General features: G+C 40.9%; 3 protein-coding genes across 6 annotated transcripts; all 3 read left to right on the forward strand.

The window, feature by feature from the left end:
• The first annotated feature begins 2,640 nt into the window (after positions 1 to 2,640).
• Positions 2,641 to 17,895, forward strand: LOC121399866 (protein pxr1-like). Of its 4 annotated transcripts, XR_005965298.1 has the most exons (5): positions 3,545 to 3,683; positions 5,567 to 5,773; positions 8,615 to 8,721; positions 9,059 to 9,226; positions 17,840 to 17,895. XR_005965298.1 is itself a non-coding variant. In XM_041581707.1 (4 exons), exons 2-4 carry the CDS (start codon positions 5,603 to 5,605, stop codon positions 9,060 to 9,062), a joined length of 282 nt encoding a protein of 93 aa, XP_041437641.1. In that variant the 5' UTR covers positions 2,641 to 2,911; positions 5,567 to 5,602; the 3' UTR covers positions 9,063 to 9,298. The 4 variants fall into 4 exon arrangements, 3 of the variants coding, with proteins under 3 accessions (XP_041437641.1, XP_041437639.1, XP_041437640.1); XM_041581707.1 differs by lacking the exons at positions 3,545 to 3,683; positions 17,840 to 17,895 and adding an exon at positions 2,641 to 2,911 and having other exon boundaries at positions 9,059 to 9,298; XM_041581705.1 differs by lacking the exons at positions 3,545 to 3,683; positions 8,615 to 8,721; positions 9,059 to 9,226; positions 17,840 to 17,895 and adding exons at positions 2,641 to 2,911; positions 7,297 to 8,589.
• On the forward strand, positions 14,085 to 20,614 carry LOC121399698 (serine/threonine-protein kinase PRP4 homolog). The gene is made up of 7 exons (XM_041581233.1): positions 14,085 to 14,878; positions 15,578 to 15,684; positions 16,022 to 16,132; positions 17,840 to 17,930; positions 18,654 to 18,717; positions 19,300 to 19,405; positions 20,510 to 20,614. Exons 1-7 carry the CDS (start codon positions 14,122 to 14,124, stop codon positions 20,612 to 20,614), a joined length of 1,341 nt encoding a protein of 446 aa, XP_041437167.1. The 5' UTR covers positions 14,085 to 14,121.
• A 19,291-nt stretch (positions 20,615 to 39,905) lies between these two features.
• Positions 39,906 to 47,907, forward strand: LOC121399867 (protein kinase C delta type-like). Its single transcript, XM_041581708.1, has 9 exons — positions 39,906 to 40,910; positions 41,618 to 41,724; positions 42,580 to 42,747; positions 44,105 to 44,196; positions 44,906 to 44,968; positions 45,830 to 45,968; positions 46,755 to 46,946; positions 47,049 to 47,177; positions 47,770 to 47,907. The coding sequence occupies exons 1-9, from the start codon at positions 40,154 to 40,156 to the stop codon at positions 47,884 to 47,886; spliced, it is 1,764 nt and encodes a 587-aa protein (XP_041437642.1). The 5' UTR covers positions 39,906 to 40,153; the 3' UTR covers positions 47,887 to 47,907.
• The last annotated feature ends 24,182 nt before the right edge of the window (positions 47,908 to 72,089 follow it).

Raw genomic sequence — 72,089 nt, forward strand, 5'->3', positions numbered from 1 at the left:
AAAATTCTGCTGCTTTCAGCGCATGCGCAGTTGCATCGAAGAGGAAGATTACTCCACTTGAGCATGCGCCAATACAGCGCTTACATTACATACAATTTCGAAGCACCGAAGATGGTCTCTGCAAGCTCTGCTGCGCTGACTCTGCATGTGTGGTCACTATTTCTAGAGGGGTCAGAATTCAGGGGTGGAGGCAGGGAGGTGGTCAGTGGAGACTTTTGCCGAAAGGGGGTTTAGTTCTCCTTTAAATGAACCCAATAGGATTGCTTTACCTTTAATAAGCATTATGCCTTAGTTTGGATCAAGTACAAGGTACTATTTTACTATTACAGAGAAAAAGGAAATTGTTTTTAAAAATTTCAATGATTTGATTAAACGGGTTTATAGACGGGTTTCTAGATGCCTGATCCCATACCTGTATACGATTGTTCTCAATAATATGGCAATAAGCAGTGAGCATGGCACACAGGCAGCTATTTTCCTGCAGCATGAGGGATTAGCCTGTGCCCTACCTGCAGATGAATCAAATTGATTATGATGTTGAGGAAAGTTCTCTGTTTTTTTTCCAAAAATTACTTACTTTCTACCCCAGACCTGCGCTCCTCTTCTTTAAAAATGCACTGCTCTGGTGCCATATGCTTTCATTCTCACAGGTTTCCCCTGCTGGACATATGCACAGTCTAGAATTGTCTGAAAAATGTCTATACGATGCAAACGCCCACCTAGGGCCACACAATAAATCCCCAGGAGAATAATAGAAGATGGAAAGCTTTCTTCTACTGTTCTACGTACCTGTTCCATGTTGTCAGTGCTGCTGCCTGGAAAACATTGGCCTTCTATAATAGCCGCCAATGTACATCATTATGATCACCCTCAGCAATCAGTACAGGTATGGGACCTGTTATCCAGAATGCTCGGAACCAGAGGTCTTCTGGATAAGGGATCTTTATGTAAGCTGGATCTTAAGTCTGCTAGAAAATCATGAAAACCCAATTGGCTGGTTTTGCCTCCAATAAGGATTCATTATGTCAGAAAGTGCTTTCCAGGATTAAACTGCTGAATTCCATATTGTTTCTTATGTGCAGGAATCCTCTAAGACTGTGAGGGGTTTAAACTATTGCTTCTTTCAGCAGTAACCATCATTAACAGACAGGAGAGAAATTATCTTTTTGAAATTTTCCCATAGATTTTTCTCTCTAGAAACATCTAGAGGTACAGGTTTTGCAGGACTGGGTAGTATTAAACCTGTTCATTTTTTTAAAAATAATTCTTTTATTTAGCATGTTTAAAACATAGTATTACAGGCTGATAATACATACTGTATGCCCAGGATGCTTATTTATACAATAAACAAACTAACAAGTAAACTTGGTGTCGTGTCTCATTGGTGCACATAAGATGTATCACAATTACTCCTGATTACAGTGGGACACGCAGGGATCATTAATGTGCATTCAGGGGTTGTGTTGACTTCATTGGGCAGGTCTATATCTGGAGGAGGACGTTAGTAAAGTTAAAGGCACACCTTAGGTTTCAATGTGTATTTAGGGGTCCTGGTCAGCTTCTGCTTCTATCCATTGAGCTCAGAGTTTATCACATTTTTGTGGACAGCCTCTTCTTATATACGTAAGTTTATACAGAGGGATGATATTTTCAATCATGGTTTCCCGTATTGTAAGTGTCAGTCCCCCGCTGATTTCCAGAGTTGTGAAATCATTTCCCCCCCCCCACATACATCCCCCCATAGATAGCAGGGTTCTTTGTGTGTGACGGGCGACAATTCCTCATCCTGGTTAAGTGGCACAACTATTGGATCTAGTGGGAGCACTAGCCCTGTTCTATCTCTAATATATTTAGCTGCCTTCCCCCAAAAACACTGTAGCAGTGGGCAAATCCACACCATGTGGAAAACGTCAGCTGGGGAGTGCTGGCACCTAGGGCACTAGTCCCACATCAATAGGACCAGTGACAGTAAGTTAATTAGAGCATATGGCAACTCATCCTGGAAGGGAGGGGTATATTGATGTTCACCATGGTGAATTTCTTCCCATATAATCACATATTTACCAGAGACATCTGAAATGGTGTTGTGAGTGGTAATTGGGCAGGATTTGACTCTGAAGTAACTTGAGTGTACTGAGCGGTACATAGAGCCTAGCCAAGGCTTTATGGGTGAGAATCTTAGTGCCAATCAAATGGGATTCCTGTAACATAATTGTACGGAATTAGCGCAAAACCATCGCACTTATCCCTGTAAGAGATCAAGTACAGAGCCTGTGTCTGTGTGCTGTAAGCTGTTACCTAGCAACCAGCTAGGGTTGCCACCTTTCCCTGTGGCTCCAGCCGGACAGGGGGTGGTCCCGTGACGTCAGTGGGCGTTCCCGTGACGTCAGTGGGCGTTCCCGTGACGTCAGTGGGCGTTCCCGTGACGTCACGGGGCGGAGCTATGATGTCGCGATCGCCGATTGGCCGATCGCGGCGTCAATCAAGATAATCCCGCCCGGTTTTCCTTATTTGGAAAACCGGGCAGGAAGCATTGAACCGGGCAGCCCTTCAAAATACCGGGCTGTCCGGTTCAAAACCGGACAGGTGGCAACCCTACAACCAGCTGTTCAGTGATTTCAGTGTAGCAGGAAGTGACACAGCAGCTAATGAGTGGCTGGCAGGAAGAGGAAGTGACAGATGCTGGCAGAAGAGAAAAGCCTGGCATAGAGAACCACACGGTGGACAGAAAGAAAGACTAGAGAGCTGCCGGCAGGCCCAGAGAGCTGAGAGGCTTCACCAAATGCAGACATTTGTATCAGGCTGCCACAGGGAAGCCATATACTGTGCCTGGAGAGACAGAGAGCATGAAAGAAATCCAGATTGGAGAAACCAGCATCAGCAGGGGATTTCCATCTGAGCATCCAAAGGGGTTGGTAGTCGCACTATGTGGGAAATTCACTAAGATTAGTAGTTGCACCATCATCCGCTTTGCCAGGCGTATTTTCGCCAGCGCTACGCAAATTTACTAAAATCCGAAGTTGCGCTGAGGGGAAGCGTAAGGTTACGAAGTTGCGCTTGCGTTAATTCCCCAAGCAAAGCAAAGTTACGCTAGCGATGCTTAATATGCATACGGCGCCAAATTGAAGCTACAATGGAGGTATATGTAGCATCACTACACAAGCCTGGGAAACCAACAAAACAGCAAATAAAATTTTATTTTTCCCTACACATGTGCCCACTGAGTTAGGAAATGTAGGGGGGAAGGAGGGTAGCCCCAAAAAATGTTTCCATCTTTTTCAGCTTATCACCCATAAAAAAAGAAAAAACGCCAGCGTTTTTTTGGGACTTAGAAACATTTTTAACTTTTTTTGAAGCAATCCCTATCTACTCTATTGCACTTCGCCTGGTCTGAGGTGGCGAAGAAAGTCTGGCGTAAAAGGTAGCGTTCAGAATAATTTGCGCGCCAGTGAATTTGCATAGTTACGTCCGTTGTGCAAATTCGCCAGGTGTAAGGGTGCGAAGTAACACTAGCGAATTTACGCCAGCGTCCGTTAGTGAATTGTGAATTAACGAAAATTCGCTACGCTGGCGAATTCACGCGAGCGTTGGGCGCTTCGTCGTTTAGTGAATTTGCCCCTATATGTCTGAATGTGCTGTACTCACCTGAAGAGAAACTGTAAAGCATCTGAAAAGGATTTGAAGTGAGTATTCTGTTTAAAGGGACAGTACCCTAAAAAAGTGCTTGAAGATACAGAGACTGTTTTGTGGAAGGACATTAAAGGACTTTGCCTTCTTGACTTAGGTAGATAGTCAGCGCAAGTTAGTTAGTGAGGCCTTACTCCCACCTGGTTAGGAGTGCTATTTGTACTAGTTGGTCATTTAATTTTAGATAAACAGTTATTCAGCTTAAAAAATACTGTGTGTGTTTTTTCACTGTATTCCTCGTGGGGCCACCTGGAGGTGCATTTCCGGTCTTTGTTTATTTATTTTTTTATTGTTCTAAACATATTATTAAAACAGCAGTTGGTACAGTATGTAATGCTATGGAGACGTATGACCCGCTTGTCTTATTTTACATCACTGAGACAATATTTAACTGTATAGGTCATACATATTATTTATTTGCTATACCAAGTAAGGATTCAGCTGACATCAGGGTGATCGTGTGAAATGTGGCCACATCTGTGCATAGGGAAGTTGTAATGATCCCAATGTTTTGCTTAAGTGCCGGTCAATCACTTGTCGTGTTTCAGTCCTTTTTCAGAATCACTGCTGACTCCCATCAACTTTTATATTGGCTTATCAATTCACTCAGGCTGTTGGTAATCCTGAGAGGTGGGGGACAGGGCTTTACAGCATGTGACCAGGGGTTGTTCACATTTAAGTTTACTTTTAGTATGATGTTGTATGATGCAATTGGTTTTAATTTTTATTATTTGTGGGGTTTGAGTTATTTAGCTTTTTAATCAGCAGTTTTCCAGTTTGCAATTTCAGCAATCTAGTTGCTAGGGTCCAAACTGCCCTAGCAACCATGCATTGATTTTAACAAGAGGCTAGAATATGAATAGGAGCAGGCCAGAGTAGAAAGATTAGTAATAAAACAGAACGATAGCAATACATATTTAGACTTACAGAGCATTTGTTTTTTTTAGATGGGATCAGTGACCCCCCATTTGTAAGCTGGAAAGAGTCAGAGGAAGTAGGCAAATTATTCAAAAACTATAACAAAAAAATAATGAAGAGTAATTGAAAAGTTACTTAGAATTAGCCATTCTATGACATACTAAAATTTAACTCAAAGGCGAAACACCCTTTTAATGAACTGAGGTAACCAGAGAGCCATTGTGCTATTGCTCCTTGGTGCTTCACAAATCAGCCCCTAGACAATCACTAACCCTGCTTCAGAATATATTCAAAGAATGTTTAACGTGAAACAGATCTGGAATTAGTGTATTGTCCTTTATTGGCATTGCACAATAATCAATGTAATAAAATATACAGGTATAGGATCTATTATCCAGAATGCACGGTACCTCTGCATAAAGGATCCTCGGTAATTTGAACCAAAGTCTGCTAAAAATTATTTAAACATTGAATAAACCTAATAGGATTGTTTTACCACCAATATGGATTTATTCAACTCCATTTGTTTAAACTGGAGTCTATGGGAGATGGGCTTCTTATAATACTGAGCTTTCTGGATTTTGGGTTTCCGGATTAGGAATCCATAACCAAAGTGTTGATATAATGAATATACTGTGGTGTAAGTGCTTCTATTCAGCTCTGTAGACTTATGCAGAATATTTGAGTGCATTGTAAATAAATGATTATAATAGTATAGTTATCTGGCTTCCCACAGGTGTTTTCAAGCATTACCACTCATTATGAACCAGAGGTGAGATCACAGAGTACTCAGGCAGGTAGAGCAGTGAAAGTAAAAATGTTATTGGTATTATATGTTATGTTTTTTAACAGGAATGCCCTCAGTGGTTTTGCTGTGGGTTGTATCAATTACCTTGTAGCTTTCAATGAAGCGTTTGTGTCTTATCATATTATGCTCTGGCCTGTTGTGTTCTTTCTTCAGCCTCTTGCCCTGGTCACCTGGGGCTCCACTCTGGAGATGTCACATATAGATCTCTGTGAAGTTAGAAACTGGCTAACGGCCAACATGGACAGGACTAAAGAACGAGAAATGGACATGGATGGTTTGTATCAGGACTTGCTTGACCGGCCATCGTCAGTGTTCTTTGATAAACATGACAAGAAGCTTTGCCCCAAAGTTTGCTGCCAGGTAAGAAACAAATCTCTTCTAGTTTTGCCAATAGATTTTCACCGAGCTGTTCAATGCAAAGTTCTGGCTAAGACGGAAATGACACCTTACTACTGATCTTAGCAGGTTATTTTAATATTGTATTTCCCCATGTTTGGGCCGTGCAGTGATTCAGATAGCCGTGGGTATCCACCATGGTAGGTGGGCATTGAGCAGGTCATTGGCAATAGAGTGCAAGTATGGAGAGGATGTGGGTTGAATTACCAGCAGGTCAGGTCTAGAACATTTGACTCTTATAAAATCTGGGCACCAAAAATGTTGTTGTACAGGGCCCCGTGATTTCTAATGGCGGCCCTGCCTACAGGCGTTGGATGGCTTTTAAGCAAGGGATGAAACACAAGGTTTCTAAAAACAGCTCTTAATCCAAAATTAATTCAGGGACTGGTCCAACTGACATCTGGGAGTCAGGAAGGAATTCCCCCAGCCCCAGGGCTTCAGATTGGTAGTTTTTTTTGCCGTCTCTGGATTCACTAGCAGTTGTGCATGTTGCACTTGATGGACACATTTTTTCTTTTCAACCTCATCTACTATGTTACTATGTGAGAATTGGATGCATGTAAGGTGCTGTATTTATATAGCATTTGCCCTATACAGTTTTCCACATTACACATTAACAAGGAAAAAGAAGAAGCAATACAGAGCAGCACCTATACGTGGCACTCACAATAATTTGCTTCTGTTTAGCCCTTTATTTTTTACCTTTTACATTAGTCCACAAATATATAGAGCTGTTACATTTATCAGTGTCTATAAATCTTTCTATTTAGGAGTTTACAATGCAGTGCAGTGAAATATGGAAATGGTGAAGAAGGGTCTATAGATAAAGAATGTAGATAATTGTCAGCATGTCATGCTTCAATAAAGACATAGGTCCCACTAAACCTCCAATAAGGTTTGGAATTATGGCAGCATAGATAGGCGCCATTGAAAATAGGAGTTCCTCTAAGCAACAACTTGGTGTTTGTCCTGATAATGGCCACCAGCCTACTAACATGTGGGAACTGTTGAGGAAATCAGCAACTTCCAATTTCCCATGAAGGAGCTGAAGTGAATACAGAATCTCAGCACAGTTCTGGAACTCTGATACAATTAGCATCAATCAGTGTAGATATAATACAACTCTGTTAGCAGTTCCATTTGATAACCCTTGTGGACTGCAGGGATTTCAGCTCTGCCCCTTAATGGTTTTACTAATAAATCATATTCTCAACTTTAAACATTTGCTCTTAGAGAAGTTTTTCTTCTCTGTAGTGCCATAGCAATGTCCTCTGTAGTGCCAATGGCTCTCCATTGTCGCTCCATGTTGCCTGCCTGCATGACACTGCTGGTGGTCACATGACTCACCTAGTTCAGTTACTTGTTCAGTTGGTTCAGACCAACTGCTGTTTGGACAGTGAGGAGAAGAGACATGGAGTGAGAGTGGCGATAGATAAAAGTAGATAAATTGCGATAGAGCTTAAATAAAATTAAAAAAAACACTATAGGAGGAGAGATTAACATGGAGGTGACGAAGAAGAGGAGTCGGAATTCGGAGGAGGAAGGACAAGGCAAGAAAAGGAGATGGAGTGATGGAGATTTAGAAGAGAAGAAGAAAAGCCTGGTGAAAAAGAAAACCAGTGAAGATGGGGGCAGGAGAAGGAGTGAAGGACAGATAGAAGAGAGGAAAAGCCCCATACAAAGGAAGAACTGTGGAGATTGGAGCAATAATAGAAGGAGTGAAGGTGAGTTAGAAGATCAGAAGAAAAGTCAAATGAAAAAGATCAGTGTAGATGGGGGCAGTAAAAGGAGAAGGAGTGAAGGACAGGTAAAAGAAAAGGAGAAAAGCCCCATGGAAAGGAAGACCAGTGAAGATGGGAGAAATAAAAGGAGAAGGAGTGGAGATGATTTAGAAGAAAAGAAGAAACACCCCATGGAAAAGAAGACCCGTCAAGATGGGAGCAATAAAAGCAGAAGGAGTAAATTAAAAGACAAGGAGAAAAGCCCCATAGAGAAGAGTGAAAAGTTACAGTTAGAAGAAAAGAAAAGTCAGTTGGAAAAGACCAGTGAAGGAGTGAATAAGGATCAAAAATCAAGAAATCCAGAGGATCCCTTAGAAGGTAAGAAAACACAGTTGCATCTTTTATGCTTAATCTCTCCCCTAACTTGCTAATAAGAAGTGGCCCCATAGGATCTATCTGCCCTAACTTGCTGGGATGTCTTTTTATCAGGGTTTCTGCAATTAATTTGTTTGCCTGATGTTTTTAGCTTGCTGATTTACCCAAGGTCTTGTTCTGACTAAAAATTACCCATCTTTTTATTTATTCTTTCTTCTTCTTTTTTAATCTTGGTATGAAACTAGGGCTGGTTTACTATAAGGGAAAATAAAAATCACCAGTGACATTGCCAGTATCAACCAATCAGGGCTGGTTTTCTATAGTATAGGAAATTAGTATTATCAGTGATGATGCCAATGTCAACCAATCACATCTGCTTTCATCTTCTACCTTGTATGTAACTGTTCAAATCTAATTACTGATTGATTCTGATGAACATCACTATCACTAATGGTCTGCCGTGTCAATATGTCAGAAACCCAGGCTTCCAGCATTTCTCAATATATAATCAAGGGTTTAAGTTTTCTGGGAGATGTATTCATGGGGGCACCTGGGGGAGGCACATAGGTGTAGGTGTCCCCTCTCCAGTCCCTTGTGCTGCCTCATATTAAGGAGCCCTGCCTTGTGCTTGCTGATGGGTTTATTAATATATGCTATGTACAGGTTATTTGTAATACAAGGTACTAATGGAGTTTTTTTCCCTAACTAGGTGGAAGCGCAGCGAAGAAACTCTGTGTGGATATCAGCAGACCTGTCCCCCTGGATATTAAGAACTACAGGTTTTATTCAGAGCTGGGAAAAGGAGGCTTTGGCCGGGTAAGTGAAAGGCTTCCCAGGAATGATTTCTCTTAGTATAAATCATAGGGAAGCAGAAAACATAGGCAAGAATAAAGTAGTTTAGTATTATTACTCATTGTTTTGTAAATACAGTTCTAAGAATATCATTATAAAGTGGTGATATAGAACGGTGACATTTATGTTGGGGAAGGAATCACCGGAAGATACTGTTTCTAATAAATTGGGGAGACTATTTATTATTCTCCACCTACTGTGTAAAGTGAAAACAGATAACTTTTTTATTTTAGCCTCTCAATGTTTAGCGTTTACCTTTACATACACCATGTCATATCTAATATTTGCCCTTTGTTATTAGGTGATGTTGGCTTCGTTTACACCTAAGAAGCAACTGGTAGCAGTAAAGATCATGCAGAAAAGTCCAGACAAGAACAACTTCAACATCATGATGAAGGAGGCCCGAGTGCTGTCGGTCGCTAGAGGAAGCACATTTTTATGCCATTCCTACGCAGCTTTTCAATCAGAGGTAAATACTGCTTTTAATTGCATATAATGGGGCAAATTCACTATGCGCCGAAGCGCCTAACGCTAGTGTCAATTCGCTAGCGTTGGGCATTTTCGTTACTTTGCAAATTCACTAACGGATGCTGGCGTAACTTCGCTAGTGTAACTTCGCACCCTTACACCTGGCGAATTTGCGCAACAGACGTAACTACGCAAATTCACTAATGCGTGCAGTGTTCTGAACGCTACCTTTTACGCTAGACTTCCTTCGCCAACTCAGACCAGGCGAAGCACAATACAGTAGATAGGGATTTCTTCAAAAAAAGTAAAAAAATGTTTTTGTTTTTTCTATATTATGTGTGATAGGTTGAAAAAGATTGAAATATTTTTTTGGGGCTCCCCTCCTTCCCCCCTTCATTTCCTAACTTATGGCAACTTAACTATACAGTGGGCACATGTGTAGGGCAAAATAAAAATTTTATTTGATGTTTTGAAGGTTTCCCAGGCATTTGTAGTGCTGCTACATATTCCTCCATTGAAATTTGAATTTGGCGCCGTATGCAAATTAACCATCGCCAGCGTAGCTTCGCTTAGCAAATGAACGCTAGCGCAACTTCTCAACTTTACCCTACCCCTGAGCGCAACTTCGGATTTTAGTGAATTTGCGGAGCGCTGGCGAAACTACGCCTGGCGAAGTGCGGCAAAGTGCGGCGAAGTTACACCTGGTGCAACTCTGAATCTTAGTGAATGTCCCACAATGTCTTTAAATGGAATCTAGCATTAAAATTAACTTTAAAGTGATACCGACACTAAAAATTTTCTTTCAAAAATATTAATCTACATTAAAAGCTTACCTATAGGTCATGTTGATGTGATGTTTTCGCTTGATAGTTCTGCTTTTGTAATTAACACTTGAAGTTCTTAAACCTGACTGTTTTTCGCCAACCTTGACTGTCCAATCTTAACCGCGTCAGGTTAGAGTTTCTAATGCTAACGGATTTCTGCTCCACAAATATGCAGCCTCCTCATAGGAGGAGGCGGCCGAAATAAAAGCTGGAACTAACTGTTCGGGTAGGGTTAAGAAATTACCGGTTAATACCCTGTAAAAAACTTCCCGCGCAAATATTTTTTGGCAAAATTATAAATTACATTCAAAGACAATGTTGAAAGATAATGAAAAAGTTATTTTCTATGTCCTTATCTCTTTTAGCATTAATAGACCAGTGTTAGACAAACTATGCGGTGGGGTTCTCATTTGCTCCTTTCATTACAGTGAACTTGTGCAATCTCCACTGCGACGGGCTAAGAGTGTTGCTTTTCCATCTTGAGTTCACTTACCACTCTGAGTTCAGACAGTTTTAAAGCCTCCTTTTAGAAGGTGGGAGACTGGATTGTTCTATGTGCGTCACCTTCTTCTATTCTCTCTCTTAACAGCTGCGAATCCTTCTTCGTCCTGGAGTATGCAGCGGGAAATCTTTAAGCAAATGTTATTTCTTCGCAAAGGAAAGGACAATCCTGCTCAGCAATCCGGCAAGAATCTTGTTTAAAGTGACATGCAGTATGAAAATGCTATGGAGACGTTATGACCCGCTGTCTTATTTTACATCACTGAGACCCATATATTTTAACTGTATAGGTCATACATATTATGTATTTGCTATACCAAGTAAAGGATTCAAACTGACATCAAGGGTATCGTGTGAAATGGGACCACATCGTGCATTAGGGAAGTTTGTAATGATCCCAAGTTTGCTTAAGTGGCCGGTCAATCACTGGTCGTGTTTCAGTCCTTTTTCAGAATCACTGCTGACTCCATCAACTTTTATATTGGCGTATCAATTCACTCAGGCTGTTGGTAATCCGAGAGCGTGGGGACAGGGCTTTAAGCATGTCACCAGGGTTGTTTCACATTAAGCTTTACTTTTAGTATGATTTGCTATGATGCAATTTGGTTTTAATTTTATTATTTGTGGGTTTTGAGTTATTCTACTTTTTAATCAAGCAGTTTCCAGTTTTGCCAATTCAGCAATCTAGTGCAGGGTCCAAAACTGCCTAAGCAACCATGCAGTGATTTAACAAGGAGGCCTAGAATATGAATAGGAGCAGGCCAGAGTTAGAAAAGATTAGTAATAAAAACAGAACGATAGCAATACATATTAGACTTACAGAGCATTTGTTTTTTTAGTGGGAAATCAGTGAACCCCCCATGTGTAAGCTTGGAAAGATCAGCAGGAAGTAGGCAAATATCAAAAAACTATACAAAAAAATAATGAAGACCTAATTGAAATTACTTAGAATTAGCCATTCTAGACAATCTAAAATTAACTTTCAAAGGCGAAACACCCTTTTAATGAACTGAGGTAACCAGAGGAGCCCATTGTGCTTATTGCTCCTTGGTGCGTTCACAAATCAGCCCCCTAGACAATCACTAACCCGCTTCAGCATTATATTCAAAGAATGTTTAACGTGAAACAGATCTGGAATTAGTGTATTGTCCTGTATTGGCATTGCACAAGAAATCAATGTAATAAAATATCAGGTATAGGATCTATTAAACCAGAATTTGCACGGTTACCTCTGCATAAAGGATCCTCGGTAATTGGAACCAAAGTCTGCCTAAAAAATTATTTAAACTTGAATAAACCTAATAGGATTTTTACCACCAATATGGAATTTATTCAACCTCCATTTGTTTAAACTGGAGTCTATGGAGATGGGCTTCCTATAATACTTGAGCTTCTGGATTTTGGGTTGCGGATTAGGAAGCCAAACAAAAGTGTTGATATATGAATATACTGTGGTGTAAGTGGCTTCTATTCAGCTCTGTAGACGTATGCAGAATATTTGAGTGCATTGAAATAAATGATTAATAATAGTATTATTATCTGGCTTTCCCACAAGGTGTTCCCAAGCATTTACCACTGCATTATGAACCAGAGCGTGAGATCACAAGTACTCAGGCAGTTAGACAGCTGAAAAAGGTTAAAAAAATTTTGTTATTGGTTATATGTTATGGTTTTTTAACAGGAATGCCCTCAGGGTTTTGCTGTGGGTTGTATTGTAGCTTTCAATTTGAAGCGTTTGTGTCTTATCATATTTATGCTGTGGCCTGTTGGTGTTCTTTCTTCAGCCTCTTGCCCTGGTCACCTGGGGGCTCCACTCTGGAGATGCACCATATAGATCTCTGTGAAGTGTAGAAAAACTGGCTAAGGCCAACATGGACAAGGACTAAAGGAACAAGAAAATGACATGGATTGGTTTGTATTCAGGACTGCTTGACCGGCCATCGTCCAGTGTTTCTGATAAAACATGACAAAGAAGCTTTGCCCCAAAGTTTGCTGCCAGGTAAGAAACAAATCTCTTCTAGTTTGCAATAGATTTGTGCACTTGAGCTGTTCAATGCCCAAAGTTTCTGGCTAAGACGGAAAGACACCTTACTACTATCTAGCAGGGTTATTTTAATATTGATTCCCCATGTTTGCGCCGTGCAGTGATCAGATAGCCGTGGGGGCCTATCCACCATGGGTAGGTGGGCATGAGCAAGGCATTTGGCCAATAGAGTTGCAAGTATGGAGAGGGATGTGGGTGAATTACCACAGGTCAGGTCTAGAACATTTTCACTCTTATAAAATCTGGGCACCATAAATGTTGGTTGTACAGCGCCCCATGATTGCTAATGGTGGGCACTGCCTAACAGGCAGTGGATGGGCTTTAAGCAAGATCGATGAAACACAAGGGTTTTCTAAAAATAGCTTCTTAATCCAAAATTAAATTCAGGGGCACTGGTCCAACTGACATCTGGGAGTCAGGAAGGATTGCCCCCAGCCCCCAGGGCTTCAGGGGATTGGTAGTTTTTTTGCCGTCTCTGGATTCACTAGCAGTTGTGCATGTTTGCCACGGGATGGACACATTTTTTCTTTTCAACCTCATCTACTATGTTACTATGTGAGAATTGGATGCATGTAAGGTGCTGATTTATATAGCAATTGCCCTATACATTCCAACATTACACATTAACAGCGGAAAAGAAGAAGCAATTACAGAGCAGACCACCTAACGTGGCACTCACATAATTTGCTTCTGTTTAGCCTTATTTTGTACCTTTTACATTAGCCACAAAATATATAGAGCTGTTACATTTATCAGTGTCTATAAATCTTTCTATTTAGAGTTTACAATGGCAGCTGCAGTGAAATTATGGAAATGGTGAAGAAGGGTCTATAGATAAAGAATTAGATAATTGTCAGCATGTCATGCTCAACAAAAACATAGGTCACCACTAAACCTCCAATAAGTTTTGGAATTCTGGCAGCAGGAATAGGCGCCATGGTAAAATAGGAGTTCCTCTAAAGCAACAACTTGGTGTTTGTCCTTATAATGGCCACCAGCCTACTAATATGTGCGGAAACTGTTGAAGGTAATCAGCAACTTCCGATGGTCCCATGGAAGCAGAACTGAAGTGAACACAGAATCTCAGCACAGTTTCGGAACTCTGATACAAATTAGCATCAATCAGTGTAAATATAAATACAACTCTGGTTAGCAGTTCCATGTTGATAACCCTTGTGCCGATGCAGGATTTCAGGCTCTGCCCCTTAATGTTTTACTAATAAATATATTCTCAACTTTAAACATTTTGCTCTAGAGAGTTTTTTCTTCTCTGTAAGTGCCAATAGCATGTTCCTCTGTAGTGCTCAAATGGCTCTCCATTGTCGCTCCATGGTTGCCTGCTGCCATGACACTGCTGGTGGTCACAGACTCACCTAGGTCAGTTACTTGTTCATTGCGTTCAGGCCAACTGCTGTTTGGACAGTGAGGAGAAGAGACATGGAGTGAGAGTGGCGATAAATAAAGTAGATAAATTGCCGATAGAGCTTAAATAAAATTAAAAAAAACACTATAGGAGGAGAGATTAACATGGAGGTGACGAAGAAGAGGAGTCGGAATTCGGAGGAGGAAGGACAAGGCAAGAAAAGGAGATGGAGTGATGGAGATTTAGAAGAGAAGAAGAAAAGCCTGGTGAAAAAGAAAACCAGTGAAGATGGGGGCAGTAAAAGGAGAAGGAGAGAAAGGGAGCTGGAAGAGATGAAGAAAAGCCCTAAAGAAAGGAAGACCAGTGGAGATAGGAGCAAGAACAGAAGGGGTGATGGTGATTTGGAAGACAAGAAGAAAAGCCTGGTGAAAAAGAAGACCAGTGAAGATGGGGGCAGGAGAATGAGTGAAGGACAGATAGAAGAGAGGAAAAGCTCCATACAAAGGAAGAACTGTGGAGATTGGAGCAATAATAGAAGGAGTGAAGGTGAGTTAGAAGATCAGAAGAAAAGTCAAATGAAAAAGATCAGTGTAGATGGGGGCAGTAAAAGGAGAAGGAGTGAAGGACAGGTAAAAGAAAAGGAGAAAAGCCCCATGGAAAGGAAGACCAGTGAAGATGGGAGAAATAAAAGGAGAAGGAGTGGAGATGAGTTGGAAGAAAAGAAGAAACACCCCATGGAAAAGAAGACCCGTCAAGATGGGAGCAATAAAAGCAGAAGGAGTAAATTAAAAGACAAGGAGAAAAGCCCCATAGAGAAGAGTGAAAAGTTACAGTTAGAAGAAAAGAAAAGTCAGTTGGAAAAGACCAGTGAAGGAGTGAATAAGGATCAAAAATCAAGAAGTCCAGAGGATCCCTTAGAAGGTAAGAAAACACAGTTGCCGCTTTTGTGCTTAATCTCTCCCCTAACTTTCTAATAAGAAGTGGCCCCATAGGATCTATCTGCCCTAACTTGCTGGGATGTCTTTTTATCAGGATTTCTGCAATTAATTTGTTTGCCTGATGTTTATAGCTTGCTGATTTACCCAAGGTCTTGTTCTGACTAAAAATTACCCATCTTTTTATTTATTCTTTCTTCTTCTTTTTTAATCTTGGTATGAAACTAGGGCTGGTTTACTGTAAGGGAAAATAAAAATCACTAGTGATATTGCCAGTATCAACCAATCAGGGCTGGTTTTCCATAGTATAGGAAATTAGTATTATCAGTGATGCCAATGTCAACCAATCACATCTGCTTTCATCTTCTACCTTGTATGTAACTGTTCAAATCTAATTACTGATTGATTCTGATGAACATTACTATCACTAATGGTCTGCCGTGTCAATATGTCAGAAACCCAGGCTTCCAGCATTTCTAAATATATAATCAAAGGCTTAAGTTTTCTGGGAGATGTATTCATGGGGGCCATCTGGGGGAGGCACATAGGTGTAGGTGTCCCCTCTCCAGTCCCTTGTGCTGCCTCATATTAAGGAGCCCTGCCTTATGCTTGCTGATGGGTTTATTAATATATGCTATGTACAGGTTATTTGTAATACAAGGTACTAATGGAGTTTTTTTCCTAGGTGGAAGCGCAGCGAAGAAACTCTGTGTGGATATCAGCAGACCTGTCCCCCTGGATATTAAGAACTACAGGTTTTATTCAGAGCTGGGAAAAGGAGGCTTTGGCCGGGTAAGTGAAAGGCTTCCCAGGAATGATTTCTCTTAGTATAAATCATAGGGAAGCAGAAAACATAGGCGAGAATAAAGTAGTTTAGTATTATTACTCATTGTTTTGTAAATACAGTTCTAAGAATATCATTATAAAGTGGTGATATAGAACGGGGACATTTATGTTGGGGAAGGAATCACTGGAAGATACTGTTTCTAATAAATTGGGGAGACTATTTATTATTTTCCACCTACGGTGTAAAGTGAAAACAGATAACTTTTTCATTTTAGCCTCTCAGTGTTTAGCATTTATCTTTACCAACACCATGTCATATCTAATATTTGCCCTTCGTTATTAGGTGATGTTGGCTTCGTTTACACCGAAGAAGCAACTGGTAGCAGTAAAGATCATGCAGAAAAGTCCAGACAAGAACAACTTCAACATCATGATGAAGGGAGGCCCGAGTGCTGTCGGTCGCTAGAGGAAGCACATTTTTATGCATTCCTACGCAGCTTTTCAATCAGAGGTAAATACTGCTTTTAATTGCATACAGGGCCGCTCCGGCCACGAGGCAAGGTGAGAATCTTGCCTCAGGCGGCACGAAGCGGCCAGTTACCAGGGGCGGCAAAAAGCCGCCTCTGGTACCTTTAAGAGCCGAATTTCCGTTTTTTAAAACTGAAATTCGTCTCTTCTAGCGCAGCGAGCGCAATAGCGCTCACTGCACTAGCGATGCGGCCCCTCCTCCACCCGCTCCGACGCTGGCAGTTAGAAGAGCGGAGCAGGAGGAGGGGCGGCATTGGGCTGCTGCCTCAGGTGGCAGCAGCCCCTGAAACGTGCCTGATTGCATATAATGGGGCAAATTCACTATGCGCCGAAGCGCCTAACGCTAGTGTCAGTTCGCTAGCGTTGGGCATTTTCGTTACTTTGCAAATTCACTAACGGACGCTGGCGTAACTTCGCTAGTGTAACTTCGCACCCTTACACCTGGCGGAATTTGCGCAACAGACATAACTACGCAAATTCACTAATGCGTGCAGTGTTCTGAACGCTACCTTTTACGCTAGACTTCCTTCGCCACCTCAGACCAGGCGAAGCACAATAGAGTAGATAGGGATTTCTTCAAAAAAAGTAAAAAAAAATTCTAATTCCCAACGCCGGTGTTTTTTCTATATTATGTGTGATAGGTTAAAAAGATTGAAATATTTTTTTGGGGGCTCCCATCCTTCCCCCCTTCATTTCCTAACTTTGGCAACTTAACTATACAGTGGGCACATGTGTAGGGCAAAATAAAAATTTTATTTGATGTTTTGAAGGTTTCCCAGGCATTTGTAGTGCTGCTACATATTCCTCCATTGAAATTTGAATTTGGCGCCGTATGCAAATTAACCATCGCTAGCGTAACTTCGCTTCGCTTAGCGAATCAAACGCTAGCGCAACTTCGCAACCTTACCCTACCCCTGAGCGCAACTTCGGATTTTAGTGAATTTGCGGAGCGCTGGCGAAACTACGCCTGGCGAAGTGCGGCAAAGTGCGGCGAAGTTACACCTGGTGCAACTCTGAATCTAGTGAATGTCCCACAATGTCTTTAAATGGAATCTAGCATTAAAATTAACTTTAAAGTGATTACCGACACTAAAAATTTTCTTTTCAAAATATTAATCTACATTAAAAGTTACCTATAGGTCATGTTGATTGTTTTTCGCTGATAGTTTCTGCTTTTGTAATTGACACTTGAAGTTCTTAAACCTGACTGTTTTGCCAACCTGACTGTCCAATCTTAACCGGTCAGTCTAATGCTAACGGATTTCTGCTCCACAAATATGGCAGCCTCCTCATAGAGGAACGGGGTTAGTAAGAAGGTAATGTAAAACTTCCGGCAAATATTTTTATGGCAAAATTATAAATCACATTCAAAGACAATGTTATGAAAGATAATGAAAAAGGTTATTTTCTGATGTCCTTATCTCTTTTAGCATAATTAGACCAGTGTTAGACAAACTATGCGGTGGGGTCTCATTTTGCTCCTCATACATGCGGTTTCTATATCTCCATGGAGCGCCAAGATGTTGCTTTCCACTTATTCACATTACCTCTTCTATTCAGACAGTTTTAAAGTTTTTGGGTGGGGAGGCTGGATGTTCTAGGTCTCACCTTCTTCTATTTCTCTCTTTAACAGCTGGAATCCTTCTTCGTCCTGGAGTATGCCAGCGGGAAATCTTTAATGCAAATGATCTTCGCAAAGGAAATCTGCCAATGGCAAGAATCATGTAAGTGACATTAGGACCCATTTACAGTACATGGGGACAGGGAGCAAACTGGAAAGAATAGATGCAGCTCACCAGTTTTTTTCATACTTTGCTCACTGCCTACCTCTTGCCCTTAATAGGTTTTTGCTCTCTGGCAGCAGTGTATTACGCGAGGACAAGCTTGAGTAGCAGTGTCCCCTTTCCTGCACCCGAACTTGTGTTTCATTCAGGTGGGCAATCTTTAGATTATGGCCAATTACTAAAGGAGTTGTTTAAAAGATGCCATAGACTTGCAATATCACCCCTCCCAGCTGCCCCAACCAATGGCCCATTGTGAGGAATTTGCATTAGAAACTGTACTTTTTATACTTTGCACATTTCATACATTTCCCTTTTTTATTTCTCTGATTTAATTTTACTGATATGAACAGGACATGTTTAAGGAATTGTAGCTGGATCACTTTAATGGATTTCTCTGGGACAGTGTTACTACAGCTCTTTATAAGTAGAAAACGCTGGGGCACTTGAATGGGCTGAATTTGTTCCCATAACAAGTTACATATGTAAGCATGTTTGCCTGTGCTGTCAGTAAGACGTGTTCTGCACCCTTTTGTATGTTACACTTAGATATTTGCATCAGATGCAAGCACAGAGAACACTGCGAGGGCAACTCTATAGTTAACTGTAAAAAATCCTATGTAATGAATGTGATATAGGACGATGATGATTTTCTTTTTGTAAAAGGTTCTACACAGCGGAGATGGTGGTTGCTCTCCAGTTCCTGCACTCTAAGGGGCATCATTCATCGGTGAGTAAATTCTCAGTATATTGTGTTGTCTCTATGTGCTTTCTGACACATAGATTCACTGAGTGATGAATGGACTGTCACCACTACATGTGCTGTAGGCAAGCATTTCCCCATAGTAGCTACTCATCTCTCCCAACTCCTTTTTAAATTAGCAATACAAGAAAGCACTTACACAGTCAGACTGCAGGGTGCTGTTAGAAGTCATGGACCCCCATACTACATAGAGCCATATAAGCCCAGTTTTATCCACTGCCAGGTTGCCCCTCACCCTGTGGGAGGTGGGCAAATCCAATAAAGTAAAACATGGCCCCAATTAAAAGAATATAGAATATGTTATAGAACACACACTCCGTTCTGCTCAAACACGTCAGCATCCCCACCCAAACACTACTAATTCCCTCTGCAGGCTCCAATATCTTTTTTACTCTATGAATTGTTACCTTCACATTTCTTGGTTCTCTGTTTACTATGGGCCCCCTGCAGGATCCCCACTCTGATGGAGCCTACTTAAGGGGCAGTGGAGGGCAATGTTGTCCCAAGAACTGTTACCTATGTAACTTGCTCCTAATGCTTATCCTATAGTGACCTGAAACCTGACAAGTGTTGGTGGACAGATACGGCCATATCAAGATCTGCGACTTTGGCCTCGCCGCAGAGAAACATCTTCGACCAGACAAGAACCAACGGAGTAATAGGGAACCCCTGGATACCGCGCACCAGAGGTGACAACAAACATAAAATACAAACATATTCACCTTTAATTTACCTTAGTCTCTGCAGAGAGTGATATTCTGAGACAATTTGAAATTGGTCTTCATTTTAAATATTTTAATTATTTAGCTTTTTGTTCAGCTGCTCTCTATTTTGGAGTTCCAGCAGCTATCTGTTGCTAGGGTTAATTTAACTTAGCAACCAGGGCCTGATTGAATGAGATACTGGAAATTAAAAGAATGGGCCTGAATATAAAAGATAAGTTAATAAAAAGTTTCATACAACAAACTGTAGCCTTATAGGCGGATTTGATTTTAGCGGAAGGTGTCACTAAACCCTTCTGATCCTGGAGAGAAAGGCAAATAGTTGAAAAACTATAAAAGATAAAAAAATGAAGACCAATGCAAAGGTGCTAAGAATAAAACTTAATTGAAAGAGGAAGATGCCCTTAATACTAATTTATCGCTTCGGTAGATAGAGAGGTCTGATTCAATCAGTGCAGGGTTGCTAAGAATGTTATTGTTTATAACATACGAAGAGTTTGACCTGAAGGGTGAAAAACAACCCATTTAAATGAGAACAGCATCTCTGATAATTCCACATGTATTGGATCTGTGCTCATTTAATATTAATTAATATTATTAATATATTAATTAATAGTAATACAGAAGTTAAATGTAATCCATCTGCAATTTAATATGGAAATAACACGTTATTTTGTGTTCTGCAAGTAGCCTATCAAGTTCATGACTCATGTTTTCTCTGTAATCATTTTATGTCATAGGTTCTATCAAAGGCAGAGTATAACGCCAGGCGTGGATTGGTGGTCTTTTGGGATTACCATGTTACCAAATGGCCACGGGCAGCTTGCCATTTTCACCATCAGGCAGTATTTTAAGGCAATTCTTTGCAATAAAGAAGAATACGCCTTATTACCCATATTATATGAGCAAGGAAATGCTGGACCTCCTGCCGAAGGGTAAATATGAGCCAAAGCAGAATTACAGAATAATATATATATTAAGAAGGTACATGACATAGCACCTGCAATATTGAAATTCATGTTCATGTTTCTTTTTAGCTTTTGGAGATGGATGAGAATCAGCGGATCGGTGTCAACGGAAACATCAGGGAGCACGCTTTCTACAGCACAGTGAAGTGGAGAGCTGGAGAAACCGGAGAGTGAAGACCCCTTTCCAGCCAGGAATGGTAAATACATGTGATATATATGATACATCCACCCACTCTCACACTGCCAGAAAAACTGGCTTTTTTTTTGGCCTCTTTTTTACTCATCCACCACTTGGTAGGCCAGAGGTCTTCGGAGCTTTTGGGTTTAAGGCTCCCAACATTGGTTTGGGATCACTTAGATATGAAAACATGTTGCTAACAGTAACTTTCCTAAGTTCTAGTAATATCCAAGACTGATAAAACACAATTCACCTTCAGATTTGACCCAACCTGGACTTGGTCGCCACTGTGGTTACTGCTGTAACAAAGACAGATAATCATGTGTCCATAGTGAAATGAATGGGTCCCTTATTCATTTATTGACCGTTTCCTTTTTCAATAGCTCATTCTTTGGCCTTCAGAAACTTTTTGTAATTTTATTTCTAAAATAAAGTTGTTGGGTTTTGGTGGATAGTGATAGTCTGATTTTTAACTTTCCCCTGCTTCTCATTAATATCTGAATCCAGTAATCACTTTTTACAGATAATTAAAGCCACATATTAAGTTACGACTTATCTTGAGTGAAATAAAGATGTAAGAAGCACCTTGTTTCCTTTCATATATCCATCAGCAGATGACTTCACTGAAATCCCGCTGTCATTCTCCTCTCAAATTCGGAACGAGGAAACCAACTTGGCAGATTTCTCCCACGTGGATCCCAGCTGGAGTTGGCAGGAGTAAGGCATTGGTTCTAAATATGGGAAAACATCAATACTGCCTGGACAATACAACAACCTGGCCAATTGACATCATACCTCTATGGCAAGCTGCACCTCTCAACAACTCATCCACCTGCGTCTGCCATCAATGTCGCCACCACACGGGATCCTCTGGCTTTGACTTGGAGAAGAGAAAAAGAAAGAACGGAAGAGTTACCATCGTGAGTATAAATGTTAGATGAAATGAGACAGTGTAGAGTAATGTAAAAGATTAGGCTGGTTTTAGGTCTTTAGATAAAATGTTATTACAATAGTTTATTGACAGGATAATAGATATTATATAACTATTGACAGGCAAGCATCTAGAATAAGGTAGAAAAGAAAACATATGCTCTATAGAAACTTTTCTTAAAATACATCTAAAATCATTTTCTTTTAGGGAAGGTAGGGCGGTTGTTATCACTCAGCAGCCGCTGAGGCTCCCTAATGGTAAGTAGTGGTAAGTATACCCCCTGGAGACCTAAATATATAGGGGTTTCTGTTTACCACCTTACATTGTATATATATGTGTGTGTATGTGTGAGAGTGAGTGTGTGTATGTGTTAGAGTGAGTGTGTGTGTCTGTGTGTGAGAGTGAGTGTGTGTGTGTGTGTGTTAGAGGGAGTGTGTTTGTATGTGTGAAAGTGAGTGTGTGTATGTGTGAGAGTGAGTGTGTGTGTCTGTGTGTGAGAGTGAGTGTGTGTGTGTGTGTGTTAGAGGGAGTGTGTTTGTATGTGTGAAAGTGAGTGTGTGTATGTGTTAGAGTGAGTGTGTGTGAGAGTGAGTGTGCATGTGTAGTGTTAGAGTGAGTGTGTGTATGTGGTTGAGAGTGCGTGTATGTGTGAGTGTGTCTGTGTGTATGTGTGTGTGTGTGAGAGTGTGTGTGTGCATCAGTTTGAATTAGCTATTTGCAATGCTCACCCATTCCTTGAACAGGAGAACACGGAGTTGAATTCCCTTTTGGAATCCGCAAGCATTTCTGTATTGGAAATGACCTGTTCTCCCTTTCAAGGAATCAGTCACTAGTATCAGGTTATTTTTATAACCTGGTGCTTCATTAATGGCATGCCAATACGGGAGCAATAGAATTGGACCCGTACACTCCCTATGTGGCATTGTATTTCCTTTACAAGGCTACTGTCGATCCAGGGGACATGTCCGATTGCCATTTTGAGTCAGGAAGGAATTTTTTTCCCCTTCTGAGGCAGATTGGAGACCGCCTCAGAAGGGGGTTTTTGCCTCCTCTGGATCATCTAAATTTATTTAATTGCAAATAATTGCCCATTAAAATATAAATATAACCTAAATTACAACCCCACAAAAATGGAAAAGGGCATGGTCAAAAACTAAATTAAATAGGGATGTCACAGGTTGACGTTTATAAACCAGTAGTTAGAGGGGAGCAGGGTTCTTGGGGAGGCTTACTAAAAGAAGAATGTATTTATTATTATATACTGTAGCACACTTCCTTTTGGGGTTATGTTAAGCCTCCCTTTATCTCCATTATTATCATCACCACCTATGTACAGGAGAGGACGAAGGATGAAAAATCAACTGCCAGTCAAGAACAGCAATAATTATAGCATGTGTGATATTCTGGAATGTGTAGGAATGTTGTATGGTTGTGTGAGATATGTGTGTGTGAATGTGAATATTGGTTCTGTTGTAACAACTAGTCCAAAATACCTGGGTCCATATTTAGAATAAATTGCAGGTCAGTCTCAAGGATGGGGGGAAAGGTTCATAAACAGACTGGGCAGAGGTGTATGACCCAAAATGCCAACTAGGAACAACGTCAGCTAAATAGGTCCATCATGATTCCTGTATCAGTACTGTGTGTATATCATCTAAACCTAAAAATCAAAATTTTTAAACTAAATCTAAATATGTTGAGTAAAAGTAAATCTAAATATGTAAAAGCCAATGATGTGTGTGTGTGACTAGTCAGATACCTCTCAGTATTTGCTGAAGAGGAAAGGTCCCATGACAGTTTATGTCACTCCATGCAGGACCAGAGAGGAACTATTGCAGCAAGTGATAGGGTGAGCCATTTGCTGCAATAGATGTGTGAATGGACAGTAACAAGAGTGAAGCCTTGACGTGGCGTTACTGCTCACATGGGTAACCATGTGCTAATTCAACCACTTGTGAGACTTGATTCTAACATGTTTATTATTAATAGTATGCAAATTGCCTTCACCTCCTACTACTAATATATTCCAGCTTTGTGCAGTGTTCATGAGTCATTCTGATCTATTCTTTTCAGTTTTCATGGTGGAAGTTGGTGGAATATATATATATGAGTAACAGGGCTTTACAGCTCCAGCAGATCGTAACCAGAGAGCACTGTGCTTATTGCTGCTCGGAGGCTGCACAACAAGCTCTAACTCTTAGGAGGGTGTTTAACTTGAAACTGTTCTTTGATAAATGTATTGTTTCTTTATTGCTGAGGGCATTGCAGGGAAATCACTGGAATAAAGTTTCTAACCAAAAGTGTCACTATAATGAATATGTTGTGTTGTAGGCGCCTCTGTTCAGCTCTGTCCACTTACCAGTTTCATTTTCATTGCAGTTAAACATTCACATTCATACATGTCCCGGGAGACACTGGGCCTTTTCCAGTTCAGGTATGTAATTGTCCAGGATTTCCACTCATTGTACAGGCCTGGCTGCACTCAATTGTTACTTTCACTTCACTCCTGGAATTTTTTCATCGCATGGCGCTGGCATTACAGAAATAAATTGCACTTCTTTACTTCCTTGTGGAATGGACTGCTACAGGTAAAAACAAGCCATCAGCACTGCCAGAACTGCAATAGAAAAAAAGATAGAATAAAAATAGTAATGATACATTGTGATTTTCATTCTTTATAGTAACAGCAGGAATAAGATATTTTAAAAACAATCAAATAAAAAAACTGTTGGAGACTTACCTAGATATAGGCAGGCTGGAGGTGCTGGAGGGAACTATGTGGCCCCAAAATGACATGGGAAAATGGCTTGAGGTGTCAGACCAGGTACAATTTCCAGTGTGGGGGTAATTTCAGATGCAAAGCGTTGAAAATTATTGATTGTGCAATCACTATAAAATATCAATGGAGCGCAATTGTGGCTTATCTAAAGGGTATGGATGTTCTCCCCTGGCTTGTGTGGGTTTCCTCCAACACTCAACTACATACAGGCAGGTTAATTGGCTCCTGATAAAACTGATCCTTGTATGTGTGAATGTAATAAATTAGATTGTGACCTTAGATTGTAAGCTCTGTTGGGGAAGGGACTGATGGGAATGATGTAAATCTCTGTAAAAGGGCAGCAGAATATTTCAGCATGTTGTCAATAAAGGATGATGATAACAATATAGTTGTCTATCTCCCCACAGGTGTTTCCAAGTATAACCATCGAAAAGGTAAGGATAAGGTCACACTGGGCGATTTGGGGAGATTTAGTCGCCTGGTGACTAATCGCCTCAATCTCCCCAAATGCTTTACCTCTGTCTTGCGCCGGCTAAAATGAAAAATCGCCTACGGCATGGCACACGCGTCGCTTCGTATTCCAAAGTCTTCTGAAGTTTCCTAAATCTCCCCAAATCGCCCAGTGTACCCTTACCCTAAGAAGCACAACTGTGACACCAGTGATATTGTTTAAGCATCTGCACGGCATTACTCACCCCGCACCTTTCACAATAGAAGTTTGGAGTCTAGATATTGTACAAATGAGCAAATAAAAATAATTGAAATAAACACATTCAACACTCATAACTGGATTATATGAACCTGTTTGATTTGTTTGTGATGATCATGATGCTTGAGCTTGATGGATCTGAATCTACCATAAAACACATTTTGTATCTTGCTATGTGGGAAGCATTTGGGAACAAATACACATAGACAGAAATTGATTGGGTACATACACATGCACATACGTGTTGGTTAACGCACCAATAACATAGGGTTTATCTTATGATGGTAGCCACTATACCAGGGGTCCCCAACCTTTTTGGCCCTGGGACCAAAAAAGAGGCAATTTTTTTTCAAGGACCGGGGGGAGGTCGGGGACGGTGGGGCGGGGGGGTTAAGGAAGGTTAGCAGTGGGAGTAAGAGGGGTCGGCGACCAATTTGGGTGAAATTCGAGCACCACGTTCATTGTTAGGCGGGCCCAGTTCAGGACTGTCCGCTGCCCGGTTCTTGGGCCGCAGCCCGGTGGTTGGGGACCCCTGCACTATACAATTGTGTCCTTTAGAGCATGGCTATCCAACAGTAGGACAAACAAGCCAGATGTGTGCCTCCAAAAGTTCCTTATCCATTACACCATTATTAAATAATACTGTTACATTCTAAGGTTCCTGCAGGTTAACGTGATGTGCAGATTCATACTAGTGCAACCACTGCCATTATCTGCTTATTATGTTTCCAAGCCTCTCTTATGTCAGTGATACATGGCCTTCAAACGTGCCCATTAAACAGCAGATTTTATCTTCACTCCTCACAACAGTGTTCATATTAATGTGTCTTCAGAATAAGGGTTTTGTTTACGTAAATTTACAGTGAAACACATTCAAGCTGTGTGTGTATCCTTCATAGATTCGAATTAAAAGTGCCACAAGTGACCAAACTATCATTAAAGGTAGTAAATGGCAGTCTAGATTCATTTTATTTGCTGGGGACCCCAAACTACAAGCCTTTTGAGTAGGAACAACTACAATTTTAGCTCTGAATTACTTTTCAAGAAGAGGGGAGGATGATGGGAGTTCGGTCAAATATGGCTCACATCAGTTCACAATCAGTGAATTTTTTTCTTACAGAACATATGGACTGTTGTTAAGGGTGTTTGTTGCCTATAGCAGCCAAATGTTGATAAACTTGCCCTAAATCCCCTGGCAATATACGTTGTTTTGTAAAATGATAGGGCTTTATTGACCACTTCCATCTATCCAAGGTTCTGCTTTCATTGGAGGTAACTGTGCCAAGTGTCAGTCGCAGGGCGAGGTTCTGTTGTCTGAACCATTACCTTAAATACAAAGGCAAATACCTGGGACCAGTACTTGAAAATGTATGGTCAGCACCATATAAAAATATATAAAATAATAAATATAAATTTGTTTAAGCTTGTCTTTGGCTGATACCATTCAAAGTAGGAGATGCCACAACATTGTAGCCCAGTTTTTCAATGAAGGGAGGTATATCTGCCGACCATTTACCATAGCAGGCGAGTTGCTTTGGTTGTTGGGAGCATAAGGACTGAGAAATCTAGGCAGAAATATGAAGCTGGAGCTTATTTTGAAAGATAGTAGCTTCCAGTTTAGGTCCATCGAGTGAAGACATGCCGCATACTTGAGCTGCAGTACCTAAAACATATGTTGGGAGCTTAGACTTTCTGTTATAGAAAACACAATCACGTGCACACCCGAGCCCTATGAAGTGGTAGACCCGGTGCTCGGACCCTAGGAAGTCGGCACTTCCACAATACGACAGGGTTAATTCCCCCTACTTGAATTGCACCTGTGTGCCGGGTACCTGTTTCTTCGTTCCAGTTAGACTTTCTGTAACATGCAATTGTCTAAATGTGGAAATCCTGTAAGCATTTGATCCCTAATCGGACGGCACCGCTGAAAGTCGGAGAAACCATTAAAGTGCTGGAGACCAGGCTTCACCAGAGTGGAGGTGTTGGGAGAGTAGATTGAATCTCCTTTAGGTGGCAGGAGTTTTTGGTGCAGTGGTCCAAGCCTTCAATCTAGTGATCATAGAAGTGGTAATGGTTTGGTGTAGCCTCCCTGTCCCCTTATGGCAGAGGCGTCTTAATGTTTCCAGGGATCCAGCACCACAATCTCTATAACAATAGCAGGGTTAGAATAGACCTGATTCACACCACCATGGAACAGTAACCAAGATAGCTGCTAAATAATAAAGATAAAAAGTCATGCATAACCCCTGTAAATACCAATCTTTGAAGCACAGGTATAAAAAAACCTAAAGTCCTTATTGTTTCAAAATAAACGGTAATCAGATAATTCTGTTGTTTAAAGAAATATTAGGCAGCCATCAGGGAGTGTTCCTAAAAGACTTATAAACGGAGTGCCCAAACGTTTTGCACCGAGGGCCAGAGGGAAAATGTGTGGGGGCCGACCATTCAGCCTGACACTCTTCTGAACCATTAATTAATTACAAGAATCGAGTAATCGTAGCAGTAATATTTGGGCACATTAGTGAAATGATCTGCCACTTGGTCTATACTGAAGCTGATTGGGTCGGGACTTTGCTAAAATCGGTCGTTCGGCAAGAAAAATCTTTGCGTCTATGGGATTAGACCTTTTGCTATAGGATTCCTGACGTAACTGTGCTGGGGGGCCTCATTATTAATTAATTTCATGATGGAGGCTGAGGCCGGTTGTAATTTAAAAAGGGCCACAATTGGCCCCCGGGCCGCACTTTGACATGCCTGATTTATAGGAATTGGGGATAGGAACTGCATTTTAATAAGATTAACAAAATTTAGAAGTTCCTTTCCCAGATTATAATCTTCTTTATCAAATTTGCCTTGTGACAAGGGGGAAATGCAAATGTTAGGCAGCCCGCCTAGCGAATTCAATCTGGAAATTCCCTGATTCTATAGTACAGGTATGGGACCTGTTATCCACAGTGATTCTATGCCTCCTGTGATGCCGCCCCCCTGCTCCCCAGTGCTTACCTTTTTTTCTACTTCTTTTGGTACTGAGGACTGCAATTTTTCACACTCACACTCCACTCCCTTTGGCTAAATCCAGCAGCAGATAAGAAAACATTTCAATTCCGGAATATGAGCATCATTGAAAAGTTTGATACATTTTTAATCACCTGCAGTCCAACATAATCTCACTCTCACGGCTCAAAAACTTTATCTAGAGAAGCGCACAATGCAATCAGATGTTCTGCAAGGATGGCTTTATATAAACTGCATTTATTCCCCTGAGGTTTGCGGGCCACAAATGAAGGACCCATGGGCACCAGCGATTGTACTAGAAAATCATGTAAATATTTGAGGCCCATTTATCAAAGGCTGAATTCAAATTCATGTGATTTTTTTTCCAATTTGAATATACTCACAATTAGACTGGGAGTTTATTTAAAAAAACTCGAATGTCTAATATTTTTTTTTCAAATTTGATATTGCGTTTCTTTCCACAAAACCAAAACACCAATTATTAATATCAAGAGTTTGTTACAAAATGTCAAAAAGAAAGGAACCACCAGAAGAGTATATTGCAGTCGCACAATCCAATATAGGTATGGGACCTGTTATCCAGAATGCTTGGACCTGGGGTTTTGCAGATAACAGATTTTTCCGTAATTTTGGATCTTTATACCTTAAGTCTACTAGAAAATCATGAAAATATTAAATAACCCCAATAGGCTGGGTCTGCTTCCAATAAGGATTAATTATATCTTAGTTGGGATCAAGTACAAGGTACTGTTTTATTATTACGGAGAAAAAGGGAATCCTTTAACAAAAAAATTGGATTATTTGATTATAATGGAGTCTATGGGAGATGTTCATTCCGTAATTCAGAAACCTTCTGGATAATGCGATAACGGTATCCTATTACCTGTATTTATAAATTCGAAAGTAATTTGTGTGGACAAAAGGGAAAAAACAAACTGGAAAATATATTATTCATTCATGTAAGAAATTCATAGTGATTTCAAATAAAGTTCATGTGTTAAAAGAAACTACTGTTTGTGGTCATTGGAGATCAATTGTGCAAATTCATTTAAAAAATTCATAAATATAAAGGGGCAAATTCACTAACCGGCGAAAATTCGCCAGCGATGGCTCTGCGCACATCGCAACACTTCGCCAGGCATAAATTCGCCTGCTAATTCACGAAGATCCGAAGTTGCGCACAGGGTAACAAACGCTAGCGAAGTTGCGCTAGCAAAAATACGCTCAGCAGTTCGAAGTTACGATATCGTCGGCTAATTTGCATATGGCGGGCAGTTAAAGAACAATGGCCGTATATGTTGCAGCAAATCCATTACACTACACAAGGCCAGGGAACCTTAATACAATTATATAAAAGTGTTATAATGCCCTACACATGTGCCCACAGTTTAGTTTAGGTGCCATATGTTATCAAATGTAGGGCGGAATGGGTACCCCAAAAAAATTGTTTCGATCTTTTTCAGCCTATCACCCTGTAAAAAGGACACCAGAGTTTTTTGGGACTTAGAAAAATTTTTAACTTTTTTTTTGAAAAACTCCTATCTACTCTATTGCACTTCGCCTCGTCTGCGGTGGCGAAGGCAAGTCTGGCGATAGAGGTAACGTTCAGTAAAATCCGCATCTTAGTGCTCTTTCGCCAGAGTGAAAATTCACCTGGCGTTAGAGTGAAAAGTTGTGCCAGAATCTATCTCCTTGCAGAAATTACACCAGCTAAATTACACCAGCAACTGTTAGTAAATTGGCGAAGTGCCGAAATGACGTCACACTGGCGAATTTTCGCCAGCGTTAGCCATTTCGCCCTTTAGTAAATTTCCCCCAAAGTGCTTATAGTGATTAAAGTGCGAAACATGCGATAGGCTGTTCACAATCCACAGATACCAAAAGATTGGACTTAAATAAAACATACAAGGGAAAGTTGTGCTCACCACTATTTTTTAAAACCATTAGGGGGGTGCAATGAGGCTGTGACCAACAAAATACATATAGTCAACTACAAGAGTCCTCTGCACTCAACCCATTATCAATATATTTAAAACAGAGAAATAAAACGTAACATTTAATAGCTCTGTTAAAAATATATACCATGAGGGCAAAATTGATAAAGTTAAAAACAAGTAAAAATATTTGATGTATAACAATCTGGTATAAAAGTGTTCCTGATACTCAGTATGAAAAAGAATTGTCCCACTGGTCCCACCACGATCTTACATCAGACCATGCACCCTCTATAAATTAATACAAGTCAAAGGAAGAACTTGGGTGTTGCCCTGTAGTGTTGCAAAAACAATATTGGAAATATAAACCATTAATAAAGTATGCAATATATTCTGTATTCACTAGGTAAATAATGCAGATCACACATAATGAGCCAAGTTTGTTGTGCCAGTCAAGGATCCCTACCACTATGTCCTCTCAGAGGCACCTACAATCATGTGACCTAATCCCTATTACTTGTGATTCTTACGCATCACCAAACAATAATGTACATGTGCTCCCTGCTTGTCAGCACACATGTAAAGTTATTGAAGACGTTGGTGGAATAAATCAACCTTACATATACTTACATATTTACTCCTGGTTGACATGATAAATACGGATTTCTCTGACACGACTTCCAAAATATAAAATATTGTACTTTATTTAATCCATTAAAATTGTCAGTTTAGGTACAATGCATATTACTCAACACTGACGCGTTTCGTGCCCTAAGGCACTTCCTCACAACTTTATAGCAACCATGGTTACAGACAATGCACACTATGGGGCAAATTTACTTCGAATATCGAAGTCGAAGGATTATCGCTATTCGTTAGATCGAACTGGATTTTAATCCATCGAATTCGAACGATTGTCTTCGACCTAAAAATTGATAGAAAGCCTATGGGGACCTTCCCCATAGGCTGAGACTGACTTCCCAATCCCTATTCAGGCCGCAGGGCATGATGGTATCTAGAGTGTAAATCCAGTAAGTCTCCTCTAGGAGTCGCTTCTCCATATCTCCTTCTTCTAGCTCCTGGGTTTACTAGATCAATAATTTGAAAAAGAGATGCATGTACTACCATCATGTTCCTCTAAAGATGTTTGCCACTGTGACATCTTGTATATATCGTACTTAAGAAACCACGATTGAATGACATCGTGGTCCTCCCGCCACTATAACATCCCTTAACACTCAGCCAATTGGACTTAGCCGTGTTACTAGCCTCTGAGTAGAGGCTGGGTGATAGTTGTGAACCTAAGCTTTTTCCTTTCCTAAATGTAAAACCTAGTTGGGCAGGTATAAGTTTTTTCAAAACTGGATCTTGCCTCAGAACACTCCAATATTTGCGTAATATCTTTTGGAGGCGGGGTATCGGATGTATAAGTAGTAATTACACGGGGATATCGTGATCCAGTGTGAATCGCTGTATATTGTCCTGTATGGGTATTAGAACTAGTACACCTGGCTTTGTTATTCAATAAATCATTACAGGTTGCACCCACCGCCCTATCATATGCCTTTTTAAAATCTGTTTGGGCATAACCCCTCTCCAAAAATGATCCCTAAGGGACATCGCCTACTTATTGAAGAAGTCCCAAGTGGTGCAGATCCGTCTCAGACATAAAAACTGCCCAGTGGGTATCCCTCTTATCACATGCTTAGGATGACTACTACTAGCATGTAAAAGAGTATTATTACTGTACCTAGGCAACCATTAGGGCATATTTATCAAAATTGGAGTTTGTGGGGAAAAAACACACTTTTTTCTCTCAAATGCTAGCTTATTTAAGAAAAAAATGAACAAAATATTCTCACAGATTTTTTTTATAGGAAGCCACATGCCAGCGGAAATACATTGTTCCATTCATTTCCATTCTGAAATCCAAATATTTAAAAAAACTGGACAAATAAATGAATAAATAAATAAAGTTGTTAGAGTGTATATTCCCATTCACTTCTATACAACCTTTATTTTTTTTCTGGCGATTTTTCTAATTTTTTTCTTTAATAAATTATTACGCAAAATTATGGAGTTTATCAAACTAACTGGGCTCAACTGGAATGGGATTAAACTTGTCATATTCAAGTCTTGGCATTATTGTAATTTAATGACAGGGGCTCCTCTGCCTCATACATATATATTTGTTTAATGATGTTAGTATACATACAATTAAAATGGGATGAACCATCTACAAAATGTCATTTAAGATGTCAAAACCTCGATGGAAACGAAGATTATTCAGTTTAGCAACAGGGAGGCTAAGAGCACAAGACAGAAATACGGTGGCTGAGAGGTAGAACAGTCAATAAGATATGGTGGGAGAAAGCAAAGAGATCACTGGCCAACTGCCTCATACACATGTCTGATCACTCTGACCCCCACAATTCTGCAGAATTTAGATAAACTGTTGTGTTACCTTGAGACTGGAGGTGGGAGTCGCTTGTGAGACACATTTATTATATTAGCAGTGTTTGACAGCAGAGTTAATCCATACTCCCATATAATAATATAGCAGACACTTACATATCCCACAAACAGGCATGAATAAAACAAAATAATCCTTTATTATAAAAGAAATATTGAAGTATGTTACAATACTGAGTGTTATAATACACTGAGTCATTAACTTGGTCTGAGGTTACAGATGGGATAACATTTAAAGGGGTAGTTCACCTTTAAAAGTAATATTTAGTATGATACAGTGATATTCTGAGACAATTTGCAATTGGTTTTCGTATTATTTGTGATTTATTCAGATGCTCTCTAGTTTGCAATTAAAGCAATCTGGTTGCTAGGGTCCAGATAACCCTAGCAACTATATATATTGGTTTGAAGAATAGACTGGACTGTGAATAGGAGAGGGACTGAATAGAAAGGTAACAACAAGTAGCAATAACAATAAATGTGTAGCCTTACAGAGCATTTGTATTTTAGATGGGGTTAGTGACCCCCCCATTTGAAAGCTGAAAAGATTTAGGAGGTGGCAAATAATTCAAAAACTATCCAAAAAAAAATAATAAAACCAATTAAAACGTTGCTTAGAAATAAACATTAAACGTGACCCAACTCTTTAACAAGGTAACAGAACTATTCCCATCTAAACTATTGCTATACAGCGCATGCGCCATTTCACTTCATACATGAAATATCCACTGTCTGTAAATATCGATGGAAAACAGGGGAAAGGCAACTGCGGCTCATTAGAACGTACAGTGAGGCTCCAAGTGTTCTCAGTAGAGAGATATACGGTAATTCCCGGGCAGTCCCTGTAACATGTAACCCACACGTCTTCCCACGCCAGCGACGCTACAGACTCTACCAGGCTGCAGCACAAAGTATAGAGTCTCTACCAACACCCAATCAGATTAGGCTATAGCGTCAGGAGCCCTCTGATTGGATAGATCTGTCACGCGTATTTGGGCTGCGTGTACAGTGGAAAGAACAGTGCGGCGATATGACGTGTTTCTTGGTAAATCCCCTAACTCCTCCAGTCAGAAAACAGGATGGGGCATCTGAGCTCTGTGGTGCCGCTGCTAATCTCGGTGATCGCTGCGAGTTGTGCGGAAGTGCGCAGTAATGGCCGGGCTCCTCACATACCCTAAAAGCTCCCGACTCTCTTTATTAGGAAAACGTTGTCCCTGGGAAGAATTGCAGAGGGATTTTACTAAAAACAACATGCAGGGGAGAATTTAAAGGGGAAGTTAACTTGACTTGCTCTTCGCTTACATTGCTACGGGGGCTGGGATGATATCATAGGTTTTGGATTTACTCTCCCATGCATGTAATTGCTTAGATTATTATCTCCAAGCTTTAGAATGGCTAATACCATTATGACTATACAGTGGGGGCAGTAGGGTGAGCCACGTTACAGCAGGTCTTATAAGACACATAAACTCCCCTTTTCAATGTCAATGTATTTGCTGCTATCATTAAGTGCCTTTGTAAATGAACTCCCTTGTTTCTTAGGGCGCAGACACATTTACAGCAGTGTCACAAGTGTGGCCCCTACATTACCACCCTTGCCCTGGCTACCAAAGCTCCTTGTGGTGCCATATCATATACAGGTATGGGCCTGTTACCAGAATTCTTGGGTCTCCATATCTGAAGTTTGCTAAAAAAAAAAAAAAAAAAAGCATTTAAACATTAAAGGAGAACTAAACCTCGCTTTTGACAAAAGTCCCCACCGCTGGCCCCCTCCCTGCCTCCCCCCTGCACAGTCTTACCCTGAATTCTTTCCCCTCTAGAAATAGTGACTGTACATGCAGAGTCAGCAGAGCTCACGGGCGCCATCTTCCAATGCTTCAGTATTCTTCGAGTCCATTCGGAAAAATTCTGCTGCTTTCGGCGCATGCGCAGTTGCATCGAACAGGAAAGATTACTCCACTTGAGCATGCGCCAATACAGCGCTTACATTACGTACAATTTCGAAGCACCGAAGATGGTGTCTGCGAGCTCCGCTGCGCTGACTCTGCATGTGTGGTCACTATTTCTAGAGGGGTCAGAATTCAGGGGTGGAGGCAGGGAGGTGGTCAGTGGAGACTTTTGCCGAAAGGGGGTTTAGTTCTCCTTTAAATGAACCCAATAGGATTGCTTTACCTTTAATAAGCATTAATTATGCCTTAGTTTGGATCAAGTACAAGGTACTATTTTACTATTACAGAGAAAAAAGGAAATTGTTTTTTAAAAATTTCAATGATTTGATTAAAAGGGGTTTATAGACGGGTTTCTAGATGCCTGATCCCATACCTGTATACGATTGTTCTCAATAATATGGCAATAAGCAGTGAGCATGGCACACAGGCAGCTATTTTCCTGCAGCATGAGGGATTAGCCTGTGCCCTACCTGCAGATGAATCAAATTGATTATGATGTTGAGGAAAGTTCTCTGTTTTTTTTCCAAAAATTACTTACTTTCTACCCCAGACCTGCGCTCCTCTTCTTTAAAAATGCACTGCTCTGGTGCCATATGCTTTCATTCTCACAGGTTTCCCCTGCTGGACATATGCACAGTCTAGAATTGTCTGAAAAATGTCTATACGATGCAAACGCCCACCTAGGGCCACACAAGAAATCCCCAGGAGAATAATAGAAGATGGAAAGCTTTCTTCTACTGTTCTACGTACCTGTTCCATGTTGTCAGTGCTGCTGCCTGGAAAACATTGGCCTTCTATAATAGCCGCCAATGTACATCATTATGATCACCCTCAGCAATCAGTACAGGTATGGACCTGTTATCCAGAATGCTCGGAACCAGAGGTCTTCTGGATAAGGGATCTTTATGTAAGCTGGATCTTAAGTCTACTAGAAAATCATGAAACCCAATTGGTGGTTTTGCCTCCAATAAGGATTCATTATGTCAGAAAGTGCTTTCCAGGATTAAACTGCTGAATTCCATATTGTTTCTTATGTGCAGGAATCCTCTAAGACTGTGAGGGGTTTAAACTATTGCTTTCTTTCAGCAGTAACCATCATTAACAGACAGGAGAGAAATTATCTTTTTGAAATTTTCCCATAGATTTTTCTCTCTAGAAACATCTAGAGGTACAGGTTTTGCAGGACTGGGTAGTATTAACCTGTTCATTTTTTTTTAAAAATAATTCTTTTATTTAGCATGTTTAAAACATAGTATTACAGGCTGATAATACATACTGTATGCCCAGGATGCTTATTTATACAATAAACAAACTAACAAGTAAACTTGGTGTCGTGTCTCATTGGTGCACATAAGATGTATCACAATTACTCCTGATTACAGTGGGACACACAGGGATCATGCAATGTGCATTCAGGGGTTGTGTTGACTTCATTGGGCAGGTCTATATCTGGAGGAGGACGTTAGTAAAGTTAAAGGCACACCTTAGGTTTCAATGTGTATTTAGGGGTCCTGGTCAGCTTCTGCTTCTATCCATTGAACTCAGTGTTTATCACATTTTTGTGGACAGCCTCTTCTTATATACGTAAGTTTATACAGAGGGATGATATTTTTCAATCATGGTTTCCCGTTATTGTAAGTGTCAGTCCCCCGCTGATTTCCAGAGTTGTGAAATCATTTCCCCCCCATACATCCCCCCATAGATAGCAGGGTTCTTTGTGTGTGACGGGCGACAATTCCTCATCCTGGTTAAGTGGCACAACTATTGGATCTAGTGGGAGCACTAGCCCTGTTCTATCTCTAATATATTTAGCTGCCTTCCCCCAAAAACACTGTAGCAGTGGGCAAATCCACACCATGTGGAAAACGTCAGCTGGGGAGTGCTGGCACCTAGGGCACTAGTCCCACATCAATAGGACCAGTGACAGTAAGTTAATTAGAGCATATGGCAACTCATCCTGGAAGGGAGGGGTATATTGATGTTCACCATGGTGAATTTCTTCCCATATAATCACATATTTACCAGAGACATCTGAAATGGTGTTGTCAGTGGTAATTGGGCAGGATTTGACTCTGAAGTAACTTGAGTGTACTGAGCGGTACATAGAGCCTAGCCAAGGCTTTAAGGGTGAGAATCTTAGTGCCAATCAAATGGGATTCCTGTAACATAATTGTACGGAATTAGCGCAAAACCATCGCACTTATCCCTGTAAGAGATCAAGTACAGAGCCTGTGTCTGTGTGCTGTAAGCTGTTACCTAGCAACCAGCTGTTCAGTGATTTCAGTGTAGCAGGAAGTGACACAGCAGCTAATGAGTGGCTGGCAGGAAGAGGAAGTGACAGATGCTGGCAGAAGAGAAAAGCCTGGCATAGAGAACCACACGGTGGACAGAGAAGAGAGACAGAGAGCTGCGGCAGGCAGAGAGCTGAGAGGGCTTCACCAAATGCAGCATTTGTATCAGCTGCCACAGGGAAGCCATATACTGTGCCTGGAGAGACAGAGAGCAATGAAGAAATCCAGATTGGAGAGACCAGCATCAGCAGGGGATTTCCATCTGAGCATCCAAAGGGGTTGGTAGTCGCACTGTATGTCTGAATGTGCTGTACTCACCTGAAAAGAAACTGTAAAGAATCTGAAAGGATTTGAAGTGAGTATTCTGTTTAAAGGGACAGTACCTAAAAAGTGCTTGAAGATACAGAGACTGTTTTGTGGAAGGACATTAAAGGACTTTGCCTTCTTTGACTTAGGTCAGGTAGAAGTCAGCGCTATTTGTACTAGTTGGCCATTTAATTTAGATAAACAGTTATTCAACTTAAACCTTATCCTCTGGTGTAGGAGTGCCTATTTGTACTAGTTGGCGTTTTAATCTGGGTTTAGATAAACAGTTGGAGGCGGCATTTTTGGTACTGTTGAATTTTTTTTTATTGTTTTTAATTACATATTATTACTTCCAGCGTGGTTGACAGGAGGTAATGCTATCTCGGTCTTTGTATGATTTTTTTTTTTTTTTTTAATGTTAAAACAGAGTTGGTGTATATAATGGCTATCATTTGTCTTATTTTAATCACTGAGACAATATTTAACTGTATAGGTCATATTATTTATTTGCTATACCATCTGATCAATCCACATCTGTGCATAGGGAAGTTGTGGATTCATGGCATCATTGGAATCAATTACTTATATTCACTCAGGCTGTTGGTAATCCTGAGAGGTGGGGGACAGGGCTTTACAGCATGTCACCAGGGGTTTGTTCACATTTAAGTTTAAGTATGATGCAATTGGTTTTTAATTTTTATTATTTGTGGGGTTTGAGTTATTTAGCTTTTTAATCAGCAGTTTTTCCAGTTTTGGCAATTTCAGCAATCTTAGTTGCTAGGGTCCAAATAGCAACCATGCATTGATTTTATGAATAGGGCAGGCCAGAGAGGGAACCTAGCAATACTATTTTAGACTTACAGAGCAATTTTTTTTTTAGATGGGATCAGTGGACCCCATTTGTAAGCTGGAAAGACAGAGGAAGTAGGCAAATAACAAAAAACTTTTATAAGACTTAGAACTTGATGCATTAACTGAAACACCCTTTTTTTAACCAGAGAGCCATTGTGCTATTGTTCTTGGGCTTCACAAATCAGCCCCTAGACCCCCGCATTTGTCTTAAGATTGGAATAGGATGTCCATGCAGGTAGTAGGATCCTCAAATTATCTGCATAAAACTGTAACCAAGAAGCTAAATATGAGAGACTAATTTGTTTAAAAGATTGCTATAGAATTAGCCACTTTCTATGACATATGTAAATATAATAGTATACATACATTAAATTACCTTACACAGAGTCAGGCAGGTAGAGCAGTGAAAGTAAAAATGTTATTGGTATTATATGTTATGTTTTTTAACAGGAATGCCCTCAGTGGTTTTGCTGTGGGTTGTATTGTAGCTTTCAATGAAGCGTTTGTGTCTTATCATATTATGCTCTGGCCTGTTGTGTTCTTTCTTCAGCCTCTTGCCCTGGTCACCTGGGGCTCCACTCTGGAGATGTCACATATAGATCTCTGTGAAGTTAGAAACTGGCTAACGGCCAACATGGACAGGACTAAAGAACAAGAAATGGACATGGATGGTTTGTATCAGGACTTGCTTGACCGGCCATCGTCAGTGTTCTTTGATAACATGACAAGAAGCTTTGCCCCAAAGTTTGCTGCCAGGTAAGAAACAAATCTCTTCTAGTTTTGCCAATAGATTTTCACTGAGCTGTTCAATGCAAAGTTCTGGCTAAGACGGAAATGACACCTTACTACTGATCTTAGCAGGTTATTTTAATATTGTATTTCCCCATGTTTGGGCCGTGCAGTGATTCAGATAGCCGTGGGTATCCACCATGGTAGGTGGGCATTGAGCAGGTCATTGGCAATAGAGTGCAAGTATGGAGAGGATGTGGGTTGAATTACCAGCAGGTCAGGTCTAGAACATTTGACTCTTATAAAATCTGGGCACCAAAAATGTTGTTGTACAGGGCCCCGTGATTTCTAATGGTGGCCCTGCCTACAGGCGTTGGATGGCTTTTAAGCAAGGGATGAAACACAAGGTTTCTAAAAACAGCTCTTAATCCAAAATTAATTCAGGGACTGGTCCAACTGACATCTGGGAGTCAGGAAGGAATTCCCCCAGCCCTAGGGCTTCAGATTGGTAGTTTTTTTTTGCCGTCTCTGGATTCACTAGCAGTTGTGCATGTTGCACTTGATGGACACATTTTTTCTTTTCAACCTCATCTACTATGTTACTATGTGAGAATTGGATGCAGGTAAGGTGCTGTATTTATATAGCATTTGCCCTATACAGTTTTCCACATTACACATTAACAGGGAAAAAGAAGAAGCAATACAGAGCAGAGCCACCTATATGTGGCACTCACAATAATTTGCTTCTGTTTAGCCCTTTATTTTTTACCTTTTACATTAGTCCACAAATATATAGAGCTGTTACATTTATCAGTGTCTATAAATCTTTCTATTTAGGAGTTTACAATGCAGTGCAGTGAAATATGGAAATGGTGAAGAAGGGTCTATAGATAAAGAATGTAGATAATTGTCAGCATGTCATGCTTCAATAAAGACATAGGTCCCACTAAACCTCCAATAAGGTTTGGAATTCTGGCAGCATAGATAGGCGCCATTTAAAATAGAGTTCCTCTAAGCAACAACTTGGTGTTTGTCCTGATAATGGCCACCAGCCTACTAATATGTGGGAACTGTTGAGGTAATCAGCAACTTCCAATTTCCCATGAAGGAGCTGAAGTGAATACAGAATCTCAGCACAGTTCTGGAACTCTTGATACAATTAGCATCAATCAGTGTAGATATAATACAACTCTGTTAGCAGTTCCATTTGATAACCCTTGTGGACTGCAGGGATTTCAGCTCTGCCCCTTAATGGTTTTACTAATAAATCATATTCTCAACTTTAAACATTTGCTCTTAGAGAAGTTTTTCTTCTCTGTAGTGCCATAGCAATGTCCTCTGTAGTGCCAATGGCTCTCCATTGTCGCTCCATGTTGCCTGCCTGCATGACACTGCTGGTGGTCACATGACTCACCTAGTTCAGTTACTTGTTCAGTTGGTTCAGGCCAACTGCTGTTTGGACAGTGAGGAGAAGAGACATGGAGTGAGAGTGGCGATAGATAAAAGTAGATAAATTGCGATAGAGCTTAAATAAAATTAAAAAAAACAGTATAGGAGGAGAGATTAACATGGAGGTGACGAAGAAGAGGAGTCGGAATTCGGAGGAGGAAGGACAAGGCAAGAAAAGGAGATGGAGTGATGGAGATTTAGAAGAGAAGAAGAAAAGCCTGGTGAAAAAGAAAACCAGTGAAGATGGGGGCAGTAAAAGGAGAAGGAGAGAAAGGGAGCTGGAAGAGAAGAAGAAAAGCCCTAAAGAAAGGAAGACCAGTGGAGATAGGAGCAATAACAGAAGGGGTGATGGTGATTTGGAAGACAAGAAGAAAAGCCTGGTGAAAAAGAAGACCAGTGAAGATGGGGGCAGGAGAAGGAGTGAAGGACAGATAGAAGAGAGGAAAAGCTCCATACAAAGGAAGAACTGTGGAGATTGGAGCAATAATAGAAGGAGTGAAGGTGAGTTAGAAGATCAGAAGAAAAGTCAAATGAAAAAGATCAGTGTAGATGGGGGCAGTAAAAGGAGAAGGAGTGAAGGACAGGTAAAAGAAAAGGAGAAAAGCCCCATGGAAAGGAAGACCAGTGAAGATGGGAGAAATAAAAGGAGAAGGAGTGGAGATGATTTAGAAGAAAAGAAGAAACACCCCATGGAAAAGAAGACCCGTCAAGATGGGAGCAATAAAAGCAGAAGGAGTAAATTAAAAGACAAGGAGAAAAGCCCCATAGAGAAGAGTGAAAAGTTACAGTTAGAAGAAAAGAAAAGTCAGTTGGAAAAGACCAGTGAAGGAGTGAATAAGGATCAAAAATCAAGAAGTCCAGAGGATCCCTTAGAAGGTAAGAAAACACAGTTGCCGCTTTTGTGCTTAATCTCTCCCCTAACTTTCTAATAAGAAGTGGCCCCATAGGATCTATCTGCCCTAACTTGCTGGGATGTCTTTTTATCAGGATTTCTGCAATTAATTTGTTTGCCTGATGTTTATAGCTTGCTGATTTACCCAAGGTCTTGTTCTGACTAAAAATTACCCATCTATTTATTTATTCTTTCTTCTTCTTTTTTAATCTTGGTATGAAACTAGGGCTGGTTTACTATAAGGGAAAATAAAAATCACCAGTGATATTGCCAGTATCAACCAATCAGGGCTGGTTTTCTATAGTATAGGAAATTAGCATTATCAGTGATGATGCCAATGTCAACCAATCACATCTGCTTTCATCTTCTACCTTGTATGTAACTGTTCAAATCTAATTACTGATTGATTCTTATGAACATTACTATCACTAATGGTCTGCTGTGTCAATATGTCAGAAACCCAGGCTTCCAGCATTTCTAAATATATAATCAAAGGCTTAAGTTTTCTGGGAGATGTATTCATGGGGGCCATCTGGGGGAGGCACATAGGTGTAGGTGTCCCCTCTCCAGTCCCTTGTGCTGCCTCATATTAAGGAGCCCTGCCTTATGCTTGCTGATGGGTTTATTAATATATGCTATGTACAGGTTATTTGTAATACAAGGTACTAATGGAGTTTTTTTCCCTAACTAGGTGGAAGCGCAGCGAAGAAACTCTGTGTGGATATCAGCAGACCTGTCCCCCTGGATATTAAGAACTACAGGTTTTATTCAGAGCTGGGAAAAGGAGGCTTTGGCCGGGTAAGTGAAAGGCTTCCCAGGAACAGGGCCGGCCTTAGGCCTATTGGGCCCAATAGGGCCCCGCACCTCTGGGGGGCCCCGCACCACAGGGCAGCACAGATAATATTTCCCTCAGCACATGATGCTGCCTGGCCTGCCCCCAACTTTGAGAGTCCAGCCCATCCCCAAATCCATAGGTCTAACCTGCCCCCAACTCTCATAGGCCCAGCTTTCCTCCAACCTTGATAGGACCTGCCTGCCCCCAATCCAACCAAGCCTGCTCCCAAGCTGAATCGGCCCAGCCTGCCCCAAACTAATTGGCCCAGTCCACTCTCCTATTTCCTCCCTCTCTCTCTTACCCTGTGTGCCCCTATTATGTGCCCCTATTTCATCCCTCTCACTCTCTTACCTTGTCTGCCCCTTTCCTTTCTATTTTGTGCCTGTATGCCCTTATTTTCCTAAATACTTGGTGTGTCAGTAGCCAGCAACACTTTGTCTAGGGGCCCCGCCAACATGGTTCCAATTGGGCCCCACATTTGATAGGACCAGCCCTGCCCAGGAATGATTTCTCTTAGTATAAATCATAGGGAAGCAGAAAACATAGGCGAGAATAAAGTAGTTTAGTATTATTACTCATTGTTTTGTAAATACAGTTCTAAGAATATCATTATAAAGTGGTGATATAGAACGGTGACATTTATGTTGGGGAAGGAATCACTGGAAGATACTGTTTCTAATAAATTGGGGAGACTGTTTATTATTCTCCACCTACGGTGTAAAGTGAAAACAGATAACTTTTTTATTTTAGCCTCTCAATGTTTAGCGTTTACCTTTACATACACCATGTCATATCTAATATTTGCCCTTCGTTATTAGGTGATGTTGGCTTCGTTTACACCGAAGAAGCAACTGGTAGCAGTAAAGATCATGCAGAAAAGTCCAGACAAGAACAACTTCAACATCATGATGAAGGAGGCCCGAGTGCTGTCGGTCGCTAGAGGAAGCACATTTTTATGCCATTCCTACGCAGCTTTTCAATCAGAGGTAAATACTGCTTTTAATTGCATATAATGGGGCAAATTCACTATGCGCCGAAGCGCCTAACGCTAGTGTCAATTCGCTAGCGTTGGGCATTTTCGTTACTTTGCAAATTCACTAACGGACGCTGGCGTAACTTCGCTAGTGTAACTTCGCACCCTTACGCCTGGCGAATTTGCGCAACAGACGTAACTACGCAAATTCACTAATGCGTGCAGTGTTCTGAACGCTACCTTTTACGCTAGACTTCCTTCGCCACCTCAGATCAGGCGAAGCACAATAGAGTAGATAGGGATTTCTTCAAAAAAAGTAAAAAAAAATTCTAATTCCCAACGCCGGTGTTTTTTCTATATTATGTGTGATAGGTTGAAAAAGATTGAAATATTTTTTTGGGGCTCCCCTCCTTCCCCCCTTCATTTCCTAACTTATGGCAACTTAACTATACAGTGGGCACATGTGTAGGGCAAAATACAAATTTTATCTGATGTTTTGAAGGTTTCCCAGGCATTTGTAGTGCTGCTACATATTCCTCCATTGAAATTTGAATTTGGCGCCGTATGCAAATTAACCATCGCTAGCGTAACTTCGCTTCGTTTAGCGAATCAACGCTAGCGCAACTTCGCAACCTTACCCTACCCCTGAGCGCAACTTCGGATTTTAGTGAATTTGCGGAGCGCTGGCGAAACTACGCCTGGCGAAGTGCGGCAAAGTGCGGCGAAGTTACACCTGGTGCAACTCTGAATCTTAGTGAATGTCCCACAATGTCTTTAAATGGAATCTAGCATTAAAATTAACTTTAAAGTGATACCGACACTAAAAATTTTCTTTTCAAAATATTAATCTACATTAAAAGTTACCTATAGGTCATGTTGATTGTTTTTCGCTGATAGTTCTGCTTTTGTAATTGACACTTGAAGTTCTTAAACCTGACTGTTTTGCCAACCTGACTGTCCAATCTTAACCGGTCAGTTAGAGTTTCTAATGCTAACGGATATCTGCTCCACAAATATGGCAGCCTGCTCATAGAGGAACGGGGTAGTAAGAAAGGTAATGTAAAAAATTCCGGCAAATATTTTTATGGCAAAATTATAAATCACATTCAAAGACAATGTTATGAAAGATAATGAAAAAGGTTATTTTCTGATGTCCTTATCTCTTTTAGCATAATTAGACCAGTGTTAGACAAACTATGCGGTGGGGTCTCATTTGCTCCTCATACATGGCTGTTTATATATCTCCATGGAGCGCTAAGATGTTGCTTTCCACTTATTCACATTACCACTTCTATTCAGACAGTTTTAAAGTTTTTGGGTGGGAGGCTGGATGTTCTAGGTCTCACCTTCTTCTATTCTCTCTTTAACAGCTGGAATCCTTCTTCGTCCTGGAGTATGCCAGCGGGAAATCTTTAATGCAAATGATTCTTCGCAAAGGAAATCTGCCAATGGCAAGAATCATGTAAGTGACATTAGGACCCATTTACAGTACATGGGACAGGGAGCAAACTGGAAAGAATAGATGCAGCCCACCATGTTTTTCATACTTTGCTCACTTCCTACCTCTTGGCCCTTAATAGGTTTTTGTTCTCTGGCAGCAGTGTATTACCGAGGGACAAGCTTGAGTAGCAGTGTCCCCTTTCCTGCACCCGAACTTGTGTTTCATTCAGGTGGCAATCTTTAGATTATGGCCAATACTAAAGGAGTTGTTAAAAGATGCCATAGACTTGCAATATCACCCCTCCCAGCTGCCCCAACCAATGGCCCATTGTAGAGGAATTGCATTAGAAACTGTACTTTTTATACTTTGCACATTTCATACATTTCCCTTTTTTATTTCTCTGATTTAATGTTTAAGGAATTGTTTAAGGAATTGTAGCTGGATCACTTTAATGGATTTTCTCTGGGACAGTGTTACTAGAGCTCTTTTATAAGTGGAAAACGCTGGGCACTTGAATGGGCTGAATTTGTTCCCATAACAAGTTACATATGTAGCATGTTTGCCTGTGCTGTCAGTAAGACGTGTTCTGCACCCTTTTGTATGTTACACTTAGATATTTGCATCAGATGCAAGCACAGAGAACACTGCGAGGCAACTCTATAGTTAACTGTAACAAATCCTATGTAATGAATGTGATATAGGAACGATGATGATTTTCTTTTTGTAAAAGGTTCTACACAGCGGAGATGGTGGTTGCCCTCCAGTTCCTGCACTCCAAGGGCATCATTCACCGGTGAGTTAATTCTCAGTATATTGTGTTGTCTCTATGTGCTTTCTGACACATAGATTCACTGAGTGATGATGGACTGTCACCACTACATGTGCTGTAGTGGAAGTAGGGAATCCGCGCTCTGCCAATTAGCACCTGATGAATGAATGCATCAATCCTCCCGAATAGATGTACCGAACATCCCAAACAATTGAACTTTCAGTAGGAGAGAGGAGAGCACTGTGACGCAGATTAACTGCTTGTGATTAATATTTATTTAAGCTGCTATACACAACATGTTTCGGGCTGTAATTGCCCTTTCTCAAGTGAGAAATCTGCGTCAGAGTGCTCTCCTCTCTCCTACTGAAAGTACATGTGCTGTAGGCAAGCATTTCCCATAGTAGCTACTCATCTCTCCCAACTCCTTTTTAAATTAGCCAATACAAGAAAGCACTTACACAGTCAGACTGCAGGGTGCTGTTAGAAGTCATGGGACCCCCATACTACATAGAGCCATATAAGCCCAGGTTTTTATCCCACTGCCAGGTTGGCCCCTCACCCCTGTGGGAGGTGGGCAAATCCAATAAAGTAAAACATGGCCCCAATTAAAAGAATATAGAATATGTTATAGAACACACACTCCGTTCTGCTCAAACACGTCAGCATCCCCACCCAAACACTACTAATTCCCTCTGCAGGTCCAATATCTTTTTTACTCTATGAATTGTACCTTCACATTTCTTTGGGTTCTCTGTTACTATGGGCCCCCTGCAGGATCCCCACTCTGATGGCAGCCTACTTATAGGGGCAGTGGAGGGCAATTTTGGGCATTTTGGTCCCAAGAACTGTTACCTATGTAACTTGCTCCTAATGCTTATCCTATAGTGACCTGAAACCTGACAACGTGTTGGTGGACAGATACGGCCATATCAAGATCTGCGACTTTGGCCTCGCCGCAGAGAACATCTTCGACCAGACAAGAACCAACGGAGTAATAGGAACCCCTGGATACCGCGCACCAGAGGTGACAACAAACATTTAAAATACAAACATATTCACCTTTAATTTAACCTTTAGTCTCATGCAGAGAGTGATATTCTGAGACAATTTGAAATTGGTCTTCATTTTAAATGATTTTTTAATTATTTAGCTTTTTGTTCAGCTGCTCTCTATTTTGGAGTTCCAGCAGCTATCTGGTTGCTAGGGTTTAATTTAACTTAGCAACCAGGGCCTGAATTGAATGAGATACTGGGAAATTAAAAGGAATGGGCCTGAATATAAAGATAAGTAATAAAAAGTTTCAGTAACAACAAAACTGTAGCCTTATAGTGCGATTTGATTTTAGCGGAAGGTGTCACTAAACCCCTTCTGAATCCTGGAGAGAAAGGCAAATAGTTGAAAAACTATAAAAGATAAAAAATGAAGACCAATGCAAAGGTTGCTAAGAATAAAACTTAATTGAAAGAGAAGATGCCCTTAATACTAATTTATCGCTTCGGTAGATAGAGAGGTCTGATTCAATCAGTGCAGGGTTGCTAAGAATGTAATGTTTTATAACATACGAAGAGTTGACCTGAAGGTGAAAAACAACCCATTTAAATGAGAACAGCCTCTCTGATAATTCCACATGTATTGGATCTGTGCTCATTTAATATTAATTAATATTATTAATATATTAATTGATAGTAATACAGAAGTTAAATGTAATCCATCTGCAATTTAATATGGAAATAACACGTTATTTTGTGTTTTGCAAGTAGCCTATCAAGTTCATGACTCATGTTTTCTCTGTAATCATTTTATGTCATAGGTTCTATCAAAGGCAGAGTATAACGCAGGCGTGGATTGGTGGTCTTTTGGGATTACCATGTACCAAATGGCCACGGGCAGCTTGCCATTTTCACCATCAGGCAGTATTTTAAGGCAATTCTTTGCAATAAAGAAGAATACGCCTTATTACCCATATTATATGAGCAAGGAAATGCTGGACCTCCTGCCGAAGGTAAATATGAGCCAAAGCAGAATTACAGAATAATATATATATTAAGAAGGTACATGACACAGCACCTGCAATATTGAAATTCATGTTCATGTTTCTTTTTAGCTTTTGGAGATGGATGAGAATCAGCGGATCGGTGTCAACGGAAACATCAGGGAGCACGCTTTCTACAGCACAGTGAAGTGGGAAGAGCTGGAGAACCGGAGAGTGAAAACCCCTTTCCAGCCAGGAATGGTAAATACATGTGATATATATGATACATCCACCCACTCTCACACTGCAGAAAAACTGTTGCTCTTTTTTACTCATCCACCACTTGGTAGGCCAGAGGTCTTCGGAGCTTTTGGGTTAAGGCTCCCAACATTGGTTTGGGATTCACTTAGATATGAAAACATGTTGCTAACAGTAACTTTCCTAAAGTTCTAGTAATATCCAAGACTGATAAAACACAATTCACCTTCAGATTTGACCCAACCTGGACTTGGTCGCCACTGTGGTTACTGCTGTAACAAAGACAGATAATCATGTGTCCATAGTGAAATGAATGGGTCCCTTATTCATTTATTGATAGTTTCCTTTTTCAATAGCTCATTATTTGGCCTTCAGAAACTTTTTGTAATTTTATTTCTAAAATAAAGTTGTTGGGTTTTGGTGGATAGTGATAGTCTGATTTTAACTTTCCCCTGCTTCTCATTTTCTCATTTTTGGGCATTAATATCTGAATCCAGTAATCACTTTTTACAGATAATTAAAGCCACATATTAAGTTACGACTTATCTTGAGTGAAATAAAGTATGTAAGAAGCACCTTGTTTCCTTTCATATAGCCATCAGCAGATGACTTCACTGAAATCCCGCTGTCATTCTCCTCTCAAATTCGGAACGAGGAAACCAACTTGGCAGATTTCTCCCACGTGGATCCCAGCTGGAGTTGGCAGGAGTAAGGCATTGGTTCTAATATGGGAAAGCATCAATACTGCCTGGACAATACAACAACCTGGGCCAATTGACATCATACCCTCTATGGCAAGCTGCACCTCTCAACAACTCATCCACCTGCGTCTGCCATCAATGTCGCCACCACACGGGATCCCTGGCTTTGATTTGGAGAAGAGAAAAAGAAAGAACGGAAGAGTTAACCATCGTGAGTATAAATGTTATATGAAATGAGACAGTGTAGAGTAATGTAAAAGATTAGGCTGGTTTTAGGTCTTTAGATAAAATGTTATACAATAGTTTATTGACAGGATAATAGATATTATATAACTATTGACAGGCAAGCATCTAGAATAAGGTAGAAAAGAAAACATATGCTCTATAGAAACTTCTCTTAAAATACATCTAAAATCATTTTCTTTTAGGGAAGGTAGGGCGGGTTGTTATCACTCAGCAGCCGCTGAGCTCCCTAATGGTAAGTAGTGGTAAGTATACCCCCTGGAGACCTAAATATATAGGGGTTTCTTGTTACCACCTTACCATTGTATATATATGTGTGTGTGTGTTTGAGAGTGAGTGTGTGTGTGTGTTAGAGTGAGTGTGTGTGTCTGTGTGTGAGAGTGAGTGTGTGTGTGTGTTAGAGTGAGTGTGTGTGTCTGTGTGTGAGAGTGAGTGTGTGTGTTAGAGTGAGTGTGTGTGTCTGTGTGTGAGAGTGAGTGTGTGTGTTAGAGTGAGTGTGTGTGTCTGTGTGTGAGAGTGAGTGTGTGTGTGTTAGAGTGAGTGTGTGTGTCTGTGTGTGAGAGTGAGTGTGTGTGTTAGAGTGAGTGTGTGTGTCTGTGTGTGAGTGTGTGTGTGTTAGAGAGAGTGTGTGTGTATGTGTGAGAGTGAGTGTATGTGTGAGTGTATGTGTGAGTGTGTGTGTGTATGTGTGTGTGTGTGAGAGTGTGCGTGTGCATCAGTTGAATTAGCTATTTGCAATGCTCACCCATTCCTTGAACAGGAGAACACTGAGTTGAATTCCCTTTTGGAATCCGCAGGCATTTCTGTATTGGAAATGACCTGTTCTCCCTTTCAAGGAATCAGTCACTAGTATCAGGTTATTTTTATAACCTGGTGCTTCATTAATGGCATGCCAATACGGGAGCAATAGAATTGAACCCGTACACTCCCTATGTGGCATTGTATTTCCTTTACAAGGCTACTGTCGATCCAGGGACATGTCCGATTGCCATTTTGGAGTCAGGAAGGAATTTTTTTCCTCTTCTGAGGCAGATTGGAGACCGCCTCAGAAGGGGTTTTTTTGCCTTCCTCTGGATCATCTAAATTTATTTAATTGCAAATAATTGCCCATTAAAATATAAATATAACCTAAATACAACCCCCCAAAACAGAAAAGGCATGTCAAAAACTAAATTAAATAGGGATGTCACAGGTTGACATTTATAAACCATTAGTTAGAGGGGAGCAGGGTTCTTGGAGAGGCTACTAAAAGAACAACTTATTTATTATTATATACTGTAGCACACTTCCTTTTGGGGTTATGTTAAGCCTCCCTTTATCTCCATTATTATCATCACCACCTATGTACAGGAGAGGAAGAAAGGATGAAAAATAAACTGCAGTCAAGAACAGCAATAATTATAGCATGTGTGATATTCTGTAATGTGTAGGAATGTTGTATGGTTGTGTGAGATATGTGTGTGTGAATGTGAATATTGGCTCTGTTGTAACAACTAGTCCAAAAAACCCAGGTCCATATTTAGAATAAATTGCAGGTCAGCTCAAGGATGGGGGGAAAGGTTCATAAACAGACTGCTGTAAAACTAAAAAACGAATCTTTAAACTAAATCTAAATATGTTTATATGTAAAAGCCAAAGATGTGTGTGTGTGACTAGTCAGATACCTCTCAGTATTTGCTGAAGAGGAAAGGTCCCATGACAGTTTATGTCACTCCATGCAGGACCAGAGAGGAAACTATTGCAGCAAGTGATAGGGTGAGCCATTTGCTGCAATAGATGTGTGAATGGACAGTAACAAGAGTTGAAGCCTTGACGTGGCGTTACTGCTCACATGGGTAACCATGTGCTAATTCAACCACTTGTGAGACTTGATTCTGACATGTTATTATTTATAGTATACAAAGTGCCTTCCCCTCCTACTACTTAATATTTTGTAGCACTGACTTTTGTAGCAACAGGATCTTTAAGTATTTTGGGGTAAGTATATTCCAGCTTTGTGCAGTGTTCATGAGTCATTCTGATCTATTCTTTTCAGTTTTTATGGTGGAAGTGGTGGAAGGAAAATATATATATATATATATATATATATATAGATATATATATATATATGTGTGTAACAGAGCTGAGAGGTGGGTAACAGGGCTTTACAGCACAGCTCCAGCAGATCGTAACCAGAGAGCACTGTGCTTATTGCTGCTCGGAGGCTGCACAACAAGCTCTAACTCTTAGGAGGGTGTTTAACTTGAAAACTTGGAACTGTTCTTTGATAAATGTATTCTCCTTTATTGCTGGAGGGCATTGCAGGGAAATCACTGCAATAAAGTTTCTAACCAAAGTGTCACTATCGTGAATATGTTGTGTTGTAGGCGCCTCTGTTCAGCTCTGTCCACTTACCAGTTTCATTTTCATTGCAGTTAAACATTCACATTCATACATGTCCCGGGAGACACTGGCCTTTTCCAGTTCAGGTATGTAATTGTCCAGGATTTCCACTGATTGTACAGGACTGGCTGAACTCAATTGTTACTTTCACTTCACTCCTGGAATCTTTTCACCATGTGGCACTGGCATTACAGAAATAAATTGCACTTCTTTGCTTCCATGTTGAATGGACTGCTACAGGTAAAAACAAGCCATCAGCACTGCCAGAACTGCAAATGGAAGAAAAAAGATAGAATAAAAATAAAAATACTAATGATACAGTGTGATTTTCATTCTTTATAGTAACAGCAGGAAATACAGTAAGATATTTTTAGGGGGAAAAACACTCAAATAAAAAAAAACTGTTGGAGACTTACCTAGATATAGGCAGGCTGGGGGTGCTGGAGGGAACTATGTGGCCCAAAATGACATGGGAAAATGGCTTGAGGTGTCAGACCAGGTACAATTTCCAGTGTGGGGGTAATTTCAGATACAAAGCGTTGAAAATCGCTGATTGTGCAATCACTATAAAATATCAATGGAGACAATTGTGGCTTATCTAAAGGGTATGGATAAGAATGCAGTTTTTCTTTTTTTTCTGCTTTAAGATTTTACAGCAAGGTAACGAATATTAACATTTATTTAATTATATGATAAAAAAGTAAAGTAACTTTAAAATACAAAGTTTCTCTGTAGCGCTGGCGTTCTTGGTTTGATTCCAGCCAGGATACAATGTGCAAGTAGTTTGTTTGCTCTCCCCTGGCCTGTGTGGGTTTCCTCCTACACTCCAACAACATACAGGCAGGTTAATTGGCCCATACTCTCACATTGTACACTTCCACTGGTTGCCACATAGGGACAAAAATGGTCTTTTGGCCAAAATCAACCTTTTTTATAATTTGAATGAATGTTTTGTTAAAAACTCAGTTTAACAGAATGGAAAGAAATGCACACCTTCCGAAATCAAGGCATATTGGTACCCCCACAGGAGCCCAGGTTTGCATGGCAGATCATAGAGATCTCTTCATCCCAATGTGGAAAATTAAATTACAAAAAAGTTACCCAGGGGTTGGATATTCCAACAAGACAATGACCCTAAACACACTTGGAAATCTGAAAAGGCATTTATGCAGAGGGAGAAGTACAATATTCTGGAATGGCTGTCACAGTCCCCCGACTTGAATATCATGGAAAATCTATGGGATGATTTGAACAGGCTGTCCATGCTCAGCAGCCATCAAATTTAACTGAACTGGAGAGATTTTGTATGGACGAATAGTGAAAAATACCGCCATCCAGAATCCAGACACTCATCAAAGGCTATAGGAGGCATCTAGAGGCTGTTACATTTGCAGAAGGAGACTCAACTAAGTATTGATGTTATATCTCTGTTGGGGTGCCCAAATTTATGCACCTGTCTAATTTTGTTATGATGCATATTGCATATTTTATATTAATCCATTAAACTTTATGTCACTGCTGAAATACTACTGTTTCCATAAGGCATGGTATATATTAAAAGGAAGTTGCTACTTTGAAAGCTCAGCCAATGATAAACAAAACTCCAAAGAATTAAGAGGCGTTCCCAAACTTTTTCATATGACTGTCTTAAAGGGAGTCCTGGGTTCAACTCCAACCTGGGCCCTTTCTGTAAGGAGTTTGTATGTTTTCCCTATGTCCCACATTCCAAAAACACATGGGAGGTAGGTAGGGCATACCTCCCAAAATTTTGGAAATAGAAAGAGGGACAAAAAGATTTGTAGCGTGGCGAAAAGCTTTTGAGCAAGCCCATTTTTATGGCTACATCCCCTAATTACCATGTTTATTTTACAAAATTTGGCAGGTTATGAAGATCTCAAGGTGTCTCAATACAACGCGCAATACAATACTATTTAGACAGTCGGGTATCAGTGCTATTAGGGTGATAATATAGGTCAGGTAGTGTTTAATGGCCATTCATAGAAGTTTGCATATAGGCAATGTATTTGTCAAGCAGATATATATATATCATATAAAGTGAGTACCTGCAGCCAACGTTTTGATCCCTCTTGGGACCTTTCTCAAGACCTGTATTGTACTTTGTACTATGACCTTTCTCAAGACCTAGTATAGCTTGCATGGCAAATGTCAGCATGGTTTACATTGCAGTTGTTAACATGACATCCATACAAACTGTCCCAATGATCTTGTGGGAAAGTAATGTGTCCATAATCACTGTTAATATGACAATTATCACTACTGTTTCCATGGCTACTGTCACTATGGCCTAGATAGCACCTGTTTTCATTACAACAAACACAATACACTTCTTATCAACTGTCAATGTGGTCTCTATGGAAACCTTTGCTATTTACCTATAACAATATTCGCTTTGCATTTGTATCAATGAGCTGTCACCTTGGTCTCCATGGCAATTGTTTCAGTGACAGATGTAGCAATAGCAACCAATTCCGTAACAATTCCCACCATACTATCTATAGCAATTATCTCCATGACAACAAGGATCATGGTCTCTGTAGCAACTCTTACCTTGACAACTGACATTATGAGCTTAATGAAGACTGTTGTTATTGTTTCCATGGATGGTCAACCATGATTTTTATAAAACATGGTTAACCATAATTATCACCTCTATGCCCAGGTTTCCATGACATTTGTCACTGTTGACTCCATGGGAACTATTATCCAGACAAATGTCGAAATTGTTTCCTTAGACAGCTGGTTTCTATGGCAATGATCAACGTATATGGCTACTGTCCCCGTGGTTTCCATTGCAAATTTAATTGTAGTAATGTAGTTTACATATATATCTATTTGAGGAAATGCGAGGTACGATACATAATTACTTATGCCTCCCCCCTGCAAACCTCCAGTTAACTAGTTCAGGTGCTAAAGTGAATAGTAAATTAAAACACAGCTTTTATTAAACTCATTTAAAAGATCACGCTACAAAGACTCATCATTAGGGGATCCTCCCCAATGAAGCTGGACCATGTCCATAAAATACATATAACTTAAAAACACATAGGATGGATCAGTGGGGAAATAGTGCACTGATATCCAATCAGCCGCTATCACTATAAATATAGTCAAAAAGATAAATATATAGTCAGTAATGGGGTATATAAGTTGTTCCCCTGCTCTTATCTGTATACATAAACAGGTAATGAGACACCCAGTGTTGATTCTGGTAATTAGTAATTCATTCAAATAAACCACGAAAAGATGGCACTTCCTTCTAATCACAGAACAATTGTATATTTAAGTAGCCAAAAAGAGTTTTGCTCCAAAAGCTGATCAGAAGTCTAGCCAGCCCTCCCAGACCACCCTTCCATTTGTTACCCAGAGTGATTCTACCTAGCTACGTAGGGAGCAAATGGGAGCTGGTCCCCCACTGTCCACCTATGCCACCCAACGCGTTTCACCGATAAATCGGCTTCTTCAGGGGCATAAAGAAGAAGCCGATTTATCGGTGAAACGCGTTGGGTGGCATAGGTGGACAGTGGGGGACCAGCTCCCATTTGCTCCCTACGTAGCTAGGTAGAATCACTCTGGGTAACAAATGGAAGGGTGGTCTGGGAGGGCTGGCTAGACTTCTGATCAGCTTTTGGAGCAAAACTCTTTTTGGCTACTTAAATATACAATTGTTCTGTGATTAGAAGGAAGTGCCATCTTTTCGTGGTTTATTTGAATGAATTACTAATTACCAGAATCAACACTGGGTGTCTCATTACCTGTTTATGTATACAGATAAGAGCAGGGGAACAACTTATATACCCCATTACTGACTATATATTTATCTTTTTGACTATATTTATAGTGATAGCGGCTGATTGGATATCAGTGCACTATTTCCCCACTGATCCATCCTATGTGTTTTTAAGTTATATGTATTTTATGGACATGGTCCAGCTTCATTGGGGAGGATCCCCTAATGATGAGTCTTTGTAGCGTGATCTTTTAAATGAGTTTAATAAAAGCTGTGTTTTAATTTACTATTCACTTTAGCACCTGAACTAGTTAACTGGAGGTTTGCAGGGGGGAGGCATAAGTAATTATGTATCGTACCTCGCATTTCCTCAAATAGATATATATGTTTGCTACAATTGTTATAATTAACTTGCGGGTGCACCGTTACTTTGTTTCAATTTTGGTACTCTGATAACTATTGTCTAGTAATGTAGTTTATCACAGAAGCAATGGGAGTGGTTGAAGCTTGGGTACCCAGCTCTTTTAAAGCTCCATAAGACAAAAAGAAGGCACAAATATATTTGTAAGGGCAATTTTATGCTCTTGTTGTAGTTGAGGGCAGGGGCATATTTATATCAAGGCACTCAAGGGCCTGTGCCTAGGGCAGCAGGTTTTGGGGGGCGGCCCTTGGGTGCCTATAAATTTATTTTTTAAATTAAAAAAAATTGCCGGGGGGTGAGGGGTATGGGGCCAGGCTGGTTGGTGGCGGTGACGTCACGGGCACACGTCGCATGGTGTCACTTCCGAGATGTCCATGCATGTGACATCATACGCACAATGCACTGACATCACATACGTCGCATGGGGGCGTGTTAAGGGTAGCATCGGACCTAAGTATAGTCCTGGTTAAGGGCCCTGTAGGGTTGCAGCCCTATGTTAATCATCCAAGCACATCTTCTTGAAGTAAATCATTTTAAAGGAAAGTTAATTTATTGGGGGGGCACACGTCTAGGGCCAAATTCACCATATTGGCATTGGAGGGCATTTGCCTAGGGAGGAAGGCTTATAGGTGCCTAAAAAATCCACTTTAAGTTTGTCACCTTTTGTGAAAAATTAGCAAATTGTCCAACCGCATTGCACTGTGTGTGGTTTGCCACCACTGTAGCCTGGTGACATAAGCCAAGGGTTACCGTCAGGAGATACCAATTCGAGAAGTAAATCTGGTGACTCATCAGGACTTGGTGGCTTAGTGATGCCCAATATATAATGGAGTTTCAGGAGCTGTAAAAAGGAGCCCAGTTGCATCTCTGATTGTACGTTCTCATGTCTGTGTAGGTTTCCTTTGGTTTCCTCTGCCTGTGAATGTGATAAGGGTCTTAGATTGTAAGCTCCACTGGGGCAGGGACCACTGAGAAGGATGCATGCAATATATCTGAGTAGTATAAATAAAGCATAATTATTATATCTGCAATCTTGTTATGAACAAAGGTGGACCTGACCACAACTCAGGCCTGAACCCAACAAAATCAGATTCCAACACTTTTTTTGGCATAAATGAATGAAAAGTAATTTAATCAACTTTGCATAAAAAAAATTACTTTAAAATTAGTTGTGAATACTATAGAAGTATCTGTCTACACCTTTACGTTTTCTTGCACTGTTGGTTCTGACTCTAGAAACAACATAGCAGATGGTTTTCTGTTTTCCATTAAATGGGTGGAGCTCCACTATAAAATATTAAGGATTTTTCCTGTTGTAGCTACTAGTAATGTTTCCTTTGTACACAAGTTTTGAGACAGACATGCACAAACACTTATGTAGTGAAGAGAAAATGTTGTCTCCTCGCATGGTCTATAAATGGTCTATAAAAATGAAAGGGAACATTCTTGTGTCTACCATACACTCGATTTTATCCAAATGATTCAAAATTTTAATAATAATTTCCCTTTTCTCTGTAATAATAAAACAGTACCTTGTACTTGATCCCAACTAAGATATAATTAATTCTTATTGGAAGCAAAACCAGCCTGTTGGGTTTATTTAATGTTTACATGATTTTCTAGTAGACTTAAGGTACGAATATCCAAATTATGGAAAGATCCATTATCCAAAAACCCCCAGGTCCTGAGCATTCTGAAAAACAGGTCCCATGCCTGTTACTAGGAAAAGCTTCTGTAATGCATACCTACCAACATTTTGGAAGTAAAAAGAGGGACAAAAAATTTTTTTCCACATGTAGCGCAGCAATTTTTTGACCACACCCCTTTATGTGGCCACACCCCCTAATTACCATGTTTTTTTTACAAAATTTGGCAGGTTATGAAAGTTTAAAAATATTTCTCCTTATCTAAACTGTTTTGTGTCTCAAAATTGTTACAAAGTATCTTATTTGCACCTGTTAGCTGTTCTGGGCTCTCTGCTAAAAGCCAATTAAGTGAGAAACTTTGTTTCTTTTTCTGGCTGTTCAGTGCAGAGAAAAGAGGGACTTTCCAGTACAAATGAGGGACTGCGGGTTAAGCTGTCAAAAGAGGGACTGTCCCTCCGAAAAAGGGACAGTTGGGAGGTATGGTAATGGTATGAAGCGTAAAAGAATAAGAGAAAGAAAAAATGTACGACTTTTGAAACCCAGCATTTATTTTTTATTTACACCAATATTTATTTTTCATACATGCCTCCTCAAGTTTTTGCACTTTTTTTTTTTTTTTAAGAAAACTGTTCACTTGCCTGAGTATGGAATGTGCAAAAAGCCCATTCTGTGTCTACACTGTGCTATCCTGTGGCAGTAAAGAGGTACTGTAGTTTTTTTTTATTTACTTTTTGTTCTCAAACTTATTACAGGTGTGGGATTTATCATCTGGAATGCTTGGCACTAGTAGATTTCTATGGAGTGCCGCTTCTCTCAAATACATTCTGTATACAGAAATATCCCTAGCACACAGAATGAATGTCTTTCCGGGTACATGGTCACAAACACTTATGTACCCTGAGAGACATTCATTCTGTGTACTAGGGATTTTTTTGTATACAGAAAATATTTCGGAGAAATGGCATTCCATAGATTTCTGCATATGAGGTCTTTCTGTAATGAAAAAGAATATTTTTTGAAAATCCAATAATAACACAGTGCCGGGCCAGGCCGACTGGGCGTCCTAGGCGACACAGCCGGCCACCACGCTCCCCACGTGCTTGCATGCGCGCTCCACTCCATGCGTGCACCCACCCAATGCAGTGTGTGCACAAAAGTGTAGATCGCCGGAGGGGAGGGCAGGGGAGATTGCCTGATGGGAGGGGAGAGGGAGGGGAAAAAATCCACAGGGAGAGCTCCGGAAGGGCAGAGCCGGGCCAAATCGGCAGGAACCCTAGGCAGCCTGCCCGGCTGCTGCGCCATCTGGTTGCACGCATGCACGTGAGCTAGATGTTCGCGTGTGTGCAAAAAGACGATTCTGTGCATGCAACGAAAGACACTTCTGCGCAAAAAGACACTCGTAAACATGTGCCCTCGCACAGATGGGAACAAGTGGGCGGTCAGCAGAGAAGGGACCGGACTAGGGGAAGGAGTAAGTACGTGCCTGACGCCCCTCCACCTTTGCGCCCTAGGCACGTGCCTACTCTGCCTACCCATAGTTCCTGGCGAAGGGAGAGGGAAGGGAAAGTGCCAGAGGGGAGGGCAGGGGACATTTCCGGAGGGGAGAAGGATAGGAAAAAGCAGAAGGACAGGGGAGGGGGATGGGAAAAAGCAGAAGGGGAGGGGAGAGCGCTGGAAGGGAATGGAATATACACTGGTGATAAAATAAACAAAATACACATTTCTAGTGAAGAATGAGAACAAAATCAAGTTTGTGCACAAAAGGATCTCCTGATATTAAAAATTCCATTGATACAAGCATTCACAATGATAAAGATGTGCAGCAATATCACCTGCTAGGGGCAGTGCAGAGCTGTAAGCTATGGGCAGGGGGTACAAGAGATATGTGTATTGGCCCTGGCAACAAAGTATTCATAATGGCCATCCCAGATGTTGAAGGCTGTTTTCCGCTCATCTCCCTGACGAATGTGAATTAGGTTATAGGCACCATGCAAGTCTAATTTGGTGAAGACTTTGGCTCCTCTTAATCTGTCGAAAAGCTCGTGGAACAACGGTAAAGGGTAACGATTCTTTATTGTTATCTTGGTCAAGGCTTGATAATCAATGCATGGTCTAAGAGAACTATCCTTTTTCTGAAGGAAAAAGAAACCAGCTCCCGTTGGAGACGTGGACTTCCTGGTGAAACCTTTGGACAAATTCTCCTGAATGTGTTCCTTCATAGCTTGGGTTTCAGGAATGGACAAAGGATATGTTCTACCCCTTGGGGGAACAGAGCCAGGGATTAAATCAACAGGACAATCGTAAGGACGATGAAGGGGTAGAACTTCAGAAAATTCCTTATAGACATCAGGAAAAAGAGAGTCGTAAAGCTGGGAGCAAGGACGAAGCGGCCAATGGAACAACAGAAGAGAAAATACAATTAGACCGGCAAAAGGAACTCCAAGCCGTATGTTCCCCTGAAGAAAAAGTCAATTGTTGGATTATGAATAGGGATGTCGCGGACTGTTCTGCGGCGAACTTGTTCGCGCGAACATCGGCTGTTCGCGTCCGCCGCAAGTTCGCGAACGTCGCGCAACGTTCGCCAATAGGCATTCGCGTCAAAATCGTTCGACCATTCGACCATTCGGTCGCTAAAATCGAACGATTTTCGTTCGATTCGAACGAAAATCGTTCGATCGAACGATTAAAATCCTTCGATTGTTCGAATCGAACGATTTTCGGATGTTCGAAGTTCCAAACTGTTCGCGAACTGTTCGCATTTTTTGCTGGTGTTCGCGAACGGCGTTCGCGAACACATTATCGGCGGTTCGCTACATCCCTAATTATGAAGTCAGAGCCAAGGAAAACCCAAAATTATGGGGGTTTCAGGACACTCAATGAGCAAAATGGAGATCTCCTCTTCATGAAGCGTGCCCACACGAATGACTGGAACAGTAACAGAGGTGAGAACACCTGGTGAAATTGGTCTGCCATCCACAGCTCAGGCAGAAAGAGGAATCTTGAGTGGTACAGGAGTGAGTCCACAAGACTTGGCAAAGGAATTGCCAAAAAAAATTCCTGCCACTCCGGAATCCAGAAAAGCTTGGCAGGGGAACGTACCAGACAAGGTAGAGATCTGCTGGTAGCTGGGAGTGCAGAAATCTTGCCTTGTAGGACAGGATGTCACAAGATGTCCAGCGAGGCCACAATACATACAGAGACCAGCAATCCTCTTACGGGTGCTCTCCTCGGGTGTTAAACGTGTAGCACCAAGCTGCATAGTTTCTTCACAAACCGGTGAAGTGGAAGCCAAAGGCGGAGGAAAAGCACCATTAAAATGGAAGATTGGCCTTTTAAAGGCCTTTCAAATCCGGCGCCTCTGGTGACGTTATGACGCTCGGTGTCAAACAGGTCCGGACTGTGAATTAAAATAGGCCCTGGCATTTCAGGTACACAGATTCCCAATCAGCCCAAACAGAGGCCCAAACAGTCTCAATCAGCCCATTAAATGCTGACTTTCTATGGCACCTCATAGCAGCCCCTCTGGCATTTGCCAGAACCCACAGATTGCCAGTCCGGGCCTGGTGTCAAACGCCAGTGTCATTCTAGACACGGACCCGGAAGTGCGCACCTGCGCACCAACAACCTAGTAGAGACGTGCTGGACTTCGGCAATCTCCCAGCGCAGAATATGGATATACCCTTGAGTGCTGAAAAAAGAGGAGCTTGGCTCATATTCTTCACTCTTCCTCTCTATCGGTGCACATTATTTCGTGGGTTGGGATTAATCAACAAAATTAGAACATAATATACTTTTTTTTATTTCATAAATATAGTTGTTTTCCCACAGATTTTGCAGAAAGATTAGGTACAGGTTGAGGTCTGAATTTGGTTTGGATTTTTTTGGGATTTTGAGCTTGTATCCTATTTGCCTGTTTTTAAAACACAATTGTCCCTGGATACCAAAGAGAAAGTGACAGCACCTAAATTCCTTTCCATAGCTGCACTGCTCTCTTGTGGAACCAGAGAAGAACTACAGGCCTGTGTCAAGGTTATTTATTTGTTTCATGATGTTAGTGTAGCAGGGTTTTTCCCTATTCTTATTCTGACAAGGGGAACGATTCATCAGAAATAAAATTTCCAAAAATATTTCCAATATTATTCCTATTAAGAAAACCGTTTATTGACTCTTTCCATGACATTTTACGACACTTAAAAACTGAACTGCTACTGTATGTCCCATCATTTGTGTGCATTAGCAGTCATGGCATTGGCCCATGGGCGTGCACATGATGGGGGGGGGTGAATTTCAGTGTATAATCACTAATCTATGCATTTTCACACCAAAATCTTAATATCTGCCAAACAGTTCGACTAAATTTGGACATATATAGCAGGGGCAGAGCTAGGGCTAAGCAGGCACAGAGGAGGCACAAGGCAGTCCTGTAATGCCTGGCAGCAGTGGCCTAATTAATTTTTATTGAAATTGTATATGAATTAGGGCTTCATGGGGCCCCTATACCTTATGGGACCCCCTGCAGCTGCAGGGTCTGCTTTCTTTTTTTCCTGGCAGGTAAGTGCTCCCTTAAGATGGCCACAGACGCAAATATTTGATCGTACAAATCTCAGTTTCATGCGATTTTCGAGCCGTGTGTGGAGTGTCCCAACATTTTTCATGCCATGGCGATAGGTCGTTCAGACAACCGGACAGGTTAGAAAATTTCTGTTGGCTACAGATAATATCTCTGCATGTATTGCCGATCTGACAATATCAGTGGGAGACTATCACCGGCTTTTGCCGGACATAACTTTCGTATGATTGCTGTGAGGGGCAGAACATCGTCTGATCTGATATTTTATTTGATCTGAATGGTAAGTGGCACAAACGATCATTCGTCCGTATGAAGGTAAATCTGCATGTCTATGGCCACCTTAAGGTGGCTGTACACGGGCAGATAAAGCTGCCGATATCGGTCCTTTAGACCAATTCGGCATCTTATCTGCCAGTGTATGGGGGCTTCCGAATTGGCCATACACAAAGAGATCCACTTGTCTCGTGACATTGCTAAACGAGCAGATCTTTCCCAGATACGCACACCAACGGCAGGGCTATATCAGGGTAATCCGAACATTTGGCCCTAGGGCCGAACAATCAGATTACAACAAGGAGCAATGGGCTCTGATGGGTGGGTCGCCCGAAAAATGAAACCTTTCGATCGATATCGTGGCCCTGTCTTGCACAGAATTTGCAGTAGAAGGACTGCCTATGTGCCTACCCTCTACATTTAAATGAATGTCAATGGATAATGAGAATGGGAATAACTGGGTTCTCTGTACTGATTTTTTTTTAACATCATAACCTTTATTGAAAGATGATAGGCATGACATGTAGCAAAGAATGCAACAGATAAGGCGTAATGGACAATGCAGTAGATGACATAACACATGACAGGCACATACCAGTCAAATAAAGTTATACAATATGATAATCAAAAGAAAAGAAAAACAGTGAAAGAAAAGAAACAAAACAAAAGAAAAAAAAACAAAAACAGAGAAAGTGCATATATTCAACATTGTCTAGAAAACAACAATATGATAATCTGCCAACAACACTATATATAGATAAGAGTCCCGAATGCAGTAAGCAAAGCTGTCTAAATGCAAGCATACATCGTTTACTCAATAGAGCAATCCAATCGCCGTGCCTAAGGGCTAGTCCACACGGGGAGATAGCGAGGCATTTTCAGGCGACTGTTGAAAAGCGCATCGCCTCGTGTGGTTAGCACAGGCGTTTTTACATAGGCGCCCATACAAAACTGTCGCCTGCGCCGGTCGCGGCGACTGTCGCGGCGCTTTGTCGCCGCGACCGCAAACGCGTCGCTATCTCCCCTTGTGGAATAGCCCTAAGAGGCCGGCCACGATCCCCAAACCTTGTCAAATTTGGTAGATGATCCCCGTTTAGTGTATAGGTAAGACATACAATTAATAAAGCTAAGCATTTGTACCATCCACATCTGATGGGTCGGGGGAGCCACACTCTTCCACTGTTGAGTTAGGCATTTGCGTGCATGGAATAGGCTCTGACGTACAATAACTAACTGATCCCTATTGAATTGGGAGTCGTCACAGGCACCCAATATGGCTAGTTCAGGGGAAGGGACTAGAGGGGTACCCAGTACATTTGTTAGCGTAGCAAACACCTCCTCCCAGTACTTCTGTAGTTTCCTACAGTCCCAAAACATATGTTTGAGCGTTCCCATCTCTGAGGTACATCTAGTACAGGTGGGGGGGTTCTGGGAGTGCATTCTGTGCAATCTCACCGGGGTGAAATAGGCTCTATGCAGAATATACCTCTGTATCATTTTGTGGTTAGCGTTGGGGGACACAAATCCAGGTGCCTCCAGGGCATCTAGCCATTCCTCATCAGTGAGTGAAGGGATGTCTAGTTGCCAAGCCCTGAATAAGCTAGCATTGGTTTTATCAAATTTACTAGACCGTAAAACTTTATATAAATTGGAAATAAGATGTTGGTTATCTTGCAGTTCCAGTATCCTGCAAAAAGGGGGTTTCCCAATTTTAAACGGGTCTTTAGAATAAGCATGTTGAACCTGCCTATAGTGCAACCAGTGGGAAGCAGGTATATCAAAGTCCCTTTGGAGATGTTCAAACGGAACAATAGCATTATTATGAAATAGATGGTGCAACAACTTTATGCCTTTCCTCTCCCATGCCCGCCCCACCGGTATCCATACAAATTCCCGAAGTTGAGGGTTATGCCAAATAGGAGTATCTGGATGTTTTAATTGATGAGTGCAGACAGCTCGTGCTCGTTCCCACACTTTACGGGCTAACTGCATAAGGGGGCTGCAAACGGATCTTCTCCTATCTAGTGAGGGTCTCAAAAGCACTTGTAGCATCGGATGCTCTAGATTGTGGGCAGCCAACAACAATAGGGAGGAGGGGCACTGCACATCCAAATGAGCCCAAGGTTTGACATGGGCCAATTGGGCAGCTAAATAATACAACTCAAAGTCCGGCAAAGCCGCTCCTCCACTATCGGTCGCCTTTTTAAGAGAGTCAAGTTTGTCTCTGTACTGATTTTATTTTATTTTGAGGACTTTATGGTACTACAGTCAGCTGTGATGTTCTCCAGCAGCCCACTGTTAATAACCGGCCAACATAATAGAAGCAACACTGAGTAATGATCTCACTTTAATTAGAGCTAAGGGCAACATTTATACTCACAATCTTGAAAGACAGGAATGTGAATCTCAGGAAGAATTTGGGGTCGGCAGGAAGGAGATAAGTCCACCCTGGGCTGAGTCAGCAGCAGGTCAGGAAGGAAACACCTCTATGCTGCTGCAGGACAGCTTCACAACTATTCATCTGCACTCTGACCTACCTACATTATCCACCTTTAATTAGAAAAAAAACTGCAACTCTCCTCAAAGAAATTCTATTGTTTCCAAAATTCATCATCATTCCTAGAATCATAGGCCATCTGGTTAACCTGAGACCTGTTATGATATTTGGGTTGTTGCAGTTGAACAAAAGCACATAAAAATCTGTTAACAGCACGTTTCCCAATTTCCATTCTTGAGAAAAGAGCTGAGCAGTTCTTAGTGGGATTTGCTGTGCAAGCTGTTCTCATTTTCAATGTAATTCTTGACTGTGTTATTTATCAGAAGTGGGGTCGGCAACTATAACAGCCTTTATGCCAAAAGGATTTGTAGGCTAACAATCCCATTCTGATGGGAATTCATGGTGACATTTGCTATTGTATAACACCTACAAATGCCTACTTGTTCTTGTCATGTTCCCCGGTGCCTGTGGCTCCCTACTCCGTTGTTCTCTTATCTCTCCCTTGCTTTCTGATGCCTATATATAGGAGAATTACATCTCAATAAAGAATAAAGGTGGCCATAGACACACAGATCCGATAGTACAAATCGAGGATTCGTCCGATTTTTGGATCGTGTGTGGCGTGTGCCGACATCTTTCGTCCGGCGGAGATCGGATTGGTCGATCGGTCAGGTTTGATTTTGACTCGACCGATCCCACTGGAGCTCATGGCACATCGTAATCTGATCGTTCGGCCATGCGGCCGAACAATCAGATTACCCCCAATATACCCCCGATATAGCCATGCCTGTTAATGGCATATCGGGGAAACATCGCCAAACGAGCGGATCTTTGCATCTATGGCCACCTTAAGGCTACAAATGCTACACCTGGGGCCATTTACTAACAATTAGATTTATTTTTTTCCATGAATCTCTAAAACTGTGTGGTTTTCTAATGTTTCCTCTACTTTTTTAATAAATCTCATGACATTCATAGTTTTAGGGTGGTGGCAGATGAAGCTACTGGCGGAGATTAGTCGCCCAGCGACAAATTGCCTCTTTTTGAAACCACAACTAAACCCACAAGCTCGAAAGGTAGTGGCACACGCTACTACTTGGGGAGATTAGTTTCCCAGCGATAAATCACCTCTTCTTCAGGCGACTATGGCCGGCTAGAATGTAAATCGGCGGCGGGATGGCACTCAGAACGATTTGTTTTCCGAAATCGACTGAAGTTGCCTCACGAGGAAACTTCGGGCAATTTAAGAAAGCCGAAGATTTACATTCTATCCGGCGGTAAGGCATTTCCGGGAGATTAGTCACTTGAAGAAGAGGCAATTTATCAGTGAGCAATTAATCTACCCAAGTAGTAGCGTGTGCCTCTACCCTTTAGGGTAAGGTCACACTGGGCGTTTCGGAGAGATTTAGTCGCCTGGCGACTAATCGCCTTGTCTTTGCGGCGACCAATCTCCCCGAATGCCTTCCTTCACTCTTGCACTGGCAAAAATGAAAAATCGCCGTCGCTAAGCACACGCGGCTATTAGTTTTCCGAAGTCACCCGAAGCTTTGCGTGTGCTTAGCGCCGGTGATTTTTCATGTCTTGAGCTCACAGCCCTTTAGCGAGCAGATCTGTGTGTCTGAAGATGCCCAAGTAGCTCCCCATCTCCTTTTCTGCTTATTCACTGCACATGCTCCTAAGGACCGACTCACAAAATACTGTATGTATATTATATAAAACTAACACTATAGGGCTAATAAGTAATTCAGATTCAGAATATCAGGCAGCATACAAACCAGTGCATTTAGTTTCATAATTGATTATTAATCAGCCCTGTAGCATTAGCTTCTATTCCAAATGTTGCCTCACATTTTGCTAATGTGTGGCACCTAAGCTGAGCTTTTCATCAGCAGCCCCTTGCACACTGAGCATGTGCGGTGTCACTGACACTTAACAGATGGCTCACTCCTGTGAACTTTGAATTCATGAATCAATACTGTTCTAAGCCTGCTGTACTGACAGCATATTTTATGCTCCTTGCAACCATGTAAAGTGATGAATCCTGTAAATGTTTCTTGCAGCTGGCTAAACATAGGCTCCCTTGAGTAGTATAATGTGGGTAACCATACTAAAGACAAACCTATATGTGCCAGGTATTTGTAGCAGCTACATGTCTCCATGTGTCACCTTAGTCTGTGTTGTGCATTTCCTTATCATTTGTATTCCTAATATTCTGCAGTCAGACACATCTAAATCTCAGAATAAGAAATGTTTCCATCACACTGGGTTCTTGTAAAAGAAGCAGAGTAGGATGAAAGTGGAAAGCACATATTTGTCTGGTAATGAGATCCGAGCAGCTGATTCATTTCTCTGGAAGCACTTGGCCCATTGCCTGGCTAGGTGTTTGTGATTCAGCGCCTGACTGCACGCCTGATAATAATGGAATGTCTATTAGTCAAAGGGGAATCCCTATCTTCCGACAGGGGAGGCTGTTATGGAACCATCTGCAGCCTATTTCTCTTATTATGATCTGTCACAGGTTTTCCCAATGTCTGTCACAGTTGATATCATTTTCGGAAAGAGGAGGGACAAGTTACAGACTAATTATATAGGGGGTTAAAATGTGGAGAATGCATAAATAATTAAAGGGTACCTAAGACCATCTTTAAAGAGGTCACCAAACAGCAAGGCTTGCTCCACTATGAGAGGGGGGGTTTGAATGCCTGTTTGCTGCACAGAATAAAGGTACAACTGCACTGTGATATATACAGTATGTCTGGAATCTTTTCATCAACAAAGTTGTGTGTTGTGACCAAATAATAACACAGAAAAGGGACTTGATCTCAAGAAGACTATAACTGAGTTTTCAAGTGGCGCTGCTTCTAACTGAATAAGGGCTCTGGCATATAGGCATTTTGCCCTCACCATGCCCACAAGTAACAGAATACGATACTGCCAACATGGGAGTAACTACAGAGGAAGGGGAGTAACTACAGAGGAAGCAGACCCTGCGGCTGCAGGGGGTCCATGAGGTATAGGAGCCCCATGATGTCTTAATTCATAGATCATTTCAATAAATATTGGTAAAACAGGTCAAACCCTAGACATTTTGGGGGCTGTGGGGCCCAGTAATATCTAGTTACTCCACTGGCTGCCAATGTTTTGCATAGGAAAACTAATTTACGTGCGACCATTGTATCTGCTCGAGTGCAGACATATATGCCTGATTTCTGTGCGAGAATGCAAACTCTTGCTTTTCTTTGCCAAAATCAGCCCTGTGTGCCTGCCCCCGAGCCAATACAACATTTCCAGGAGAGGAGACTAATGTCCATGTATTATGCCCTCATGTAGGCTTCTCTCTTCTTCCTCTTCCTCTTTTCATACTTTTTTCTTTCTCATTTTCTCAGTATCTTCTGTTATAATCCCATCCTCTCTGCCCCAAAGCTTTCAGCTTCTTTCTTCCATATCTTTTTCCCTGCCTTTCCTTTGTTCTTGTCCTTTCTCTTCTACTATCTCTTCTTTGCTCCCTCTTTTAAATGTTCTCCATTCTTCTTCTCTTCTTCCCCCTTTCATTTGCATTCTGCTATATCTGCCTGTTTCTCTTATCCTCTTCTATCTTTCCTCTGCTCTTGTGGTCTATCTCTAGATTTTTTTTACAGTTTCTTCCCCTAACTCCAATGCACAGCTGGGAAGTTTAATGACTCAAAATTAGGCCTTCTGGGATGAACTGAGGTGCAGTTACTTTAAAGAACCAAAAAAAGTTAATCTTTTTTAGGTTAGGTAAAGCTACGTAGCTCTTCAAGACATTCTAGCATTTAAATGATATTGCAGTTTATAGCAGGTAGTAGGTCCAAGACAAATTACCATTGTGCCTATTTATTAAAGTGGTCCAAACTAGGTCAAGGCATCTAGTGTTTATTTGGGTCCTTCAAGAACCAGACACACAAACTTTTCAAGGTTAAACTCACTTTCTAAAAGACAGAGTTTCCCAAGGAAACATTGTTAGGGTCGGACTGGGGGGGAAAGGGCCCACTGGGGCTGCTGTCGCAGGGCCCCTGTCCGGGTTCCTCCGCCGAGCCGCCCCCGCCGCACACGTTCACTGTGTATTTGCCACGACCTATGGCAGGAAGAGTAGCACAGGGAGCAGGGACTGGGTCGGTGGGGCCCACCGGGTTGTTTCCCGGTGCCGGCCTTGTTCGACCCTGAACACTGTACATGTACTAAAGCACTCTAATAAATATTGCAGTACCTTGGACTAGGTACTAGTTTATAGCTTATATAACCTGAGCAGATATCTGCTATCTATTTATCTATCTAAAAAAACAAAAAAGGTGACACTTTTTAACCCGTGACTCAACAATTCCTAATACTGCCTTTTATAGTTTTAGCATGTGTATCTAGTCTCCCACTCAATCATCTGCTCAGTGCAATGAGATGACTAAACAGGAACACAGTCCTACTTATTTATAGAGAACTGATTAGGCAACTCCGCATGTATTAAGCTGGCCAGGCATATCTGTTGGTGTCATGTTGCCTGATCCATAAAGATTTACTGGGCCCATCAGCCCAATGGTAGTGACTGCCTGGTATTTTACAACTGCCCCTTGGCACTTGCTAGAATATACAGATTACCCAGGCCTGGCTTCAGAATACATTTGGGATCATATGACAGAGAAATATGCAGTGCTTTTTTATCATTGCAATAAATAGTCCTTAGGTTGATTTAATGAACTTCAACAGGTCTGCAGGGAGATTTGGTTACATTTATGACCAATTATAATTTTTTTTTTTATAAAATTAAAATTAAATGGGTAGTTCACTTTTAAATGGACTTTTAGTATGACATAGAGAGTGATATTCTGAGACTGTGCAATTGGTTTTAATTTTTTATTATTTGTGTTTTTTGAGTTATTTAGCTTTTTATCCAGCAGCTCTACAGTTTGCAATTTCAGAAACCTGGTTGCCAATTACCCTAGCAACCATATATTGATTTGATACTAAAATATACAGTAAATGGGGGGTCCTGAATAGAAAGATGAGAAATAAAAAGTAGCAATTACAATAAATGTGCAGCCTTAAAGAGCATTTGTTTTAATACGGGGTCAGTGACCCCCATTTGAAAGCTGGAAAGAGTCAGAATAAGAAGGCAAATAATTAAAAAACTATGATAAACAAAAAATGAAGGCCGATTGAAAAGTTATTTAGAATTAACTATTCTATAGTAAAAGTTAACTTGAAAGGTGAACTACCTCTTTAAAGGAAAACTATATCCCCCAAACAATGTAGGTCTCTATAAAAAGATATTGCATAAAATAGCTCATGTGTAAAACCCTGTTTAATTTTCATTATAATATACTTTTTTATAATTTTGTGCCATTGGGTAATCATAAATAGAAAAATTGGCATATTAAAAAATAAGGGCCGCCCCCTGGGATTGTAGGATTCACGGTGCACACAAACAAACCACACATGTTAGGTCACATGAGCCAATTAACAGACAGAGTTCTGTCTTTTGCTTCCACACTTCTTCCTGTTACAGTTAGAGCTGCAGTATTTCTGGTCAGGTGATCTCTGAGGCAGCACACAGGCCATCACAAAATGGTGGTTCAAGGCAAGAGATGTGAAAGGGCAATATTTATTTAAATATATATTCCAGTTTGATACGATTCTTTATAGGTCACATGAATAGAATAAATAGAATAAATGGCGTCTGCAGTTAATGAATGGAACCAAAGGAGTAAGATATACAGGAGAAGGCTGCCACCCACTCGCTTCCCCTTCTCAACTGCCAGTTAATGTAACATGCCATGCACTGAAGAATGAGCTCTGTCTGGAACCGTCATATAGCTTTTCAGCACGGAGCAACAGAAATAGCAATGGCAGTACAGTGACACCACTAAGAATAGCAGGGTGGTAGGAAGGGGCTGTTGTCAGGAGCCAGGGATTGCTTACTCTGCTCCTTGGCCAGATCAGGACTTAGAGAAGCAGGTGACCGACTCCTAGTAAACACTCTGCTAAAAGGCCCATGGGAGGGGCAGCAGATTTTAAAAATCATTAAAAAATGTTTAACCTTAAAACAAATACGTAAAGTTTTTATTGATGTGATTAAAGTTTCACATTTAAAAACTAGTGCAGACTCACTCTTCTTTTGTCCTACCTACTACAGGTATAGGATCCATTATCCGGAAACCCAAGTACAGCAATCCCCAAATTAAGGAAATGCCATAGATACCATTTTAAGCAAATCATTTTTTTTTAAATAATAGTATAATAAGTACTAAGGAAGGGTTTGTAGAGACCTAATCAAGTTCACCACTATCGTTCAATGAAATTGTACCACTTGCCACTATGGGGGATGTCACACGGTCTCCACTCTCTTTTGAAGAAATGGTTATACAGGTATTGGATCCGTTATCTGGAAATCCATTATCCAGAAAGCTCCGAATAAAGGAAAGCCCATCTCTCATAGACACTATTTTACTCAAATAATCCAAATTTTAAAAATGATTTCCTTTTTCTCTGTAATAATAAAACAGAGGCTTGTACTTGATCCAAACGAATATATAAGTAATCCTTATTGGAGGCAAAATCAGCCTATTGAAGGAGAACTAAACCCGTAATTAAAAAAAACCCTACCCCCTACCCTACATAGACCCCCCCTCCTTGCTTCCCCCCACCTAGCTCTTACCAGTGTCGGACTGGCCCACAGGGATACCAGGAAAAGTCCCGGTGGGCCAAGGTGTCAGTGGGCCCTCATGCTGCTAAACTTTTGGCTTATTTCATAGCCATTCCCTATTTCTATGAGAACAAGGCGGCTAAATAGATGGAATAATAGATTATAGTATGTAAAGAAAAGGAGAATAGATGAGTGAGGAAAGGAAGAATAATAGTATTAAGAGTGGGCCCCTGGTCTAAGATTAATTGGTGGGCCCCTAGTCAAAGGTTTTTGGGTGGGCCCCTGGTGTCCCAGTCCAACCCTGGCTGCTGCCCTTGGTAAATGTCCCTTACTCTTTACTTACCCCTCAGTGCAGATTCAGGGCATCAGAGCTCACTCCTATGAGTAAGTGCCCTAATAGGCACAAAACGCGTTAGGTCCTTATGTCCTAATAACTTTTTCTACATTTTTATATTTGTCTCTTTATTTTTGGAGATCCTCACATCGTTTTGGACATCAGAGTTCACGGTGACATCTTCTTCTCTTCTGTATGTTGCTTTGCATTAATTAGATTAACACATTTTATGAAACCTTTTCACAACTTTATTTTCCAAGTCAACACATTTCTACAATGTGACCCAGTTATCAAAGTATTTCCCTGCTTCTCTCTTGACCAGACCAAAACCATTACATTCTATTTTCCAGATTTTTGGAAGTAGAGCAGCACTGACATCTGCGGGGCATGAAATAAACAACTAGAAACACTGGGAGTGCCTAACAACTTGGCACCGCCTGCCATTCTGCTTTCCTTCATTCTGTTTTCCTTTTCATTTAAACCAGCTTAATGATATATTACACCTGCACAAACCTTACATACAATTCTAGAATAAACCATACCAATGTTTGTGTGTGTGACACCAAACACCTGATTTGGCACATGTATGGGGTCATCATAAGTCTGGTGATCAAACAAAGTGGCAATTGCAGTCTGGCCATCCACATGATCAAATGGTGATAATACAGGTATTGAATCCATTTTCCAGAAATCAGAAAGCTCCGAACTATGGGAAGGCCATCTCCCATAGATTCCATTTTAATCAAATAATTGAAATAATTTCCCTGTAATAATTAAACAATAACTTGTACTTGATCCCAACTAAAATATAATTAATCCTTATTGGAGGCAAAACAATCCTACTGGGTTTATTTAATGTTAAAATTATGGTTTAGTACATTTAGGGGGTTATTTACTAAACTCCGGTCTGGCTTTTTGGGGCAAAACTTGAATTTTTCCAGTTTTTTTTAACTCAAATTTTTCGAGATTTATTGAAGCTTGATGCAGCAAAAAGTCCAAATCTGAAAATCCACCATCTCAGACCTAAGTCAGTGGCAGAGGTCCCTGTCCTATGTTGACATTTCTCTGGTTTTCACTGTAATCAACCCAAAAATCCAACCTTAAGGGCAAAAATCCATAAAATTATGGCTTTTTGGGAAAAAGACCAAAAAATCTAGTGATTCGGGAAAAAACTTACGATTTGGGGTTTCACTCGATTTTATCTGGTTTTTCCCTGAACCAATTATGGATGGATTCGAGTTTGGCCCAGTAAAGTCAGTTTAGTAATGGTTGGAAAACAACAGACGGAGATTGTTCCAGTGCATGTTACTTAAAGGGGACCCGTTACAAATGATTAAGAATCCTATTTTATCAGATCAGTCAAGCAAAATTCTCTTAATATCATTGGATACTCACTTCCCTTAAGGGATGGCAGTGATTGTATGAACAGCACTCATAGGGGCAGA

Source organism: Xenopus laevis, chromosome 2L (genome assembly GCF_017654675.1).
Source record: "Xenopus laevis strain J_2021 chromosome 2L, Xenopus_laevis_v10.1, whole genome shotgun sequence".
In the NCBI taxonomy this organism is placed as follows: domain Eukaryota; kingdom Metazoa; phylum Chordata; class Amphibia; order Anura; family Pipidae; genus Xenopus; species Xenopus laevis.

What these genes read in the sequence shown, in the direction of transcription:
- LOC121399867 (XM_041581708.1), top strand. Translation starts at nt 40,154, where the DNA reads ATGGAGGTGACGAAGAAGAGGAGTCGGAATTCGGAGGAGGAAGGACAA. An exon ending in TCCAGAGGATCCCTTAGAAG is followed by an intron (nt 40,911 to 41,617) that starts GTAAGAAAACAC and finishes TTCCCTAACTAG; the next exon opens with GTGGAAGCGCAGCGAAGAAA. An exon ending in CCCCTTTCCAGCCAGGAATG is followed by an intron (nt 47,178 to 47,769) that starts GTAAATACATGT and finishes CCTTTCATATAG; the next exon opens with CCATCAGCAGATGACTTCAC.
- LOC121399866 (XM_041581705.1), top strand. Translation starts at nt 7,311, where the DNA reads ATGGAGGTGACGAAGAAGAGGAGTCGGAATTCGGAGGAGGAAGGACAA.
- LOC121399698 (XM_041581233.1), top strand. Translation starts at nt 14,122, where the DNA reads ATGGAGGTGACGAAGAAGAGGAGTCGGAATTCGGAGGAGGAAGGACAA. An exon ending in CTAAGGGGCATCATTCATCG is followed by an intron (nt 18,718 to 19,299) that starts GTGAGTAAATTC and finishes CTTATCCTATAG; the next exon opens with TGACCTGAAACCTGACAAGT. An exon ending in ACCAGACAAGAACCAACGGA is followed by an intron (nt 19,406 to 20,509) that starts GTAATAGGGAAC and finishes GTTTCTTTTTAG; the next exon opens with CTTTTGGAGATGGATGAGAA.